Raw genomic sequence first — 72,089 nt, forward strand, 5'->3', positions numbered from 1 at the left:
TTCAACTGACTATAGAGTTCTAATGCACTTCATGAATGCATCCACACTGTGAAATTCGTTTGAAATTCCATGTGACTATGTAACATGTGTATATTACCTATGTGTGAATTGATTGTGGCCTAACCAAGCACTACCAGTGCAGCTGTGATATGCCTGACTGGAAACTGTACCGGGTAGTTCGCAACTTAGTAAGATTCATCTGTGACAGAATTACAATAAAGAATTTTTATTAACGACTAAGTAATAAATTTCTTAATAAATTTCGAGATCAAGTCATTTACAACAAACGTTACGTAGATGACTTCTTAGTTATATTAAACGGAATCTCTGACGACACTGACGTCTTCGCCAATGGTTTGGTTCTGTACGCTGAAAAATAAATTTCACCACCGAAATAAAGGAGAATAACTATTAACTTTCTGAACGTAAGTCTCTAAAACTAACAACAGCCATCCATTGGATACTTACAGAAAACATACATACACAGAGAATATTATTCGTACTAAATATTGCCACCCAATGCGAAACACGGTGTCCTTCTCACTTGCATTCTTCACCGACTTATCCGCTTGCCATTAGATAATCTAGAAATACTCAGGGGACGAAATACACTGAAACAAATAGCCGTAGCAGACGGGTACACAGAACGCTTTATCACACACCCATACAACAAAACAAAGGGAGAAGAGCAGTACAAACACGAAAGACCACAAAAAGCAGTAAACAATAAGAAGCAGTTTATCCGGATGACATACTACGGACAAATTTCTCAGTACTTAGAGAACACAACCGTTATAATGGGCTCCAAAATAAATAACCCTCTAAAAATGCAGCTTAGACATAACCTAGTAATAAGTTTTTGAGTCTGAGCCTCTGTAAAATACAATGCAGTGATTGTGAGAAGTTTTATCTTGGACAGACCGGCAATAATTTTATCATTAATTTCAAGCAACACACACATCCACAAAACAGAACAGCATTTGGATGGCATATGACTGGACAAAAACATACCATAACTAACATATACAATATGTAGATTGTACACGCTGCGCATTAGGGAAGTCTGACATGCGAGGACGGAAGTCCAACCCGGTACCACGAGACCAAATAACCAAAGGAAGGAATGGGCCGGTTTCTGTTCGTTTGCACATAGTTGATTGGTAGATAACACAGACTTTATTTAACGTTAAGTTAGCCTTGACAGTACAGGCTAGTGATCTTTAAGAATTTATGAGCTATTTTAAAAACACTGGTAACAACCTATCCAGATAAAATTTTTCAAACACAGCCTGAAGGGCTAATATAAAAAACTATCTAAGACGGAAAGACAATAAATTCCCACTGGAAAACGCCAGAAGGTCTGATTTTAAAGAACAGCAAACAACAACAAATAATGCCCGAAGAGCTGATTCTAAAAAATGCAACTAACAACCAATAGCGCCTGAAGAGCTAATTCTCATAACAAATAGCAAACTGCAGCCACTAACGTATGAAGGGCTACTTTTAAGGAGAAGGAATTACAACAAATGATGCCCGAAGGGCTAATTAAAGAAATGCAATTAAAAACTCAATAATTAACTAGTACTCGAAAAGTTAATTTTGAAACATACTTAAAGGGCTATCTTAAACACACGCTATTTGACAACAAGGTATCTGACTAAATATTAACAACACACTTTGAATAGAAGCAAAAGGTTTGACAAAGGAATCGCAGTAACAGACAGACTTTAAAATTTCCACAGATAATAATTACAATAATCAGTAAAATAACTGACGATTTGGTTCTCAACTCTAAATTAGTGCGAGCTGCTTCACATTTCACTCATACATGACCTGGCCGGTACACTACAGCCGGCTCGCAAACCACCTGTTTAGCGTGGGAGTGTCCACAAGTCTGCAACAGATTAAAACATTCAGTTGCCAGCCGGTACTGCTAAATACGAGTACAATAACAACAGAGATGAGAATCTGAAGTGAATTATGCTTGCCCCACGTCAATAAGTTGGAGCCGCAAGGAAACCTTTATTACTGAAATACAAGTTCGTCGCTTCAGCCGCCAATTAAACAAACGCAGATGAGATACCAACAGGCCAGGCAAATCGTTCATATTTCACAGAAAGTTATTTCCAACGCCTCCACAGCTGTTTACACCGTAGCTGTAAGCACATTACGCCAGCGATGACCAGGCATAGCGGGTTATGAGTATTATTTTGTCAAAATTTTCTCTTTGTGACGATGTCATTTATGTCTATATACTTTATTTGATCACTCTGTTAACTTCATGAAAACAGGTGTTTTCCCTAATCTTTCAGACTACGTACAGTTGATAGACTGCTATTACACACATTTTTGTCATAAATAGACACATTTTCCATTTTTAGATTGATCTGAAGGTGACCATAGCGGGTGAAACCGGTAACTGAATAAAGAAATATTTGCGATCAGAGTCTGTTGTGATGTTTACAAAAATCCACACTAAAATGTTTATGCGGTGAGTGTGGATACAAGTGGCGGAATAGCAGAACTTCATCAAGAACTGTAATATGATGTTGTAAAAGCACGCACAGAAGCACATCCAAACACGTAAATAAGTTTGTTTGCTACGAACGTGGTTTACACTAGAGTAGGTACTACAAATGTGGTCATTATCGAGCTTATGAGTGGAAAGAACATGTAAAATTACGAGAAAGGAGAAATCAGTTGTAAGTTTTAATTTTATTAAAAAGCGCGCTTGAAGGTGTGCTTTCATGTCTCCAAACGACAATCACGTACATACTGTAGCAACAGTGGATGAACTTACTTTAATGTAATGAAAATATCCCATTAGCACAACCTCCCTGCCTGCTTCTTCGTTACCGTAAAATATTTCGACATTATCCTTCGCCATCAGCAACTCTCAGACAGGAGTATTCAGCGGTGTAAGTACTACAGGATGGTGGGAGGGGCGTGAGCGGAAAGAAATATATGGTTTTTCAGGGGCTATTAGAAGTAGTAAATTCGTAGAAAATGGCTTCTTCGGGTTGCAAAGAGATGGTCCAGGATCGATTAAGTTATTTCATACGCGAGACGCATAGGCATCTGGAGTGGGTACCCAAAAGTTAAAGACTTCAAAAAGGGTCAGTGATATTACAGGTCGATTGCGAAATAACGAAGACTGAGTCAGACGTATTTTACAAAAGAGACAAAGAACATCTGTCTGGCCTGTCAGAGACACTAAACACAAGAACGCAGCGGCAGATGGATTGGGCCATCTACCCTGGAAGAGAAGCGAAGTACAGGGTGGTTGTTATTTAACTTTCGTCACTTCAGATAGACCGCATGAAAAACGAGTCATCGCCAGACAATGAGTCCTTGTGGAAACATTGTAACGACACTCGAAAGAGAAATGACGACTTGGGAAGGTAACATTTATTTCAGGTTACAAACTTTGCTCATTGAGACGATCATCTGCATATACGACAGCCGGAATCGCGTTAGAAATCGGTCCACTGCAGCCCAAAATATCTCACATGGGATGTTGGCTACCTCCCTTGCTATGATGATCTTCATCCTCCAACATGTGTTAGTGGCTCGTTGACAAACGCTGTCCTTCAGGTAAATTCACAGCCAAGTTCAAACCTGGTGACGTCGGTGGCCACGCAGTTTGGAATGTTCGGGCAATGATACCCTTTCCTCCAAATGTATTACAGAGTAAGCGAGTAAATCTCACGAGAAATGTGAAATGGAGATTCATCGTGTGTCAAAACAGTTGAGGTCAAAACGCCATTCTCTCTTGGAGCGGGAATCACATGTTTGCAAAGCAGATCACTGTAGCTTAAGCAAAGGAGAAGTGGACCAATTACGAGCTGTGACGTCAAATCGCAGCAAACCGTGACTCGTTCACTATGCAGGGAACTTCATGGACATTCGTTCATTGGTAGTGACGATCCAGAAGTGCGAAAATTGTGAGTGTTCACTGTCCCAGTTTTCTTCGTGCCCCCATCTTTCCATCCCAGAGTAGCAATTGCAAACAAGGTCTCATCTTTTTTTGGATGCTTTCCACTCTCCGTCTTCCTGTACAGTTTTTATTCTCTGCTGGTCCCTGTAGGACCATGAAAAGTTATTCCCCGATGTCTTAAAAGTGTCCTATCATTCCATCCCTTCTTCTTGTCACTGTTTTCCATAAAACCCATTCCTCGGCGGAGAATTTCTGCCTCCCTCACCTGATGAGACCACCTAATTTTCAACTTTCTTCTGCAGCACCATGTCACAAATGCTTCGATTTTTTTTTCTTTTCCGGTTCTCCCAAGGCCCATGTATCACTACCATACAATGCTCTGCTCCATGCAGTATATTCATGGATATTTTTCCTAAAATTGAGGCCAATTTTTGATACAAGTCTATTCTCTTTCCTGGAACGCTCTTTATACCAGTGCTAACCGATTCTTTTATGCCTTCCTAGGTCCGCCCATCATGGATTACACTGCTGCCTAGGTACCAAAATTCCTTAACTTCGTCTAATATGTGATCGTCAGTTCTCATGTTAAGTTGTTCACTGTTCTGATATCTGCTACTTCGTGTTACTTTCGAATTTCTTCGATTTATACTCACTCCAGATTCCGTATTCATTAGACTGTTCATTCCATTCAGCAAACCCTTATTCGCTTTCACTGAGAATAGCAATGTTCTATTGAATCTTGTCATTAATATCCCTTCACTTCGAATTTTAATCTTACTATTGGACCGTTCTTTTACTCCTATTTTCGTCTCTTTGTCTTCGATGTATACGTTGAATAACAGGGGCGAAAGGATATATCCTTGTCTTACACACTTTTTAATCCGAGCACTTCGTTCATCGTCTTCAACTCATATTGTTTCCTGCTGGTTATAGGACGTATTACCCGTCTTTCCCTACAGTTTACCCCGTTTTTTCCACCATTTCGTTCATCTGGCACCATTTTGGTCTGTTTGACGCTGTTCCCAGGTCGACAGAGCCTTTGAACGTGTCTTCTTTTTTCTTCAGTCTTGCTTCCATTATCAAATGCAAAGTCAGAACTGGTTCTCCGGTGCCTAAAACCGAACTGATAGTCATGTAGCACATCTTGAATTGTCTTTTCCATTATTCTTTATATTATTCTTGACGGCAGTTTGGATGCATGAGCTGTTAAACTGCTTGTGCTATAATTCTCTCACTTGTCAGCTCTTGTTATGTTCAGTATTGTGTGGATGATGTTTCTCAGAAAGTCTGATGGTGTATCGCCAGTCTTTCACATTCTACACGCCAACGTGTGTCGTTTTGTTGCCACTTCCCTCATTTATCTTAGAAATTGCCATGGAATGTTATATATCCCTTACGCCTTATTTGATCTCAAGTCTTCCAAAGTTTTTTCATCTTATGATCCTCTATTTCTATCATACTGACTCCTGATTCTTCTTCTATCACGTCGTGAGGCAAGTCCTCCGCTCTCGCCTCTGCATTTAAGTTCCATGATGGTGTTTTGACTTTTCTGTATTCTGAGCCAGTCCTCCCCACATGCATTTCATTTCATTTTCTATTTGTCCACATTTTTCACTTCCTGTCTGTTTCATTCGTAAGTGATTTGCATTTCTGTTTTCCTCAGTTTCCTTGAGCATCTTGTACCTCCTTTCTTCATTGATTAACTGAAGTATTACTTCTGTTGCCCACGGTTTCTTTGCAGTTGCCTTCCTTGTACCTATGATGTTCTCTCCAACATCAATGACCGACATTTTTAGAGATGTCCATTCCTCTTCAACTGAACTTACTACTTAGCTATTCATTATTGCATTACGTGTAGCCTCAGAGAACGTCAAGCGTATTTCAATCTTCAGTTCTTCCTCATCCCAGGTCTTTGCTCGTTGATTCTTCCTGACTAGTCTCTTAAACTTTAGCCTACTCTTCATCATTACTAAACTGAGTTGTGAGCCTATACCTGCTCCTGGGTACGCATTACAACCCAATATCTGATTTCGAAATCTCTGTCTGACCATAGTGTAATTTAACTAGAAACTTCCAGTATTTCCGTATATTCCAACCTTTTTCAGGTACAGCTCCTTGTCTTGTGATTCTTGAACTGAGTATTTGGTATTACTAGCTGAAATTTATTGCAGAACTCAAGTAGCGTTCCTCCTCTCTCATTCTTGCTACCAAACCCATTTTATCTCTCACATCTACACCTTCCGCTACAACCACTTTCCAGTCCCCGTTGACTAATAGATTTTCATCTCCTTCATGTACTTAAGATCCCGTACAATATCATCATATACTTTCTCTACATCTTCATCTTCTACTTGCAAAGTCGGCATGTATACCTGAGCTATTGCTGCCGATGACGGTTTCATGTCGATTCTAATGAGAAGAACCCTGTCACCGACTGCTCATAGTAGCTCACTTCGGCACTGTCATCGTATTCATAACGAACCCTACTCCCGTTATCCGATTTTCTACTGCTGTCAATATTACCCTATATTCATCCCACTAGATACACTTGTCTTCTCTCCTTATTAATTCACTGGCCCCCACTATGTCTAAATTGAGGCTCTGAATTTCCTGTTCAGATTTTCTAGCTTCCCGACCATGTTGAAACTTCTAACATTCCACGCCCCGCACGAGAAGGTTAACCTTTCGTTGGTTGTTCAATCTATTTCTCATGGTTACTTCCGCCTATGCAGCCCCGTTTTGGAGACCAGAATGGGTAACTACTCCGGAATCCTTTGCGTCTGCGGAGATTATCATGACACATTTTTTTCAATTACAGACCTCATGTCCTGTTGGTGCATATTATGTGTGCTTCACCATTCGGCAAATTGTAGTCAACTTCAACCCTTGCTAGAAGCGTAAGAACGAAGTCTACTAGAATGTCTGCGTCAGGTGTCAAAAATTGCTGAATAATGTGAATTTTCTACTGATAACGTTTCACAATTGTTTACATCACTTTTCGAACAGCGTAACATGGAATGTTGAACTCAAGTGACGCAAGTAGTGCGCTGATTGAAGATTGCACATAGCATCCAGCACTCTCAGCTGTGGCAACAGCAATTTCTTCAACAATTTGTGACACATTTGACCGTCGGTCCAGTAGCAGTTCTCAGATCGCCAGATAATTCGAACTTCCGAATCATGTTCTTCAACCTCAGTTAGGGAAAAGAACCCTCCCCCCCCCCCCCCCCCTTTTGATTCACTTAATGCGTACAAACTAGCGAAGAGGAACAACATCATTGCCGTTTTTTGATAAAAAAACTTTACGTGTAAAACCTTGCTCAACTTATCCACACCCATGGTGACTTCAACTGTAATGGACATTGATGCTTGTGTTTCAACCCTATGTCGCTGTACCAGAAGCGGTGCCTAACGGCAAGTCATGACACTGACACTGATTACGACACAAATCCTGCAGCGCACATGCTGAGCGTTATTTCTATAAAACTGGGGGCCTATTCCGTAATTAGTTTTCTGTCTGCACTGCACAAGTAGCGAAAATGTAACCACCCTGTGCAAGCGAGCGAGCTCCAAATTCTTATCCCTCCAGCAGACGCTGTAAGAGGCCACACGGCCCACGCCTCCTGATCGGTTATTCGAAGAATGCTGGGCTGTGCTGCGTCTCCGTACGGCTCTGTACTCCCCTTGCAGTTTGGTCCAGCAATTCAGTACCAAAGTAGCATTACGAGTAGCTGACTAGGTCGCCTAGATCGACTAAGTACTGAATGTAAAGTACAAGTACTAACTAGATAAAAGGGAGGCAAAAAAATATTAATTTATTGTGGTCCACGTTGCGACTGACTTCTAGGGATCTACAAATGCAGGCGTGTAGTTACAACATTGGTATATTCATTCGCGCTTTACACAAGAGAGCCAGTTTCCGGCAGTTAAAAGAAAGCAAAGTGAAACGAACATGATCCAATATTTTAGTATCGCTGGTAGCTTAATTTTTTTTTTTCTGTGGATCCCAAAGTAATATTTCTATTGCTTGCCAAATCACCTGCCAATCAAGCTGACGCCCTTAGACCTCTTTACCGTTGTAACTAAGAAAGTACAGCACCGACAGTAAATTAGGAGTGAAGCATATTTACACTCCTGGAAATTGAAATAAGAACACCGTGAATTCATTGTCCCAGGAAGGGGAAACTTTATTGACACATTCCTGGGGTCAGATACATCACATGATCACACTGACAGAACCACAGGCACATAGACACAGGCAACAGAGCATGCACAATGTCAGCACTAGTACAGTGTATATCCACCTTTCGCAGCAATGCAGGCTGCTATTCTCCCATGGGGACGATCGTAGACATGCTGGATGTAGTCCTGTGGAACGGCTTGCCGTGCCATTTCCACCTGGCGCCTCAGTTGGACCAGCGTTCGTGCTGGACGTGCAGACCGCGTGAGACGACGCTTCATCCAGTCCCAAACATGCTCAATGGGGGACAGATCCGGAGATCTTGCTGGCCAGGGTAGTTGACTTACACCTTCTAGAGCACGTTGGGTGGCACGGGATACATGCGGACGTGCATTGTCCTGTTGGAACAGCAAGTTCCCTTGCCGGTCTAGGAATGGTAGAACGATGGGTTCGATGATGGTTTGGATGTACCGTGCACTATTCAGTGTCCCCTCGACGATCACCAGTGGTGTACGGCCAGTGTAGGAGATCGCTCCCCACACCATGATGCCGGGTGTTGGCCCTGTGTGCCTCAGTCGTATGCAGTCCTGATTGTAGCGCTCACCTGCACGGCGCCAAACACGCATACGACCATCATTGGCACCAAGGCAGAAGCGACTCTCATCGCTGAAGACGACACGTCTCCATTCGTCCCTCCATTCACGCCTGTCGCGACACCACTGGCGGCGGGCTGCACGATGTTGGGGCGTGAGCGGAAGACGGCCTAACGGTGTGCGGGACCGTAGCCCAGCTTCATGGAGACGGTTGCGAAGGTCCTCGCCGATACCCCAGGAGCAACAGTGTCCCTAATTTGCTGGGAAGTGGCGGTGCGGTCCCCTACGGCACTGCGTAGGATCCTACGGTCTTGGCGTGCATCCGTGCGTCGCTGCGGTACGGTCCCAGGTCGACGGGCACGTGCACCTTCCGCCGACCACTGGCGACAACATCGATGTACTGTGGAGACCTCACGCCCCACGTGTTGAGCAATTCGGCGGTACGTCCACCCGGCCTCCCGCATGCCCACTATACGCCCTCGCTCAAAGTCCGTCAACTGCACATACGGTTCACGTCCACGCTGTCGCGGCATGCTACCAGTGTTAAAGACTGCGATGGAGCTCCGTATGCCACGGCAAACTGGCTGACACTGACGGCGGCGGTGCACAAATGCTGCGCAGCTAGCGCCATTCTACGGCCAACACCGCGGTTCCTGGTGTGTCCGCTGTGCCGTGCGTGTGATCATTGCTTGTACAGTCCTCTCGCAGTGTCCGGAGCAAGTATGGTGGGTCTGACACACCGGTGTCAATGTGTTCTTTTTTTCCATTTCCAGGAGTGTATTTCTTTCAATGGCCGGCCGGAGTGGCCGTGCGGTTCTAGGCGCTACAGTCTGGAACTGAGCGACCACTACGGTCGCAGGTTCGAATGCTGCCTCGGGCATAGGTGTGTGTGATGTCCTTAGGTTAGTTAAGTCGCATACTGCTTTCAATGGAGAAAATGAGGCTAACTTACCAGTGATGCAAATTTATTCTATCTCTCGACCCAGAACTGCAGTAAAAAGGCACTAGCAGCTGATATCTACATATACTTTCACACACAGTATACATACCACTTGAAGCGCACAGCAGAGTGTACTCTACACTGTATCACTGGATCCGTTCGAGCTGTAGATAGTCTAATCATGTTTTCGAGGTCACTGTGGGAGTGGCACGTAGGAAGCTAAAGTATATTTCTAGTTTCTCTACTAAATATTACTTCCTAAAATTTTTAAGTTAGCTTTAGTGGGTTGATTGGCGTTTACCTACAAGTATCAGTCAGTTCAGGCTTTTGAATACTTTTCACGCACACCAGTAAGTCAAACAAACCTATGCCCATTCGTGTAATACCGAGCTCCTGGTAGCAAGAGAGGAACGAGTCTGTTCTCTCTAATTTCAGGTGTTTCACGTTAATAGCCCTGAGCACATTGGCAGGATGCGAAAACAAGACTTGGAAGCACAGGCCCACAGTTTTTATCATCTGTAAATTACAAATTCACATTTATTTTTAATAAACAGTATTCATTAACAAGGTGCATGAACCATAAGTACGAATTTAAATATGCCCTGAAATTCACCACTTACGATTAACCAATAATTAAAATAAATGGCACTACAATGGAATTTAAAAAAATTGTAATTAAAAAAAAATGATCAAAATTTGTCAGCCCTTAAGGCTGTAGCTGTGCAGCAATATTTAATGACAGTTAAATAAAAGATTTCTGTAAAACATATTCCGCAATCCACCAAAAGCAGTCTTGGCATTAAGGTTGGTAGGCCCAAATAGCCTTAACAAACGATCTAAATCTGGACAAGCGGAACAATACATAAATTTTCTTCAAAAATGAATCAATATTTTCGTGACACAAGGTGACATTATGTTAAAACATTAATTACTAAAATCAGGACTTTAGAAATAACCTTCAGATTAAGGGAAAATGTTGTATGCAAGACACGCCTGTAGGACACTTATACAATAATATTCACTGGCAATCAGAGTGAAATACGTGTAACTGATTGTATTTAAAGCTCACAACAACCTGAAAACATGACTTCTACATACATAGACAGGCGTTAAAACGATAACCATTAGACGTGAAACAAAAAGGCTGATTAAACCGAATTTAATCTGCAGACATCCAACATAAAAAGATGTGTAAAATGCGTGTTTGACCATCAGCCACTTTTACTTTAAACACTAATATCGACTGGTTTTAGTCGTGGACCATCTTCACGGATAAGGGATAAAATGGTTTAAGGCACAAAATTACATCTGTCATTACTCAAGTAATTTGTACAGCGTGTCATGAATATCAATATAAAACACAGGACTTTTAGAAGCAAACATAATAATAACAAAAGTAAACGAAGCAGTACTGAAGAGAAGATAAGGACTGTATAGCGATAATCGTGAACTTCTCTTCAGTGCTGTTGTGTGTACACTTGTTATTAGTATGTTTGTTTCTGAAAGTCTTGTGTCATATATTGATGTTAATGATATGCTCTACATATTGTTTAAGTTATGACAAATGTAATGTTGTGCCTTAAACTATTTTAACCCTTATTCGTAAAGATGGTCCACGACTGAAACCGGCCGATATCTGGGTTTGAAATAAAAGCAGATGATGGTCAAACAAGCGTTTTATACATTATTTGACGGCTGTTGACAGTCACCTTCCAAAATGTTTAAGACGTAAATAAATTTGCGCACCACCCGGATACGGCGCCGCTCCAGATACCAGCCGATACCACAAACACCGCGATGTCACACCTACAGGCCTCCCGCTCGCGGCAAACACGCTACAAGCATGCAAGGGACCGAACTTCAAGAATACAACTAGCAAGGGCCGTCAAAAAGAATATAGTAGCCTAAGCTCATACAAATTAAGCCAAAGTAACTCAAGCCTCTTCCAACATTACTCGCCAAAAGGCGCCATCAGAAACTACATCCACATCCACGTGGAAACTCCGCAAATCACATTCAAGTGCCTGACAGGCGGTTCATCGAACTACCTTCACAATTCTGTATTATTCCAATCTCGCATAACACGCGGAAACAATGAACACCTACATCTTTCCGTACGAGTTCTGATTTCCCTTATTTTTCGTGGTGATCGTTCCTCCCTGTGTAGGCCGGTGTCAACAAAATATTTTCGCATTCGGAGGAGAAAGATGGTGATTGGAAATTCGTGAGAAGATTCCGTCGCAACGAAAAACGCCTTTCTTTTAATTATGTCCAGCCCAAATCCTGTATCAGTTCTGTAACACTTTCTCCCACATTTCGAGATAATACAAAACGTGCTGCCTTTCTTTGAACTTTTTCGATGTATTCCGCCAGTCCTGTCTGGTAAGGATCCCACACCGCGCAGCAGTATTTCAAAAGAGGACGGACAAGCGTAGTGTAGGCAGTCTCCTTAGTAGGTCTGTTACATTTTCTAAGTATTCCGCCAATAAAACGCAGTCTTTGGTTAGCCTTCCCCACAACTTTTCTATGTGTTCCTTCCAATTTAAGTTGTTCGTAATTGTAATACCTAGGTCTTTAGTTGAATTTACGACATTTAGATTAGACTGATTTATCGCGTAACCGAATTTACCGAGTTCCTTTTAGCACTTACGTGGATGAACTAATGCTAAGAAGCCAGAAACTTCTTAAGGCAGTAACGCATCTAGAAATGCCTTTACACGTTTCAACATAACAAGGAGTTTAAAACAAGAAAAATTCACAGCACCACTCGCCAATGTATCTGAGAGGCCAAAGCTGACTCGAATCGGACAAAACGAAGTGAACAAATTAAAGTTCGGAAAACATAATTTAAATGTAAAGCCTGGCCAATGTAGATCCCACGGAGGACGGTAAATGCAATCAGTGTTTTAAAGGATGTATAAGCCTTACCTCTATAATTGTTATTTAGCATAACCTTTTAGCAACCAAGAAGTACGTCAAAGTATTAAGCTTGCACAATAAAACGATACAATCATATATTAAAAATGTCACTAAAATCATAAAATATAATTTTAAGAGAAATACATATCTCCACAAAGTAATGAATGAGATGCAAAGAATTATAAAACTGCGCCTAAGTAATGATTGATCTTACAATTTTACGCCACAACTTGGCCCATAAAACCTTATAATTCCCAATATCACGTAAGGTAAATTAAATACACACTAATGAACTCTGAATAAACCACATCGTAAATGTTCCATCAAACTAAACTGCAACATATCTCAGAACCATGCAAGGGAAGAACCGAGTGGGCAGACAGGTAAGTAATACATACAGTTGCTCAAGAAGTGCTGTCCAGAACAAACAGTCGGAGACGACTCCCAACACCAGTAACGACGACAATTCCTCCAAGTCGCACACTGGCTCTCTCGGCGCACGAGCCTTGGTTCAAATGGCTCTGGCCTCTATGGGACTTAACTTCTGACGTCATCAGTCCCCTAGAACTTAGAACTTCTTAAACCTCACTAACCTAAGGACATCACACACATCCATGTCTGAGGCAGGAGTCGAACCTGCGACCGTAACGGTCGCGCGGTTCCAGACTGTAGCGCCTAGAACCGCTCGGCCACTACGGCCAAAGCACGAGGCTTGGTTTTCAACGAGCTGGCCACCGTCAGGAAGCGTTGTACTCCAGGACTCGATTCTTGATAACCCCAGTCGGCGCACAGGGCTTGTTTTTCACGGCAATTCTTAAGTCCAGAGTCATTACACTATAATTACACCATCTATCGAAGTGCCTTTAAATCAGACAAATAAACGAGGCAAAGAATCGACTACAGCCGGCACGGCTCACAGGTGTGTCGGAGGTCGGTGATGCAAGATGGATTACCCTACGAGAAACCCTACGCGCAGCTATGGGACCGTCGCGCATTATCCACTACAAGTGTCCTGTCGATATTGCGGAAAGGGCCAGCCGAGATTTTTCTGTTGGAAGCCATGTGGTAGATGTGGACGAATGTCTGGAACGTGAACCAGGCTTCTAGCGGTATAATATCGCAAAACCCATCGAAAGTGCATGTAGCAATCCTCGCCAGAGTTTTCAGCCTTTACACTGACTGCCTCCATGTATCAGAGTTATCCACCGGAGGGCACTTGTCTATGGAGAAGCACCCGTTTTGCAGCCTTCATGTAGGCCATATGTGTATTATTGAAAGTCTGTGTGTTGGTATGTACTACTCCTGGTCCTGTGGCAGAGAAAGCCTTAAAGGTCTTACCTAGTCAATCTAAATAAACCGTAAGTAAATAAATGTTGATACGCGAAGAAATGTTTTGTGTTGATTTTCCGTTGCAGTGCGCAGAGACACTTCTCTAATGGTAGCTGGCAATCAGGAAAGATTTCTTGGCTTCTTTTTTCAATCATCGCATGAAGTGTAAGATAGTTGGGAGAGCACATCTTTATGAAGAGTAGTCCCTGAGTAGTAGTGTTGCATGAATCTCGATAATCATTTACTTTATGGAAACGACCGTTTATTATTATTATTCATTTGTGTGAGGGAAACTAATATATTCAAAAACTCAATGGACTAAGAAAAGATTGCCTAGGCTACATAACGGTTAACAAGGAGTCAACCGAATTACAGACATGGACGCACATTCTAACCTGGCAACTATGTGAAGAACTTACAGAGAAATTGATTCGAAACTAGCGAATTAATTAACGTACCAATAAACTCAAAATCTGCACATCATATTCAGTATAAGAGGAACATAACATAAATGAGAAGACTAAACTCTTGATCAGATCGGGGTATAATAAAATTGCAAATATCTTTGAGGAGGTGAATAAACACTGAAAATTATCGTAAGGAAAGAATACAAGAACCAAGTGAAAGAAGCCAATAATGGTGATGCTTAAGTATCGAATGTGTGCGATGAAGCAAAGGAGACTGACCAAACGAGAAACCCAAAGATATTGAAAAATAAATGGTGTTGACGAAAAAGTCACACAACACTCACGAATAATGAACACGATTTTGTATCTTGAAACAAACTTGTTTACATTCGAGGTGCGGATTTTTAAGCCCAGTGGATAAATTGATTTCATTAGTTACTTGTCACATAGGTCAGTTCAAAATACGAGGGCTATTAGGAAAGTATGGAACGATAGGTCGCGAAATGGAAACCACAGTGTAAATCAAAACTGTCTGCTTTATTCATGGTGTCAGCTGTAATCATTCTAATGTGTTTAGTTTTTCTTTACTTAGTTGGTTAACATAACTGATTTTAACAGACTGAAAGTGGCTGCATCTCTCGAAGACATTATTTTCGCCCTTATGTATTTTGTAGTTACCATCCGGGGGTTATATTAAAATTTTGAAACCAATTCTGTTCCCTGACTATGCGAGATCAGAGAAAATGCACCTTGTATTGACATATTTTAGTACTTTTCTATGTGCTTTTATTGCCTTTCAGGTTTTCAGACTGAATGACATAGACGTAGTGATTTGACAGTGAGAAAAAACAGTCTAAATTGCAGTGACAGTGGAAGCTTTATTGATGTGTATCGCCTTTTTCAGACATCTTCAGAACTTCTTAAAGAACTTAGGCTAACGCATCAGTCATAAGTTGGTGTGCACCTTCGGAGAATACATGAAGTCATGCTTCGATAGGGCCACGCTTCTAACGTAGACAGGAATATAGGAATACAAATATTGTAGTGGCCGTGAATACAAGATCGCAAGTGCGCACGCTACGTGAGACTCGCCAGCCTCGTCTTCAGCCAATGATAGTTATTTTTCTGCACAATTAACATAAGTCACTTGTCTCACTTCCTGGTCTAATATTCTGTGTAAATGTGATTGTGTGGGTGGGTGGCTGTGTGATGCGTGTGAGTTAGGGGAGATCAACGTCGAGGTTTAAGCGCCCTTGCGAAGATCAATAGAAACGAAAGTGATTAAAACATAGAAAATGCGATTAAGAAAATAAAAAACAAATGAAGATGAGATCGCACCCGCTGTCTCTCAGTCTCAGCCGCAACATCACATGCTTTAATTCAGATACATTTAACTGCCCTTGTTTTACTTCATGTTCTTATCCTAAGCTGTTTTCAAGATACTGTCCATTCTGCTCAATTGCTCTTCCAAGCTCTTTGCCGTCTGTGACCGAATTACAGCATCATCAATTTATTTAACTGTACACGACATATCTCATGATACGACTTCAACTTTCAAGAAGTAAGTCGTGATTTCGTAAATAAATTTCATGGATTTATGGTTTGATAAGATATGGATGCTGAGTGTTCGTGACCAAAACATCTCGAAAAGCACTGCTGTACGCAGACATAAACCCCGCGTAAAGTATGTCAAAACCTCTACAATAACTGACAGTAATCATACAAATGTGAGAAGTTGCTAAGTGTCGAAGAGGGACACGAAAAGAAAGTAGAGGGACAGTTACAGTGTTTAGTAAAAATGAGACTGCATGCGACTTGGAAACATCACGACACTTAACCTTCACCGTGACGACGAAGGCACAATTACAACTGCAGCTCTGCAATCGCGAGTATTCAGGGCGTAGCGATGAGTGAGTCCGCTTCCGGACTGCGTACCTGGTGCTCCAAGCACGCCTACGGCAGCGATTACGTAGCGAGCGACCACAGTCGCGGACAGTGGTGAAGGCTTTAATAACTGTAGCCAGACGTGGCCACTAAACCACCTGTGTTGCTGCAATGACCGTGGCGAGTACCGAGGCGGGGCGTCGGCCGCAGAACGCATTGTCTCCCATCCTGCGGTGTAATTGTGGCCGACACGGTGCCACATACGCCACATAAAAATACTAGCGACCAAGCGAGAGCCACAGTTGCGTGGTGCTACCGGCGGCGACACGGAGAGACGACATGTGGCGACCGGTGTTGATGGCTGCAGGCACGCTGGTGGCGACCGCCCTGCTCTTCGGTGTTCCAGTGTCAGCTGTTTCCTTTTCCGGGGACGAAGATGGAGCTTTCACTACTGGACTAGGGATGGCCATGCGCGCATACCGTCAGTGCGAAGATTCGCAGGTACTGCAGATATAGTTTACAAATAGTACTACATACCTTTACGTGTAAGTAAAACTGGAAAATTCCGTACCAATGTGATCTTAATATTGGTTCTTCATCTACATTTACATCCATAGTCTCAAAACTACTATGAAGCGCATGACAGAGAGTACCTGCCACTGTAACGCGTATCAGGCTTTCTTCTCGTTCCATTCATATGTGGAATACATAAATTCATAGATGGAATAAATGAATGGGAGCGATGGCGTCGGGACATGTGCGTTTGCAAGTACCTGTAGCACCAGACAGCTGAACAACCTTTCAGCGTCGGCAGTACGAATGATTTTTCAGCAATAGTGTCTGTAGACTAACTGCGTTTTCCCAATATCGAAAACTGACAGCCACTTTAACTACGAATGCGCCTATGTGATCATTCCACTTAATGTTTTTGTTACACTAAGATGTTTGATATTGAGTTGACTGATATAAATAGTGACTGACTAAAATAGTAAGTCCAGTCTGGTGATCTGGTGTTAAATGTGAAGGATGGAAACACGACTGAGCCAAGGAAAGTTTCAGTCTGCTTTTGTTCTAGCCTTCAGCTCTCAACGATGTGAGGAGTCGCCAGGACCAACACGTGGTTCAGATTCTACGTTTAACTGTAGATCCCCTATCCCCAGTTGGATAAGTGGGATAGGGGAAGGCCACACAAGTCGCCGAAGTGGAGTCTTTTTAAAAGACATGTAGCCCGCCATGGAGCCACATAAAATTATTATTGAAACTGAAATCCGAGTATACTACGATTTTTATTATTTGTGAAATGCACAATTTTACATTTCTGTAAATTTAAAGCCATTTGCCAAAGCTTGCAACACCTTAAAATTTTATCAGGATTGTACTCGATATGTGCCAAGCTATTGCAAACAGCGCTTCGTTACAGGCAACTGATTAACTGCTGCTACAATAGCAGGTTATCAAGATTTGTGTGAGTCTGAATGCAGTATTGTAGTCGACGCACGAGCGATGGGACACAGCATCTCCGAGGAAGCGATGATATGGGGATTTTCCCCTACGGCTATTTCACGAGTGTGCCGTCAATATCAAGAATCCGGTAAAACATCGGATCTCCGACAACGACGCGGCCGGAGAGAGATCCTCCAAAAATGGAAACGACGACGACTGAAGAGAATCGTTCAACTTGACAGAAGTGCAACCCTTCCGAAAATTGCTGAAGATTTCAGCGCTGGGCCGTCAACAAGTATCTGCGTGCGAAACATTCAACGAAGCATGATCGACATGGGATTTCGGAGCCGAAGGCCAACGGGTGTACCCATAACGACTGCGCAACACAAAGCTTTACGTCCCGGCTATGTCCGTCGACACGGACAATGGACTTTTGATGACTGGAAACATGTTGCCTGGACGGAGGAGTCTTGTTTCATAATCTGTCGAGCGGATGGACGTGTATGGGTATCGAGACAACCTCATCAATCCATGGACCCTGGGTGTCAGCACGGGACTGTTCCAGCCGGTGGAGGTCCTGTAATGGTGCGGGACTAGTGCAGTTCGAGTGATTTGGGACCCTGATACGTCTAGATAAGATTCAGACAGATGATACATATGTAAGCACGCTGTATTATCATCTGCATCCATTCACGTCCATTGTGCATACCGATGGACTTGGGAAATTCCAGCAGCACGATGCCACAATGCGTCAAGAATTGCTACAGAGTGGCTGCAGGAGCACTCTTCTCAGTTTCAACACTTCCGCTGGCCACCAAAACCCTCGGACATGAGCATTACTGAGCATATCTGGGACGTTTTACAATGTGCTGTTGAGAAGAGATCTCCACCCGCTTGTAGTGTTACGGATTTGTACTCAGCCCTGCAGGATTCATGGTGTCAGTTCCCTCCAGCACTACTTCAGACATTAGTCGAGTCCATGACACGTCGTGTTGCAGCACTTCTGTTATCTCGTGGAGCGCTACACGATATTAGGCAGGTGTACCAGTCTCTTTCTCTCTTCAGTGTATATATGCTGTAAACAGTAACATCCTTAATGAACTCGTCGTCGATGGTACATTAAATCTTAATCTTCCTTTCTTTCTACTACACCTCCTTCGCATACTCTTACCTGTCACCAATTTTGACTCCTTTCTGAGCGAGGTTTTGTGAGAAATCGGGTTATGCCTCTTGCCGTGTTCTACTCGTGTGTATCACTGTTCCTTTAACAGCGACATGCTCAGCTCTATTTGCACGGAAGCCGTGAATTCGCTCTCAAATTTGGTCGTATACTCGCTAAGCTCGTATTTATTAAGGGCTACGCTACGTGTGAGATCCACTGCGCAGCAGACATCGTTGGCCAGCTTGATGCCATGTTGCTTGACATCAGGAAGGCATTTGACACCGTCCGGCATATAGTGAAGAGGTTAATGTAGAAAAATTACAGGAGACGTGTTATAACCACCTATAGACAGTTACCCCTTCAGGCCGTATGGTATGACGCTTGTTAACATGTTATCTTCTCGAAATATTGTGTCTAGAATTCTCTACAGTCAGGCAGCATGTCCGCGAGAACATTATCTAGTGTGGTCAAATATTCCTAGGTATGCTGCATCACTGTTATGAAACGTCATAAACTGGTCATTTACCTAAACGTTAATTCAGTCGTATCACCCTCTGCCAGTTGCGTCACTGGATGCCGTGTGGAGGGCCGTGGGGTCAGCACACCGCTCTTTCAGCCGTTGTCAGTTTTCATGACCTAGAGGCGCTACTATTAGGCCAAGTGCTTCTTCAACTGATACCACAAGGCATAATGCACCTCTTTCCAGAAGAGTCCCCGGCAGTAGCGGGAATCGAACCCGGGTCCCTTGCAAGGCAGTCAGCCGTGGTGAATCCTCACGAGGGGAACCTCACAATTGTCATCACTAGATTTCTCAGGAACTTCGCTCAGTGGAAGGTCAAAAAAGCGAACTCATGTCTCGCCTCATCTATAAATACTCGGCCGTTTCTGAGAAACAGACGATCAATTTATCGACGTAATTTAGATGTCTCTTAGCTCGCGGTAACATCAGCATAAATCGTAGCATGTCAGAAAGAACAAACACCACTCATTCATATGCAAATGAAACGTTTCGATGGACAATGAATCCACAACCACCAGTGCAGGTAAATGGAAATGAGCGTTTGGCGTCATTCGCCGGGAGGCATCTTGCGAGGCAGATCCAGCCACCTTGGTGCAGGTCTTTTTACACTGGACGCCACATTGGGCGACCTGCGCGCAGGATGGAAATGAAATGATGATTAAGACAGCACAAAACCCAGACCCTCTGCGTAAAAATCCCCGACCCAGCCGGGAATCGAGCCCGGGCCCGTAGGACGGCAATCCGTCACGCTGACCAATCAGCTGTCAGGGCGGACACCAGTGCAGGTGTACGTCTAAGTTCGATCTCCAGCGGTAATCTAAAATTGGCGAGCACAGAGGGAGTGGACGGGAACTGCGGGCATGCGGTGGCACTACGTGAGCGAGTCACTCGAGGGGCGTGCCGAGATAGTCCACACATTTGCAGTTAACACTGTGTCCGGATGGCGCAGTGGGAAATGCAACTGCTTAATAAGGAGATTCTGGGTTCGACTGCCAGACCGGCACACTCGTTGCTGCTGGTTCTCCATAAAGTCCCTATGTAGCTGATACCAAGAGTTCCTTCCCATTCGTTTCCTTTCCTTTCCTTTCCTTTCCTTTCCTTTCCTTTCCTTTCCTTTCCTTTCTCCTCATCTGCCACCAGTTTACGTAATAATATAAGTGGAATAACGCTTCGTTTGGATGAACTATTCACTTGGTAAAAGGCACACAAAGTATCTCGAATACTTTGACCACCATTTTCTCAGAAACGGTTGAGTATCTAAGGATAAGCTGAGACAGGTATTCGTTTATTTTGATCCCTCTCCCACTGAGCGAACTTTCTGGGAAATGTGACTATTTCATTTGCCGTGTTCTCCTTGTCAGCTACGGAGGCAGACAAATTGATCATTTGATAAGAAAGAATATACTGGATCGCAGGGCAACTTTCTGACTCGAAACTCCTTAAAGTATCCAACTAAATCAGAGAGAAAGAAATACTACTAATTTAGCAAAACAAAGCGAGTTCATCGTTTATAGATATAAATACAAAAGTTCCCAGAGGACATAACCTTTCCGCGTGGATGTCAGACACACGTACAAGACCTGTTGAAAGAAATGCATAGCACACATAACACATAATATGGTTCGTGGTGGATAAACAGAGCAAGACGCACGTGGCGAAGAGTAGTAGAAAGGAGACTGACGACTTGCTTGACATTATAACTGCGAACGACACAGTTGTGGAAGAGTTCCAGTATCTCGATGGAAGGTTAAGCAGTATAGTCAAAGCAAAGAAGAGGACTGTCACAGGCAAAGAAAGCTATATTCAACAAAATAACTTTACTGACACCGGATATTGATATGGAACTGAGGAAGATGTCCCAGAAAGTGTGCCTGGAGCTCAGCAACGTGTGGAAAAGAAATGTGGACCATAAGATCCGGAGAAGAAAAATACAGAAGCATCTGAAATGTGGTGCCATCGAAGAACGTGTGAGATTAAGTGCATAGTAAAGTACGAAATGAAGTACTAGAATCAATAGGAGAGGACAGTAGTCTGTGGAAGACACTTATCAAAAGAAAGGACGAGGTTAATGGGAGACTTGCTACGGAAGCAAGGAATAGTTAATCTGGTAGAGGCCATGAGTGTAAACCAGATATACAGGAGGTCGGACAGGATAATTTAATAGAGGTGAAAAGAAATTCACATCAGAAGAAAATCTGGGACTGTATCAAACCATTCGAAACCTGACTTCAAAGGAAAATAAAAAATAAAAAGATATATCAATACAGACGGGAGGTTACGCAACTGTAGTACCTTCGAGACAGAAAACGCATCTATTGACCTAATAAATAAAAGTGAGAGAGCGGAGAGAAAACGATAACTATGCGCCTATAGCACTATCTCATTGTTCAGCTGGCAGTCAGTCCGCCGGGCACAGCTTTGTACTCCAGGCAGTACAGAGCTGGCTGGTTCTCTCGGTCAGCGAGCCGTGACCTGGAGAATGCCGAGGTCAGGCGGACGTTGCACATCTGTTGCACAGATCAGCTGCTCCAGCTACTTCACCCCAGTAATAGGAGTAGAAACTTGCTGCACAGGAACAGCGTGAGGCGTCCGTCCCACATGAAGATGAAAACTTTGTCTCCTTATTAGCCGATCAGCGGCGGGACAGCGCGCAGTCGGGTATCTATTTTGGAGAAAATATTTTAAGACGTGTTGCTTCAATGTTTGTTATGGAATTTTGCTAGGGTTAAGGAAAAGCGTATGGGTTTCCACATTAAAGATACCGAAATAACATCATATGTAAGTAAAGATTGCCTGAGTAGCGATTAAGCATTGGCTGGTTCCTGAAATTAGCAGAATCGGCATCCAATTCCTGACTATATGTTGATCTCGCAGTTAATACATTGAGCTGACAAAAGTCATGGTTGTTCTTGTTGTGGTCTTCAGTCCTGAGACTTGTTTGATGCATGTCTCCATGCTACTCTAACCTGTGCAAGCTTCTTCATCTCCCAGTACCTACTGCAACCTACATCCTTTTGAATCTGCTTAGTGTATTCATCTCTTGGTCTCCCTCCACGCTGCCCTCCAATACTAAATTGGTGATCCCTTGATGCCTCAGAACACGTCCTACCAACCGATCCATTCTTCTAGTCAAGTTGTGACACAAACTTCTCTTCTCCCCAATCCTATTCAATACCTCCTCATTAGTTATGTGATCTAACCATCCAATCTTCAGTATTCTCCTGTAGCACCCATTTGGAAAGGTTCTATTCTCTTCTTGTCCAAACTATTTATCGTCCATGTTTCACTTCGATACATGGCTACACTCCATACGAATATTTTCAGAAATGACTTCCTGACATTTAAATCTATACTCGATGTTCACAAATTTCTCTTCTTCAGAAACGCTTTCCTTCCCATTGCCAGTTTACATTTTATATCCTCTCTACTTCGACCATCATCAGTTATTTTGCTTCCCAAATAGCAAAACTCCTTTACTACTTTAAGTGTCTCATTTCCTAATCTAATTCCCTCAGCATCACCCTACTTAATTCGAGTACATTCCATTACCCTCGTTTTGCTTTTGTTGATGTTCATCTTATGTCCTCCTTTCAAGACACTGTCCATTCCGTTCAACTGCTCTTCCAAGTCCTTTGCTGTCTCTGACAGAATTACAATGTCATCGGCGAACCTTAAAGTTTTTGTTTCTTCTCCATGGATTTTAATACCTACTCCGAATTTTTCTTTTGTTTCCTTCACTGCTTGTTCAACATACAGATTGAATAACATCGGGGAAAGGCCACAACCCTGTCTCGCTCCCTTCCCAACCACTGCTTCCCTTTCCTGTCCCTCGACTCTTATAACTGACATCTGGTTTCTGTACAAATTGTAAATATCTATTCGCTCCCTGTATTTGGCCCCTGCCATCTTCAGAATTTGAAACAGAGTATTCCAGTCAACATTATCAAAAGGTTTCTCTAAGTCTACAAATGCTAGAAACGTATATTTGCCTTTCCTTAATCTAGCTTCTAAGATAAGTCGAAGGGTCAGTATTCCCTGAAGTGTTCCAATATTTCTACGGAATCCAAACTGATCTTCCCCGAGGTCGGCTTCGAATAGTTTTTCCATTCGTCTGTAAAGAATTCGCGTTAGTATTTTGCAGCTGTGGCTTATGAAACTGATTGTTCGGCAATTTTCGAATCTTCAATGCCTGCTTTCCTTGGGATAGGAATTATTATATTCTTCTTGAAGTCTGAGGGTATTTCGCCTGTCTCATACATCTTGCTCACCAGATGGTAGTCATGGTATACCTCGTGATATCGTGTTGGGCCTCATTTCCCCCGGCGTAGTGCAGCAATGCAACGTGGCATTGGAAGTGCTCTGCATAAATACTGAGCCTTGCGAAAGCGCTTCCGGAGCTGGAATTTGTCCACGAACTGGCCTCTCTATTATGTACCATAAATGTTCGACGGGATTCACGTCGCGCAATTTGGTAGGCCAAATAACTCGTTCAAATTGTCCAGAATGATCCTCAAACCAGAAACGAACAATTGTGGCCCGGTAACATGACAGGGTTGTAGGGGTGTATGACGTACATGGATGGCTTCGGATGGTCTCCAAGTCGCTGAACATAAACGTTACCAACCAATGATTATTTCAGTGTCCCCAGAGGACCCAGCCTATTCCATGTGAACATAGCCCACACAACCATGAAGCCACAATCAGCCTGCACAGTGCCTTGCTTACAATATGGGTCCATGGCTTCACTGATTTTGCTCCACACTCGAACCCTACCGTCAGCTCTTACCAAATGATATCTGGGCTCATGTTACCAGGCTACGGTTTTCCGGTTCTTTTAGGGCCAAGGTATATGGTCACGACACGAGTAGAGGCGCTGCAAGCGATATCGTGCATCCAGCAAAAGCACTAGCGTCGGTCATCTGCCATCGCTCATTATCTGTAAATTTCGCCACACTGTTGTAATATATTCGTTGGTCGTGCGACCCCTGCTTTTATTTCACGCAGTACTGTTGTCTTTTAGCACTGACAACTGCCCGCAAATGCCGCTGCACTCACTCGTTAAGTAAAGGCCGTCGGCCACTGTGTTGTCCATGATTAGAGGTAATTCCTACAATTTAATATTCTCGGTACACTCTTGACACTTTGAATCTCGGTATACTGAATACCCTAAAGATTTCCCAAAAGGAATTTCAGATGCCTGTAGTTCCAACTACCATTCCCGCCTGCGAAGCTGTTAATTCTTGTCGTGCGGCCATCATCACAGTCGGTTCAGCGACCTTGTAGGCTGCAGGTTCCTCGACTTGCGCCAAAGGGTGGTTGGGTTTCGGTTTCCGCTGAATAGGTCGGGTATGAACTATACGCAGGAGGCGGCTACACAGGGGCTGTGTGACATGGTCTGGTTCAAATGGCTCTGAGCACTATGGGACTTAACATCTTAGGTCATAAGTCCCCTAGAACTTAGAACTACTTAAACCTAACTAACCTAACACACATCCGTGCCCGAGGTAGGATTCGAACCTGCGGCCGTAGCAGTCGCGCGGTTCCGGACTGAGCGCCTAGAATCGCGAGACCACCGCGGCCGGCCCGACATAGTCTTGGTGGTTTTTTAGGTAATGTGTCTTGGGAAAACACAAGAAGGGCTTCAGTCAAAAAGGGTGCAGGTCGAACATAGGAAGAACGTAGGTACAGGAACTATCGGTTAACAGTTGTAAATTGTTGTAGCTTTGGTGGGAAAGTACCAGAACTACAGACGCCAATGGAAAGCACTCATGCTCAGATCGCTACAGGCACCGAAAGCTGGCTAAATTTTTGCGAAGAACCTAACTGTGTTCCGAAAGGATAGGCTGAATATGATTGGCAGTGGCGTGTTTGTTGCTGTTAGAAGTAGTTTATCTTGTAGCGAAATTGAAGTACATACTTCCTGTGAGCTAGTATGGGCAGAGGTCATTGTTGGCAACCGGAATAAAATAATAATTGGATCCTTTTTGCAACCTCTATGTTCAGATGATACAGTTGCTGAAAGGTTCAAATAAAACTTGAGATTGATTTCGAAAAGGTACCCGACTCATAGGATTATAGTTGGTGGTAACTTTGATTTACCCTTGATATGTTGGCGAAAATAAATTTTTAATTCTGGAGGTGCAGATACACATCTGAAATTGTGCTAAACGCATTTTCCGAAAATTATCTCGGGCAGTTAGTTCATGAGCCCACACGAATAGTAAACGGTTGTGAAGACACATTTGACCTCTTAGCAACAAATAATCCTGAGTTAATAACGAGCATCAAAACGGATACAGGGATTAGTGAAAACAGGGTTGTCGTAGTGATATTGAGTATTGTAGCCCCCAAATTCTCCAAAGATAAACGAAAAATATACCTATTCAAAAAAGCAGATAATAATTCACTTGGAGCCTTCCTAAGAGACAATCTCCACTCTTTCCAAACTAATAATGTAAGTGCAGACCAGATATGGCTTGAATTCAAAGAAATACTATCGGCAGCAATTGAGACATTAACACCAAATAAATTACCAAACGACGGCGCTGATCCTCATTGGTACACAAAACGGGTAAGAACTCTGTTGCAGAAACAACGAAACAAACACGCCAAATTCAAACAGACGCAAAATCCCCAAGATTGGAGATCTTTTACACAAGCTCGAAATTTAAAGCGGACTTCAATGCGAGATGCTTATAACAATTTCCACAACGGAACTTTGTCTCGAAACCTGGCAGAAAATCCAAAGTGATTCTGGTCGTATGTGAAGTATGTTAGCGGCAAGAAACAATCAATGCATTCTCAGTGCAATAGCAATGGAGATATTATCGAAGACAGTGCTGCCAAAGCAGAGCTACTAAACACAGACTTCAGAAATGCCTTCACAAAAGAAGACGAAGTAAATATTCCAGAATGCGAAACGAGAACAGCTGCCAACATGAGTAACATAGAAGTAAATATCCTCTGAGTAGTGAAGCAACTTAAATAACTTAATAAAAGCAAGTCCAACTGGTCCAGACTATACACCAATTAGGTTCCTTCAGAGTATGCTGATGCATTTGCTCCATACTTAATAATCATTTACAGCCGTCCGCTCGACGAAAGACCTTTACCCAAAGGCTGGAAAGTTGCACATGTCACACCAATATTCAAGAAAGGTAGTAGGAGTAATCAATCCACTTAATTACAGGCCCATATCATTAACATCGATATGCAGCAGGATTTTGGAACGTATATTGTATTCGAACATTATGAATTACCTCCAAGGAAATGGTCTATTCACACACAGTCAACATGGGTTTAGAAAAAATCGTTCTTGTGAAACACAATTAGCTCTTCATTCGCATGAAGTGTTGAGGGCTATTGACAAGGGATTTCAGGTTGATTCCGTTTATCTGGATTTCCGAAAAGCTTTTGGCGCTGTACCGGCTTCTAGTGAAATTGCATGCTTATGGAATATCGTCTGAGTTATGTGACTGGATTTGTGATTTCTTGTCAGGGAGGTCACAGTTCGTAGTAATTGACGGAAAGTCATCGAGTAAAACGGAAGTGATTTCTGGTGTTCCCCAAGGTAGTGTCATAGGTCGTTTGCTGTTCCTTATCTATATAAACGATTTGGGAGACACTCTGAGTAGCCTTCTTAGGTTGTATGCAGATGACGCTGACGTTTATCGACTAATAAAGTCATCAGAAGACCAAAAAAAAATGCAAAACGATTTAGAAAAGATATCTGAATGGTGCGAAAATTGGCAGTTGACCCTAAATAACGAAAAGTATGAGGTCATTCCCATGAGTGCTAAAAGGAATTCGTTGAACTTCGGTTACACAATAAATCAGTCTAATATAAAGGCAGTAAAATCAACTAAATACCTAGGAATTACGATTACGAACAACTTAAATTGGAAGGAACACATAGAAAAGGTTGTGGGGAAGGCTAACCAGAGACTGCCTTTTATTGGTAGGACAATTAGAAAATGTAACAGACCAACAAAGGAGAATGCCTACACTACGCTTGTCCGTCCTCTTTTAGAATACTGCTGCGCGGTGTGGGATCTTTACCAGATAGGACTGACGGAGTGCATCGAAAAAGTTAAAAGAAAGGCAGCACGTTTTGTATTATCGCGAGATATGGGAGAGAGTGTCACTTAAATGGTACAGGATTTGGGCTGGACATTATTAAAAGAAAGGCGTTTTTCGTTGCGACGGAATCTTCTCACGAAATTCCAATCACCAACTTCCTCCTCCGAATGCGAAAATATTTTGTTGACACTGACCTACATAGAGAGAAACGATTACCGCGATAAAATATGGGAAATAAGAGATCGTACGGAAAGATATAGGCGTTCATTCTTTCCGCGCTGTAAGAGATTAGAATAATAGAGAATTGTGGAGGTGTTCCTATGAACCCTCTGCCATTCACTTAAATGTGATTTGCAGAGTATCTATGGAGACGTAGATGTAGATGCAGATTAAACCTTTTCACATGAATCACCTAAGTGCAAATGACAGCTCCACGAAAGCAATTTTTATAACTTCTGTACGCGATTCTACCGTCACCTGTATTGTTCATATCACTATCCCATGGCTTTTGTGTACATCTAATTCTAGTCTCCTTAGTTGGTTTGTTACATTTTCTAAGTGCCCTGCCAATAAAACGCAGTCTTTGCTTAGCATTCTCCACAACATTTTCTGTGTGTTCCTTTCAATTTAAGTTGTTCGTAATTATAGTACTAGGTATTTAGTTGAATTTACGGACTTTAGAAGTGACTGAGTAAATCGTATTGTGTAACCGATGTTTAACGGATTACTTTTAGCATTCATGTGGATGACCTCACACTATTCGTTATTTAGGGTCAACTACCACTTTTTGCACCATTCGGATTTTTCTTCTAAATCGTTTTGCAGTTTGTTTTGATCTTCTGATGACTTTATTAGTCGATATACGACAGCATCATCTGCAAACAACCGAAGACGGCTGCTCAGATTGTCTTTCAAATCGTTTGTATGGATAAGGAACAGCAAAGGGCATACAAACACTACCTTGGGGAACACCAGAAATCACTTCTGTTTTGTTCTATGACTTTCCGTCATCTATTTGTAAGTGATGCTGCTTCACTGTCCGGGGAAGTGAATCAGGAGATATGGCATTCCGGCAGAGCTAAAGTCTTTCAGTCACGAAATCTTAAACCTGAAACTGGGGTGAATGTATCCAGGTACCCAAGCGCTGCTCATAATTCCATCACTCATAAAATTTTAGAGTTCTGAAACGTAGCGGTTGCCTAGCCGTCCAGAAACTAGGTTCAACCCCTGCCAAAAGCTACAGGGCTCACACCGACCGCTCCGAACAACTGCTGGCAAGTCAAGGCAATGAGGCGCGTGAGCGCCGCCTATTAAAATCCTCAGGAAGCGATACCATCCTATTCATGTTCACAATTTATTACAGATATAAATTACATAGTCCTTTTTAATACCATTACCTACTGTAATAAGCCCCTCATAATACTGGTTACTTCCCGACCCAACATAACATTCTCCCAAACTACACTAAATATTAATGAAAACATAGTATGATCCCATCATGCACATATGTTAAAAATATGGCACCTTAATATTATTGTATACATAATTAGAGAATATCAGATCACACACTGTTTTCGTGTTTATGCTATGCTGTTATTTTTTATGTAGCAAATCTGAATGAAGCTCAATTTAATTGGAGGTTGTGAAGGTGTTGTTGATTGTGGGTGGTAATTTTTTCACTTATTTTTACTTTATACAAATGTCTGCAGACTTAGATATACTGTAAAATTGAATTAATGACAGTGGTAACCGCAGTAAAATATTTATTGGCAATGGCATCAGGGTTCAGTCAAAATGTGACCATCTTGAGGCCATATGATAGAAGGTGTTGGCGGTGAACGAAGCAAGTATCGTGGATCCACGGATGTCAACCGCTTATGTTTTGATAATGTAACCTCGTTTTATAATACATTTCGAATAATCGAGAAGAGATGTATGTGATGTAAAAGGCCGCTTTCGCATTCCAGTACTTCTCTTAATGTGGTCTCAAGAAACTGATGTTCCGACTATGTCCTCTCCCAGAAGATGCTGAGAACATATTGTGCTAGTTTGGGCAGGTTTCCATTATTTCCTTCTCAAATCCTTCACAAAGACATCTTTTCGAGTTATACGGATGGAAAATCTAAAGTCTGATGACAGAAACAAAACCAGTTCAATAAAAGTAAGTAGGACAAACAATTATCATGTATATAAAAGAAAGCATCGTTTGAACAATTCCAGTTGCGAATGAAATTTAATTCTTTTAGACTATAATCAGAACTATTAATTCACCCCTAAATGACGGAAGCTGGGATTTTGGATAAAGTACTTCCACCTAAAGATAATATTTTAGGTACCTGACAAGGTGGACGGCCGCTACCAGGCTCTAACATCATGACAACATCTTTCATTACAACTTCGTGGTTTTGACACGAATTTTGTATTAAAATTTTTATCTTTCACATTTTTTGGGTATGGAACAATATGGAACAATTTTAGTTTTATGGTAATCCTTGTAATATGATTGACAAAAGTACAAAAGAGACTTCGCCGTTACGAACAGGAAGAGCGAGTGTGATATCAGTCAGAGAGAACAGTGGGAAAGAGACCGCCGAGCCGATTTCGTGTATGTGTGGAGTGCGTAGCCGGTCAGGTTTACGTTGGAATAAAACGTTCACAGGATACTGCTGAACACGTACCTTCCACATACGGAGTGAACTGAGTATTCAGTTGGACATTGTGAAAAAATGTTGAACTGTTTCGAGTAAAAGGGATTTCTTTACTTCCGTCTACGATCACACAATGTTATGTCCTCAGAGTACCAGTTTGGGTCAGCAACGATCATCTTCAGATCTGCAGCAAAACCTGGGAGAAACACAAATACAACAGTGGATTGTCTGCACCTTAATACAATGAAATAGGCCATAATGAAAAGTATTATTAACATACATGTCAAAATAATGCGATTTAACTACGACGAGGCATGTTTTAAAAACATGTTCTAATGTAATGCAGCAGTAGTGGCATCGTCAAAAGATAAACACAAATTCAGCTCACCATCATCAGACATAAATGAAATGTATATACTAGAGTCATGTTGTTAACAGCGCTACTGTTAAAAAAAAAAGTACAGTAGCCACAAAATGTTCGTGTCGAAAGCTCGCCAAATGTCGCTACTGTGGGTGTACACATATTCTTCAATCATGTAATTGTGCGATATGGAATAAAAAGGAGAGTACTATAGGACAAGCCAGCAGTGAGATTACCAGTTGTATAAATCACAACAGTAATAAAATGCAATCAATTAAAACACAACCAAAACTAGACCGTTTAAAAGGAAATAGTTAAGTGACAATAATTCTGATAAGCTCTTGTGGCAATTTTTTGTTAAAAGTATAATGAAATACATAAGGACAATCTTATGGAGTTCACAGAATAATTTAAAAATGATAAAATAAATAGGGAAAGAAGTCAAATGAACGCCAACAGACAGTAGTATGTAATCAGCTGCCTCGTCAGAATGCCACATATGCGAGAAGAGAACTTAAAGCCACACGCCGTTCCAAGAAAATTGTGATTAAAATACCATAGCAGTCAATTAACGAGTTTATCTAGTTACTGAAGTTTATTATATGAACAGAGAAAGGACAAGAAAACAAAAAGTAACAGGCTCAACGGAAGAAAATGAAATAAATATGCAAGCACATTATATTAAGTAAAGATAAAGGCAAGATATTTATAAGAGAGACACGCAGTAATTTAAATAGAACACTGTCAATCAACACAAAGTAGTCATTGTACACAAAATCGCTCTGCCCAATGAGCACTTTTTGTTAGATTTCGTTTTTTCGCTTTCTAAAAAAAACCAAGTAGACAGTGGACACAAAATCGTTCTACCCAATGAGCACTTTTGTTGGATTTTGTTTTCTCGCTTTATAAATTTCAAGCTCTTCTGTCAAGCTGAGAGCACGGTCTTTTTGTACCACGTGGAGAACACGAATATTGTTGTCAATGCACCCTATAGAACGACCGGTTTATGATAAATACAATGAAAAAGCAGTTCTAGTGTGCGGGCTGTGATTGCTCCTTAAACCTTACGCTTAAAGAGGGGCCGGTTCGACAGGCATAACATTTGTCACAGTTGTTACAGTCAATCCTGTATGCTGCAGAGCCACCAAATTTGTCACACGCCTTTTTCAGTTTATGTTTTACTCGCAGTTTTAGAGTGCTGTTTTGAGTAATGGGAGCCTCGGGGAGTGCCGCAAATTGAATTTAAAATGAACACCCAAGTAAGCAGTGATTTTTGTCTGCCGGACCAAACTGATTGCTGTGGCGTGAGTTGCAAAAACTTACGTATTCTAGAATTTCTCATTTGCAACTTAATGAGGTTTCACGTGCTAAAGAAATTGACAGTCGCTATAAAAAACAATTTACCTGTTTTCAACATTTGAAAGTTGAGCACCAGACCGTGAATTAGTGAATACTTTGTATTGCAAAACGAACGAAATTCACAATCTGCTAGTTCAACTGATTTGAAAACACTTTCAAATCCTGTGTTTTTGAAACTGGTTGCTGCGTTGAGCTGAAAAGTGTTTTCGTCATGCGTGTACGAACCTCGATCCGTATAGTCGCTTCTAAGTAGCCCGTACGTAAAGAAAGTAGACGCAGCATTAACATTAACACCAAGTGTATCCTCCACCAGACAAGAGGATATAACAGTTGCAGTGTACCACTGACGGATGTACTGTAATTAGGGGAGAGTGGTGCGGTATCGGACGGATTACGTTTTTTTACTTTATTGTCACTATGGTGGGTAATCGAAGTATTAATAAACTATTCTCTTACCCCAACACTTGTTTTAATAAGTGTGAGGCGTAATGATTTTTATTTGCAGTGTTTAATCACATAGAACGTAAAAGAACTACAATTACAAGGTTTGAACAAAGTGCCCTCCAGTATCGTCGATTGTCTTATCTGTGATAATATCGGTTGTTAATAATACATTGCACCGATACATATCGATTAATAATAGAGCGCTTAAGCATGAGAATTTATTATTACTATTTCAGCTCTGTTCACCACTGTTTAGCTCACTGTTTTACAGAGATCGCACATAGAACTTTAAAAATGCTTTCCTTGGATTATGTGGTAAGTTTACACTGTTCATTTTCCACTATTTTGCACATATTTTCCGCGTTCGACTTACGAAATTCATAACATAACATTAAGGCTTTTAGTGACAGGAATAAGCATTTCATCTCACTCAACAGAAGAAATGAAACCTGTAATTAGACAAATTACACCTGACGATGGACCCACAGGGTCCTAAATGCATCGTGTAGTTAATAAAACACGAAAAACTTGTGACTGAAGGCATTGTTCACTTCTTACCTCCAATGTTTTGAATGGAGTCACGTTTTATATGGATAAAATTAAATAGAATCTACAAAAGTTGCAATTACACTGCCTGACAATTATATTTATATGACATTGATCCCTCTCTGGCCTGGATGCAGACACTGTAGCCCCTCCTGAGGCAACTTGGTCCATGACTGTCGAAACTGGTTCTTGATATTATGAATCCCTGGACTGGCACAGACATGGATTCAGAGCTGATCGAAAACATGTTCTACTGGGAACAGATTTAGGAATCCTGCTGTCCAAGGACTTGCCTCAACTTCATGCATACATTTCATAGAGATACATGCCATGCATGGACAAGCATTTCCCTGTTGGAAAATGATATTTCGCATGAGAGGTAACACATGAGGTCATAGGAGGTCTGTGACCTACCATCGTCCGGTCAGACTTCCGTCAATCAAAATTAGCCGTGGCATGAAGCTACAGCTCCATACATGACGACGCTGCGCCTATCCTATACGCTGGAAAAACGGCACCTCTGCCCAGATCTCCGACACTGCGGTGGTGAAGAGCCGTGATTCTCACTGAACACAATGCATCGCCATTCATCAGTAGTCAATGCTTCCCTGTGTCATACCACTCCACTTCAGATTCCGCCGTGTTGTAGTGTTGATTGAAGCTTATTCATGGGGCGGTAACTGCCTAGTTCAGCTTCAGTTAGTCGAAAACAGAATGCTGCATGGCGTCCATTACTCGTTCTCGGACGCCAGGTGCAGATGTGAGGGTGATGTACCTGGCGCACAGTCAGGCGATCTTGCCCTGTCGTGGTCAGTCGTGGTCGATCCGTACATTCACAACGTGTATGTATGCTGTCGCGTTCCCGTACAGTCAACATGAGGTCACTTTCACATCCAAATGCAACACATTTACATTGCACGGTTCAAATTTCTGGCGAAATGGAGCCGCAAAACGAAGTCCCTTTCAAACTCGGTCAGTTGCTGATGACGCTGTCTCATACGGATACGTGGCGTCTAAGTGTCTTTCTAAATGATCATTCAACATTTGACGCTATTTATTATCCTTCTAGACTCTACGAGTCCTGGTAACAGCACTAAACAAGTACAACAGTAATGCTCTTTGAAGGCCATTCCAACTATTATAGAGAAAAGCAACACCGACCATTTACATAGCCCCTGATGGTGTGTACAGTATGAAGCCATAATGACATCCGAACAAGGGTTGGGATGTTTGGAGGAGGGGAAAGTAAGGACGAGAAAGGAAGTCAGCCGTGCCCTTTCAAAGGAACAATCCCGGCATTTGCCTGGAGCGATTTAGGGAAATCACGGAAAACCTAAATCAGGAGGGCTGGACGCGGGATTGAACCGTCGTCCTCCCGAATACGAGGCCAGTGTGCTAGCCACTGCGCCACCTCGCTCGGTCCGAACAAGGCTGCTGGGTACTTTACTTCCTTGTCAAGCAAAGTATAACATTCTGCCCGTAGAAACTTTCAAAGCTGCTGTTGGGAGCAGTTTTTACTGACATTTTTCGATGTAAATGTAGTGCTGAATGGTTCATAACCTACTCAGTGGTTTAGTTTTTTGTAGACCAATGCGGAATATGTCACCATTGTGTTTGGAGGCTGTTGCGTTGGTAACAGGGGCTGGAAAGTAACTGCAGAATGATAGAGCCCAAGCACATTCATTAAAAATGATCGTGGGTTGTTTCTAGCGCACCAATGTCATTTGCCCTTCCTCCACCAAACAATTTTTTATGGTACTGCTTAATGGTGAAAGTCTATAGCCAGAAAGTAGAAACAAGATTTTTGTCTTAAAAATTACTTCTGTTCACGCAAGGAAGAATAAAGAACCGTTTCGAACATCACTACGATATCTGTCGATACGATCTTCATAACATATCGGTGATAACGTTTATAAACGTATATTAGAAAAGGAGCAACGATCTGTTAGCTAATAGGCACAAACCCAATTCCAGCTTGATGGATTCAGACAGTATTATCTCAGAAAAGGTTAACGATCTATCGTTTGTGAGATGCTTTCCATCCGGCGCGGTTCATACTATCAGCTCTTAAAGAATATTCTTATACTGGCTACAATTCGTAAACAGCATGATAATTCCAGAATGAGATTTTCACTCTGCAGAGGAGTGTGTGCTGATATGAAACTTCCTGGCAGCTTAAAACTTTGTGTCCGATCGAGACTCGAACTCAGGACCTTTGCCTTTCGCGGGCAAGTGCTCTACCATCTGAGCTACTGAAGCACGACTCACGGCCGGTCCTGACAGCTGTACTTCTGCCAGTACCTCGTCTCCTACCTTCCAAACGTTACAGAAGCTCTCCTGCGAAACTTGCAGAACTAGCACTCCTGGAAGAAAGGATATGGCGGAGACATGGCTTAGCCACAGCCTGCGGGGTGTTTCCAGAATGAGATTTTCACTCTGCAGCGGAGTGTGCGCTGATATGAAACTTCCTGGCAGATTAAAACTGTGTGCCCGACCGAGACTCGAACTCGAGACCTTCGCCTTTCGCGGACAACTGCTCTACCATCTGAGCTACCGAAGCACGACTCACGCCCGGTTTTTCCTTAGCAAATCTGCTTCGTAATGCAGCGACAAGTATCCTGTACCAACGCTTTAAATTCGATCATATGGAGCCCTTTTCGTTTCAACAAAACACAATACTATCTCATATACATTTTTACTAAGAAAATAATACATCGTTTTCACAACGCTCATTTACAGCTCACTAGATATGCCATAAATTTTCCGTATAGCAGCTCGATGACGTCGACATCTTGCAACGGTTGACAGCTACTCAGCCTATTCCGGTGAGTGTTATATTACCTAACATGGTCATTCAGATGGAGGTGGCCGGCCGAAGTGGCCGTGCGGTTAAAGGCGCTGCAGTCTGGAACCGCAAGACCGCTACGGTCGCAGGTTCGAATCCTGCCTCGGGCATGGATGTTTGTAATGTCCTTAGGTTAGTTAGGTTTAACTAGTTCTAAGTTCTAGGGGACTAATGACCTCAGCAGTTGAGTTCCATAGTGCTCAGAGCCATTTTTAGATGGAGGTAATTGAAGTCGGGGTGCACTAGGTCCCACGCAATTCAAATAACTGGTGTTTGTGCCCACTTTGGAGGCCCAACAAATTTTGTTTCAAGTTTCCGCTGTGTGTTACGCTTTCCACACACAGCTGCGAATATCAAACTGTTTTTCTGTGTATGTTGTTAAAGTAACTTTAATCTTTCTTGATTTCCCTTGTATACAATCAGTGTTGTCATATTTTCAACAAGACTGTATAAAGACAGCAGTTGTTATTCTCTAAGAATAACAAGAGGAGGTATATCACCATTCTTTTTGTATCCGTACTATTTTAGGAACTGTACTCTAAGTGACCATGGGCTGTAGTTGCTGACTTTCAGTCGATCGCAGAACTTATGTGGAAACATGCATTTGGTGAAGCATTTTGATGCATTTATTAAAATCAGTATTACTGGTTCTAAAAATGCCTTTTATTTTCATACCTTTTATGTAGAAATCATGTACGACCACATTAGATTATTAAGTGTACCTTAACACTAACTTCCGACTGCAGTCGTCCTTACAAACACCAGTCACTGCAATTATTCGGTTAACATGATTTGTCCATTTAAGTAATGCCTTCCAGTCCGATACCAGATTCCTCTGTCCTAGAGAGCAGCTTATGGGAACGTGTTCCTGGTTTTGTTGTTTCCTGACCCTTACAATGTAAGTAAGCGTTTAAGAACGCGTAAAAGTCCTTTCTCCGTAGACAATGATAGCACGGTTCTTATAATTTTGTCGATTGTCCCTGCTGCGGAATTTGGAATGAGGGGTACACAACGAAGACTCAGTTTATAACAAGCATGGCAGTAATTTATGTAATTATGCTTCATCACTTTATTTATTTTCACAGAATTCACTTACGTTAAAAATAATTTCACTGAGCACTCTCTGTGATCTTTAGTTTTTATAGAAAACAATTTAAAAATGTTCTCCTATACAACCATTTGCCAGATAGATCGATAAATTAGTTTCAGGAGATTTTCTTTTCATCCATTATTTTTAATAATATCTCTCGTGACCTTATAACAGCATTATGTCCTTTGCTCTAGGCACTGGTTGGTGGAAACAGGTCAAATAGGAGCTGATTTGTAGACTTTTCTTAGGAAAGTCAGTAACCCGTTGCGTCAGTTTCTGTTCCCGAAGTAATACAGGGTGTAACTAAATTCACTGTAAAGACTCTGAGGACAGGTTACTTACACCAAAACAAGAAATAAAAATCTGTTAATCATGGACTACTTTAAAATTTATGAGCACTCGTCCACCTTCGATACTGTGAAATACATTTGTCTTATTGCAAGACAAGCTCTTTACTTTCCATATTATGGGAAGAGGTAGTATGGACCAAAACAGGAACAAAGGGTCTAGTCTCTGAAACGCATACCCTGACAGCTATGAGCACTTGCTCAATAGAAGAGATGTGTTTCGTAGTATCGAAGATGAACACTGCTCATAGCTCTTAAGGTATGCATTTCAGAGTAAAAGTTTAGTAGAAGCTCTTTAACTTTTTTGCGTCATCAGTCTTCAAACGGGTTTGATGTGGTGCGCCATGAGTTCCTCCCCTGTCAACCTGTTCATCTCAGAACAAAATGTCGCAACTTCCTCAGCTGTTAACTGCGTGTGTATGCTAACCTCTATCATCCTCCACAGTTTTTACTCTCTCCAACTTCCTCTGGAACTAGGGAAGTTATTCCCCCATGTTTTAACTCGTTACCTATCATTCTCTCCTTTCTTCTTGTCGGTGCCACGTATTTTTTGCACTCCGAGTCCACGGAGAATCTGCTAATTTCATATCTTGTCAGTCAACCTAGTTTTCAACATCGTTCTACAGCACCACATCTCAAAAGCTTCCAGTCTGTTCGCATCCGTTTTTCCTACTGTACGTAATTCACCTACATTTAATTGTGTGCTACAATGTACGCAGAAATTTTTTCCTCGAACTACGGTATTTGCCTCGTATAGCAACTCATTGAAACAATATTTTTCTTTTTATCTCTCCCATCTGTCTTGTTGTGCATTCACTTGGATATCAGAGATACTGGCGTTCTCCTTTTCGTCGGATTCGTTATGTTGGATTATCATGTGGGGGCTATTTTCAACTAAATAATACCAAGACAGTTTGAGAAGTGCTTACTACGACTGACAGGAATTGTGAAGAAATGAGATTCAGTTGTCTCGGCATTCATTTATAGATCATTAGTGGTTTCCCCAGACCAGTGAATGAGGATACCGAGATAATGTTCTCGAACAGTTGACGCCCGAATTTTTGCTCTATTCTTGGACAATCTGAAGTTCGTGTAATGTTGTAACTGTTTGGTTTGACAGAGTCAATCTGCTGAAGTAAGACAATGCTACAATTTGCAACTTGTAGGCAGTGAAGAATTTATTTATGGTTTCTGGTCTCAGTCGTGACCGCGTAAGGCACTCGCACTCATCCCTACATGCAGGTGATTCTAAATTAATTAAGGAACTGAAGAGGTGAACAGGGGGTAAAACACACAATGGATACGGTTATCAGTAAAATATTCATTTACTAAAATGAATTTCACATTGCAGAGAACAGTCTTCACAAAAATACAGTTGCAGCCAAGAACTCACAGTAGGCAACATTAACACATCACTGTCAAAGGGAAATAGACACTGTTAATGCATTACTAAAGAAATATGGTTACGAATTAGTCAACGACATGTCGCTATTGTAGATGTTAAATTTAACCTCCACACTGCAGGTGCTGTTGGGGGAAATCCTCTGTACTTGAATCAAAGACCATTGCACTCATGAGTTTGGCAGAAGCGCCAAATAACGTCTGTGATATCTTCTTACCCCATGGCGATGCGAAGGTGGTTTGCAGCATCGATACTGCTGCTACATCCCATTTCTGTAAACAGTTGTTCCTGCCGCGTTATAATGGCAGCACTTTATAGCGACCGTCATTATGAGTCTCTGTTCGAGGTGATGACCTGGACGATCGTAACGAGGCTCTACGCGGCAAATGTCTGAAGCCAAATGGTGTTACTATTGGCGTCTTCCAAATGTGCAACCGCTGGTCTCCGAGCAAACCGAATGGTGCTGAGAGGCCGCGTCCCGGAATTTTTATGACTTCGGAACGTCCGACCTCCAAATGGGCGTGCTTCCAAGCACTAAGAAAGGCAGCAGCGCGGCTCTACCCGCTGCGATACAAAAAGCACGTACTTCGACCCACTGAGAGCCAACTGACTCGAAGGAGGACTTTTTTTTATATCAGATGCATTTTTTTTAAGAAGGAGGTGCTCAAATTTTCTGGGGATTCGCATGGTTGCAGCCTATTTGGAGACGTTATTCTCATGATGATCGTATCACAGACTAGATTCCCAGATACCGTTCAGCTGTTTGTAAGGAATCTGGTTATCATTGTCTCTTTATTCTCAGATTTTTCTTTATGTTATAGATACATCATCATCATCATCATAATCATTTAAGACTGATTATGCCTTTCAGCGTTCAGTCTGGAGCATAGTCCCCTTTATAAAATTCCTCCATGATCCCCTATTCCGTGCTAACATTGGTGCCTCTTCTGATGTTAAGCCTATTGCTTCAAAATCATTCTTAACAGAATCCAGGTACCTTCTCTTTGGTCTGCCCCGACTCCTCCTACCCTCTACTGCTGAACCCATGAGTCTCTTGGGTAACCTTTCTTCTCCCATGCGTGTAACATGACCCCACCATCTAAGCCTGTTCGCCCTGACTGCTACATCTATAGAGTTCATTCCCAGTTTTTCTTTGATTTCCTCATTGTGGACACCCTCCTGCCATTGTTCCCATCTACTAGTACCTGCAATCATCCTGGCTACTTTCATATCCGTAACCTCAACCTCGGAGATAAGGCAACCTGAATCCACCCAGCTTTCGCTCCCATACAACAAAGTTGGTCGAAAGATTGAACGGTGCACAGATAACTTAGTCTTGGTACTGACTTCCTTCTTGCAGAAGAGAGTAGATCGTAGCTGAGCACTCACTGCATTAGCTTTGCTACACCTCGCTTCCAGTTCTTTCACTTTGTTGCCATCCTGTGAGAATATGCATCCTAAGTATTTGAAACTGTCCACCTGTTCTAACTTTGTTCCTCCTATTTGGCACTCAATCCATTTATATTTCTTTCCCACTGACATTACTTTCGTCTTGGAGATGCTTATCTTCATACCATAGTCCTTACATTTCTGATCTAGCTCCGAAATATTACTTTGCAAACTTTCAATCGAATCTGCCATCACAACTAAGTCATCCGCATATGCAAGACTGCTTATTTTGTGTTCACACATCTTAATCTCACCCAGCCAGTCTATTTTTTTCAACATATGATCCCTATATAATATGAACAACAGTGGAGACAGGTTGCAGCCTTGTCTTACCCCTGAAACTACTCTGAACCATGAACTCAATTTACCGTCAACTCTAACTGCTGCCTGATTATCCATGTAATGACCTTTAATTGCTTGCAAAAGTTTGCCTCCTATTCCATAATCACGTAGAACAGACAATAACTTCCTCCTAGGAACCCGGTCATATGCCTTTTCTAGATCTATAAAGCATAGATACAATTCCCTGTTCCATTCATAACACTTCTCCATTATTTGCCGTAAGCTAAAGATCTGGTCCTGACAGCCTCTAAGAGGCCTAAACCCACACTGATTTTCCTCCAATTGGTCCTCAACTAATACTCGCACTTTCCTTTCAACAGTAACTGAGAAGATTTTACCCACAACGCTCTGTAGTTGTTACAGCCTTTTCTGTTTCCATGTTTAAAGATTGGTGTGATTACTGCTTTTGTCCAGTCTGATGGAACCTGTCCCGTCTCCCAGGCCATTTCAGTTATCCTGTGTAGCCATTTAAGACCTGACATTCCACTGTATTTGATGAGTTCCGACTTAATTTCATCCACCCCAGCTGCTTTATTGCACTGCAATCTATTGACCATTTTCACCACTTCCTCAAATGTGATCCTATTTCCATCCTCATTCCTATCCCATCGTACATCGAAATCTGAAACATTACTGATCGTATTTTCACCTACATTGAGCAACTCTTCAAAATATACCCTCCATCTGCCCAAGGAATCCACAGGATTCACAAGCAGTTTTCCTGACCTGACCAAAATACTTGTCATTTCCTTCTTACCTACCTTTCTAAGACTGCTAATTACACTCCAGAATGGTTTTCCAGCAGCTTGACCCAAAGTCTCCAACCTGTTTCCAAAGTCTTCCCAAGATTTCTTCTTGGATGCTGCAATTATCTGTTTGGCTTTGTTTCTTTCTTCAACGTAACTTTCTCTGTCTACCTGAGTTCTAGTATGTAGCCATTTTTGATACGCCTTCTTTTTCCTTTTACAGGCTGCCTTGACCGTGTCATTCCACCAAGCTGTTTGCTTCATCCTATCTTTACACACTACTGTTCCAAGACATTCTTTGGCCACATCTAGTACTGTGTCCCTGTACCTTGTCCATTCCTTTTCCAATGACTGTAACTGACTACATTCAACTAACTGGTACCTTTCTGAGATCATTGTTATGTACTTGTGCCTGATTTCCTTATCCTGAAGTTTCTCCACTCTTATCCTTCTATATATGGACCTGACCTCCTGCACTTTCGGCCTCACAATACCATTTTCGCTGCAGATTAAATAATGATGTGTCATCAAAGAATCCCCTGAATACACGTGTGTCCCTCACAGCCTTCCTGAATTCCAGATCTGTTATTATATAGTCAATGTCAGATCTGGTTCCCCTGCCTTCCCAAGTATGCCGGTGAATGTTTTTATGTTAAAAAAGGAGTTTGTGATTACTAAGCCCATACTGGCACAGAAATCCAAGAGTTGTTTCCCGTTCCTGTTGGCCTCCATATCCTCTCCAAATTTACCCATAACCTTTTCATACCCTTCTGTTCGATTTCCAATCCTGGCATTAAAATTACCCATGAGTAGAACACTGTCCTTGTACTTTACTCTAACAACTACATCACTGAGTGCATCATAAAAACTATCCATCTTATCTTGATCTTTCCCTTCACAATGCGAATATACTGACACAATCCTAATTTTCTTGCTAGACACTGGCAAATCTATCCACATCGGTCGTTCGTTTACATACCTTATTGCAACTACGCTGGGTTCCATTTCTTTCCTGATGTAAAGCCCTACACCCCATTGTGCTATTCCTGCTTTGACTCCTGACAGGTAGACCTTGTATTCTCCCACTTCCTCTTCTTTCTCACCCCTTACCCGAATGTCACTAACAGCTGGAACATCCAGCCCCATCTTACTTACAGCCTTTGCCAGCTCTACCTTCTTCCCAGAGTAGCCCCCATTGATATTAATAGCTCCCCATCTCATTACCATTTGTTTGCCGAGTCGTATCTCAGGAGTCCCTGGTTTGTCAGTTAGAGGTGGGACTCCGTCACCTCCAAAGGTCCGAGGCATTTTGATCTGATTGTTGCCAGCATCATATTTAAAGTACCAGGGAAGCAGGTTGCTAGCCTTGCTTGCCCCGAGTCCCATTGGGTTTTACCCCTAACGGTTGAGGGACTAACCGGTGGATTTGGTAGTCTTTGAAGTATGAGCGCAAAGGTGACCACAACTCAGAATATGTCCGAGATGCCCAGCCTTATTCCAAAGTAACTGGTATGCCGACAGTCGGGACCACTTACTTGGCCACTCATACGTTGCCCGTGGTTCATGAACTGGGACATGACTACAGGAACCCACACCACGAACCACCAGTTATAGATACGTCGAAATAAAATTAATGTCAAAAATGAAATACACCAGAGCCTTGATTGTAACGAAGGGATCAATCAATTGACCCCTCTTTCTTTGTTCTGTGTGAGTGGGCGAAGACATGTACGTGTCTAGACAAATGGCGAGGCTTGCTTCTGTGGTAACGTCACAGTAACGTCACACTGCCTATAACGAGTAGACATACGAGTAAAATCCTTATCCTCCATTTTCTAAAACTGTACGGAGTCACATACATGGTGAAATATGAAGCTGAATTGTACTTCCCGAGTACTTTTAGCAGTTTCAAACTGTTTTTTTCTTGGTGCACTACTGCTTGTGAAAATTTTAACACTCAAAATAAGTAACATGAATAAAGCCAAAATGTAGGATGTGTAGAACGGAGTAAACACTACAGGAATATAAAGTGTACGTGAGCTTGTACATGTAGTGTGCCCGGCTAGGCTGGTGTGACGCTTCGCCCTACCGCTGCTAAGTAGTGACGTGCAACCACTTGCATGTATGCTTCGTCGACATTACGGTACGCAGCATAAGCGTATGAGTGAGCTCGTACAGTGACATTGTGGATCGTACAGGGCACGCTGCAACTACAGCGACATGTGAGTGGAGGTAGCACACAGAGACGAGCAGGTATTGGACAACACAATGTGATGAATGAGCGAGATGTCCGTCATTTTTCCACTTGGCCGTGGCCAACAGGTCAGCTTCTTAAACAGCGATGGCTCGATGTGTACTTCTTACAGACATGTCTTGTGTGTAGGTTCAATGCTGCCTGTTGAGAGCTGAACTGATGGCACACATGCCATCGCCGCGTGGGATTAGCCGAGCGGTCTAGGGGCGGCAGGTCCGGGCGGAGGTTCGAGTCCGCCCTCAGGCATGGGTGTGTGTGTTTGTCCGTAGGATAATTTAGGTTAAGAAGTGTGTAAGCTCAGCCCCCCCCCCCCCATGAACCATGGACCTTGCCGTTGGTGGGGAGACTTGCGTGCCTCAGCAATACAGATAGCCGTACCGTAGGTGCAACCACAACGGAGAGGTATCTGTTGAGAGGCCAGACAAACGTGTGGTTCCTGAAGAGGGGCAGCTGCCTTTTCAGTAGTTGCAGGGGCAACAGTCAGGGTGACTAACTGATCTGGCCTTGTAACACTAACCAAAACGGCCTTGCTGTGCTGGTACTGCGAACGGTTGAAAGCGAGGGGAAACTGCAGCCGTAATTTTCACCGAAGGCATGCGGATTTACTGTATGGTTAAATGATGATGGCGTCCTCTTGGGTAAAATATTCTGGAGGTGAAATGGTCCCTCATTCGGATCTCCGGGCGGGGACTACTCGAGAGGACGTCGTTATCAGGAGAAAGAAAACTTGCGTTCTACGGATCGGAGCGTGGAATGTCAGATCCCTTAATAGGGCAGATAGGTTAGAAAATTTAAAAAGGGAAATGAATAGGTTAAAGTTAGATATAGTGGGGATTAGTGAAGTTCGGTGGCGGGAGGAACAAGGCTTTTGGTCAGGTGAATACAGGGTTATAAATACAAAATCAAATAGGGGTAATGCAGGAGTTGGTTTAATAATGAATAAAAAAATAGGAGTGAAAGTAAACTACTACAAACAGCATAGTGAACGCATTATTGTGGCCAAGATAGACACGAAGCCCACGCCTACTAAAGTAGTACAAGTTTATATGCCAATTAGCTCTGCCGATGACGAAGAAATTGAAAAAAATGCATGATGAAATAAAAAAAAATATTCATATAGTGAGGGAGACGAAAATTTAATAGTCATGGGCGACTGGAATCCGGTAGTAGGAAATGGGAAAGAAGTACTAGGTGACTATGGATTAGGGGTAAGAAATGTAAGAGAAAGCTGCCTGGTAGAATTTTGCACAGAGCACAACTGATTCATAGCTAACACGTAGTTCAAGAATCATATAAGAAGGTTGTATACATGGAAGAAGCCTGGATATACTGACAGTTTTCAGATAGATTATATAATGGTAAGACAGAGATTTAGAACCAGGTTTTAAATTGTAAGACATTTCCAGGGGCAATGTGGACACTGATGACAATCTATTAGTTATGAACTGTAGATTAAAACTGAAGAAACTGCGAAAAGGTGGGAATTTAAGGAGATGGGACCTGGATAAACTGACCAAATCAGGCGTTGTACAGAGTTTCAAGGAGAGCAGAAGGCAACAATTGACAGGAATGGAGGAAAGAAATACAGTAGAAGAAGAATGGGTAGCTTTGAGGGATGAAGTAGTGAAGGCAGCAGATTATAAAGTAGGTAAAAAGACGAGGGCTAGGAGAAATCCTTGGGTAACAGAAGAAATATTGATTTTAATTGATGAAAGGAGAAAATATAAAAATGCAGTAAACGAAGCAGGCAAAAAAGAATAAAAAAGTCTCAAAAATGAGATCGACAGGAAGTGCAAAACGGCTAAGCAGACGTGGCTCGAGGCAAATGTAAGGATGTAGAGGCTGATCTCACTGGGGATAAGATAGATACTGCCTACAGAAAAATTAAAGAGACATTTGGAGAAAAGAGAACCACTTGTATGATTTTCAAGAGCTCAGATGGATACCCAGTTCTAAGCAAAGAAGGGAAAGCAGAAAGGTGGAAGGAATATATAGAGGGTCTACACTAGGGCGATGTACTTGAGGACACTATTATGGAAATGGTAGAGGATGCAGGTGAAGATGAAATGGGAGATATTATTCTGCGTGAAGAGTTTGACAGAGAACTGAAAGACCTGAGTCGGAACAAGGCCCCGGGTGTAGACAACACTCCCTTAGAACTACTGACAGCCTTAGGAGAGCCATTCCTGACAAAACTGTACCATCTGGTGAGCAAGATGTATGAGACAGGTGAAATACCCTCAGACTTCAAGAAGAATGTAATAATTCCAATCCCAAAGAAAGCAGGTGTTGACAGGTGTGAAAATTACCGAACTATCAGTTTAATAAGCCACTGCTGCAAAATACTAACGCGAGTTCTTTACAGACGAATGGAAAAGCTATTAGAAGCCCTCCTCGGGGAAGAGCAGTTTGGATTCCGTAAAAATATTGGAACAGGAGTGGCAATACTGACTCTACGACTTATCTTAGAACCTAGATTAAGGAAAGGCAAACCTACGTTTCTAGCATATGTAGGCTTAGAGAAAGCTTTTGACAAAGTTGACTGGAATACTCTCTTTCAAATTCTGAAGGTGTCAGGGGTAAAATACAGAGAGGGAAAGGCTATTTACAATTTGTACAGAAACCAGATGACAGTTATAAGAGTCGAGGGACATGACAGGCAAGCAGTGGTTGGGAAGGGTGTGAGACAGGGTTGTAACCTCTCCCCGATGCAATTCAATCTGTATATTGAGCAAGCAGTAAAGGAAACAAAAGACAAATTTGGAATAGGAATTAAAATCCATAGAGAAGAAATAAAAACTTTGAGGTTCGCCGATGACATTGTAATTCTGTCAGAGACAGCAAAGGACTTGGAAGAGCCGTTGAACGGAATGGACAGTGTCATGAAAGGAGGATATAAGATGAACATCAACAAAAGCAAAACGAGGATAATGGAATGTAGTCGAATTAAGTCGGGTGATGCTGAAGGAATTAGATTAGGAAATGAGACACTTAAAGTAGTAAAGGTGTTTTGCTATTTGGGGAACAAAATAACTGATGATGGTCGAAGTAGAGAGGATATAAAATGTAGACTGGCAATGGCAAGGAAATCCTTTCTGAAGAAGAGAAACTTGTGAACATCGAGTATAGATTGAAGTGTCAGGAAGTCATTTCCGAAAGTATTTGTATGGAGTGTAGCCATGTATGGAAGTGGAATATGGACGATAAATAGTTTGGAAAGGAAGAGAATAGAAGCTTTCGAAATGTGGTGCTACAGAAGAATGCTGGAGATTAGATGGGTAGATCACATAACTAGTGAGAAGTATTGAATAGGATTGGGGAGATGAGGAGTTTGTGGCATGAATTGACTAGAAGAAGGGATCGTTTGGTAGTACATGTTTTGAGGCATCAAGGGATCACCAATTTAGTAATGGAGGGCAGCGTGGAGGGTAAAAATCGTAGAGGGAGGCCAAGAGATGAATACACTAAGCAGATTCAGAAGGATGTAGGTTGCAGTAGGTACTGGGAGATGAAGAATCTTGCACAGGATAGAGTAGCATGGAGAGCTGCATCAAACCAGTCTCAGGACTGAAGACCACCTCACAAGCTCAGGGACTGATGACCTTAGCAGTTAAGTCCCATAAGATTTCACACACATTCGAACATCCGAACAGATGCCATTCCTTCGGTTTCCATAGAACAGAAACCACCAACACCTCAGACGACCTTGAGTACGTAAACGACGCCACTGCGTACTGAGTGGTTAATTGTAATGTTTTTGCACGAGTCCCGCTTCATTATATCCTGCAGTGATGGCCTCGTATGTGTTTACCCTGTCGTCGTTGGGAGGCGTTTAGGAGAAACGTGGTGGTTTTGGGTGCCACTGGCTAAAGCTCACCATCTCGCCTCCTGCATATAAAGGGCAATCTCTGCAGGAACTGCTCCAACACAGAGTATGAGCGGCCGGCAACTCGTTCATCTCCGTCCTGCTGCAAACACTGTCGATGCTTTATGGATGCCCCTACGATTCGCGTGGGATTGCATTCAGCAGCACACATTGGCAGTATCTGATTCCACGCCACTACAACTAGAGGCTTTCATTGCATCACCTGACGGCCTTACACCGTACTAAATCTCATAGTCGAACTTCATATAAAGCGCTGTAATTCTAATCTTTCGTGCTACATGTCCATAATACGCCGAATAAATTTTATTGTAGTCTGGCATTCTGTACTATAAGCTTGTTGCGGCTATAGCGCCATTCTCAAGTGAACATTTAGAAGTAACAATAGGTGAGTCTACTTATGCTTGTAAGGCCTATATATAAAGGTCAGTTTACAAATATATTCTTAAGTGTAGTTGGAATAGATGCCCATTTGTATCAGTGACTAAACTGTCGACTGTCTACACATTGCTATGTTGTTATAAGGCACTTAAGTTCAATTTTTTGTGAAATACTTTTGAGAGCTAGAATATCAGTTCGTCCCGGTTGATTCTTCATGTGAACAATGTAACCTTTGCTAGTCAGTGATGCTAGTTGTATTTCACTAATATTATAATCTTGTTACGATTTGTACCTACGATTATCGTTTGTTTCAATTTACCGTGTGCTTTTCATCCGTTTTCGTTTCCCAAAATATCAATATAATTTCGTAGATAATTTTTATGTTTAAGATCGAATTGTTCACCGAGAATATCGTTTGGATGATTTTTTTGTGCATACATATCTCTAATTGTTACAAGATTTTCATAGTATACCATTCAGGTACTTTGTATAGCATTTTCTGTATGTTCTGCTTTGTGATTTTGGTTTTGAGGTGTAAGTAAAAGCTTGTTTGGTTGTTCAAGCAATTTCTCGTGTGTTCTTCGAATCTAATCAAGAATTTCGTCTCTTTTCACTGATACAGAATTTAGCGCAGTTCGTTACACGAAATTTTGTATTTGCAAGGGTTGGCAAAATCTGGTATTTTTCTGTCTAGTAAAAATTTACGTGGTTAGATTGTTGTTTGTTCGGAATGCTAGTTTTATGTTTATTTTGTTTAAGTTTTGGCCTATTTTATTCGATATTTGTCCGAAATATATTGTCGGAAGGAGTTTAACTTATGTTTGGTTTTGTTATCCTTTGTTGATTTTATGTTCTTGTGCATGGTTTCATTTTCAGTTTTCGTGTATTTCTCGAACAGTTCGTAAATTATACTCAGACCGATCACTTTATATTGCTTGGTTTTGGAGTCGTAAGTTGGTTAGTCTATTGATTATTGCATTGAAATGCATTTGGTGTTTCTCATTGCTGCTGATTTTAAGGTTGAGAAAGTTTATGGATATGTTTGGTTTTGTTTCCACTGTAAATTTTAATTTTTAATGTAAGTTGTTGATTTCTTGATGAACTGTTTGGATGTCTTAAACTTTCCTATCTATTAGTACCAAAGTGTGATCTACATATTTATTGTAATGTGTGATTATGTTCAGTAACAGCCATTTCGAGCCGAAAACTTTTCTTCCAGTGTGTTGATAAATACGTCTGCAATTATGCTGGCAGTACAGTGTCCGATTGCCCATCCATCAGCTTCTGGGTGTTGCAATTTTCACGAACGCTTCTGCATATTGCAAAGGCAGCTGTCTGTTAAGTGTTACGTTTACCGGTGAGCGCAGGACGAGGTGGTGCGATGCCTGAAACTGAGGGCGTGGAGGGCGCTGGAGCGGGCCGCCAGCTGGCCGAAGATCCGGCTGATGGACGGCGTCTGGCTGGTGCACGAGGGCGACGCGGGTGACCAGGCCGAAGGAGAGGGAGTGGCGGCGGGCGGCGGCTCCGGCCACGACGTGGCGCGCGGCGGCGGCGGCGGCGGCGGCGGCGGCGGTCCAGAGGGCGACGTGGACGAGCTGCTGCTGGCGTCCGCCGGCCACTTCCTCGGCTCGCACTCGCTGCAGATCAGCGTGCCGCAGGCGCTCCGGGCGGCCATCCGGGCGGCGGCGAACCTCACTGGCGACGACGGCGACCTCGCCAGAGGCGACATCGACGAAGGAGGCGATCAGCAGACCGAGGAAGGTCAGTTACACTAGTGACCATTAAAATTCCTAAACCAAGAAGAAATGCGGATGATAAACGGGTATTCATTGGACAAATATATTATACTAGAACTGACATGTGATTACATTTTCACGAAATTTGGGTGCATAGATCCTGAGAAATCAGTACCCAGAACAACCACCTCTGGCCGTAATAACGGCCTTTATATGCCTGTGCATTCAGTCAAACAGAGCTTGGATGGCGTGTACAGGTACAGCTGCCCATGCAGCTTCAACACGATACCACAGTTCATCAAGAGTGGTGACTGCCGTATTGTGACGAACCAGTTGCTCGGCCACCATTGACCAGACGTTTTCAATTCTACATCTACATCTACATCCATACTCCGCAAGCCACCTGACGGTGTTTGGCGGAGGGTACCCTGAGTACCTCTATCGGTTCTCCCTTCTATTCCAGTCTCGTATTGTTCGTGGAAAGAAGGATTGTCGGTATGCTTCTGTGTGGGCTCTAATCTCTCTGATTTTATCCTCATGGTCTCTTTGCGAGATATACGTAGGAGGGAGCAATATTCTGCTTGACTCTTCGGTGAAGGTATGTTCTCGAAACTTTAACAAAAGCCCGTACCGAGCTACTGAGCGTCTCTCCTGCAGAGTCTTCCACTGCAGTTTATCTATCATCTCCGTAACGCTTTCGCGATTACTAAATGATCCTGTAACGAAGCGCGCTGCTCTCCGTTGGATCTTCTCTGTCTCTTCTATCAACCCTATCTGGTACGGAACCCACACTGTTGAGCAGTATTCAAGTAGTGGGCGAACAAGCGTACTGTAACCTACTTCCTTTGTTTTCGGATTGCATTTCCTTAGGATTCTTCCAATGAATCTCAGTCTGGCATCTGCTTTACCGACGATCAACTATATGATCATTCCATTTTAAATCACTCCTAATGCGTACTCCCAGATAATTTATGGAATTAACTGCTTCCAGGTGCTGACCTGCTATTCTGTAGCTAAATGATAAGGGATCTATCTTTCTATGTATTCGCAGCACATTACACTTGTCTACATTAAGATTCAATTGCCATTCCCTGCACCATGTGCCAATTCGCTGCAGATCCTCCTGTATTTCAGTACAATTTTCCATTGTTACAACCTCTCGATACACCACAGCCTCATCTGCAAAAAGTCTCAGTAACTTCCGATGTCATCCACCAGGTCATTTATGTATATTGTGAATAGCAACGGTCCTATGACACTCCCCTGCGGCACAACTGAAATCACTCTCACTTCGGAAGACTTCTCTTCATTGAGAGTGACATGCTGCGTTCTGTTATCTAGGAACTCTTCAATCCAATCACACAATTGGTCTGATAGTCCATATGCTCTTACTTTGTTCATTAAACGACTGTGGGGAACTGTATCGAACGCCTTGCAGAAGTCAAGATACACGGCATCTACCTGCGAACCCGTGTCTATGGCCCTCTGAGTCTCGTGGACTAATAGTGCGAACTGGGTTTCACACGACCGACTTTTTCGAAACCCATGCTGACCCCTACTGAGTAGATTTCTAGTCTCCAGAAAAGTCATTACACTCGAACGCAATACGTGTTCCAAAATTCTACAACTGATCGACGTTAGAGATATAGGTCTATAGTTCTACACATCTGTTCGACGTCCCTTCTTGAAAACTGGGATGACCTGTGCCCTTTTCCAATCCTTTGGAACGCTACGCTCTTCTTGAGACCTACGGTACACCGCTGCAAGAATGGGGGCAAGTTCCTTCGCGTACTCTGTGTAGAATAGAACTGGTATCCCGTCGCGTCCAGAGAGATCTGGAGAATGTGCTGGCCAGGGCAGCAGTCGAACATTTTCTGTATCCAGAAACGCCCGTACAGGACCTGCAACATGCGGTCGTGCATTATCCTGCTCAAATGTAGGGTTTCGCAGGGATCGAATGAAGGGTAGAGCCACGGGTCGTAACATATCTGAAATGTAACGTCCACTGTTCAAAGTGCCTTTATTACGAATAAGAGGTGACCGAGACGTGTAACCATACCATCACGCCGGGTAATACGCCAGTATGGCGATGACGAATACACACTTCCAATGTGCCTTCACAGCGATGTCGCCAAACACGGATGCGACCATCATGATGCTGTAAACAGAACCTGGATTCATCCGAAAAATGACGTTTTGCCATTCGTGCACCCAGTTTCGTCGTTGAGTACACCATTGCATGCGCTCCTGTCTGTGATGCAGCGTCAAGGGTAACCGCAGCCATGGTCTCCGAGCTGATAGTCCGTGCTGCTGCAAACGTCGTCGAACTGTTCGTGCAGATGGTTGTTGTCTTGCAAACGTCCCCATCTGTTGACTCACGGATCGGGACGTGGCTGCAGCATACGGCAGTTATTAGTCGGTACAATTCTCTTTCATTTGGTTGTACTTCTGGGCGACCATTCGCCAAACTGTGGGAGCTATTACCACAATAAGAAAACCGAGTGAAGGCATTACCTAATGTGACTCAGCTCTTTGTTGAGCAAAAACGTAGGTAGAAGATAAGTAAGATGTTTTCCTACTACTTGCCACGCAAACTCATCTGCTTCAAGATAATATTCAATACGTTCTACAACTGTTAGAAAAACATAATTCCTGCAAGGGTTACCATTTTCTCTCGGAAGTCAGCATTAATTGCGGTGGTGGCATACCTCTAAATTCGTTTAGGAATTTTACCCCCGATATCCAATTCGGCGAAGGAATACCGATGAAGCAATAACGTTGACGTCTTTAGAATGACATTCGGCAAAACACTTTTACATAATAACCCTCTACATTTACGTAATTTTCCTTTCTTGTAGCTTTCCTCTCTTCCTATACTGCTGGTCCCGGTGGAGGTTCGAGTCCTCCTCGAGCATGGGTGTGTGTGTTTGTCCTTGGGATAATTTGTGTTAAGTAGTGTGTAAGCTTAGGGACTGATGACCTTAGCGGTTAAGTCCCATAAGATTTCACACACATTTGAACATTCTTCCTATAACGGCTATCAAAACAAATAAGTTAGAAGTTCGTAGGGTCCAACGGCCAGAATAGACCTGAAGAAAATCGTTTTGTGTATTAGACTGCATCATCATAAAACACCCAAAAGCCTTGCCACAGTGGAAACACCGGTTCACGTGAGATCATCTAAGTTAAGCGCTGGCGGGCTGGGCTAGCACTTGGATGAGTGACCATTCGGTCTGCCGGGCGCCATAGGAAAGGAGGGTGCACTCAGCCCTTGTGGGGCAAACTGAGGAGATACCTGATTGAGGAGCAGCGGCTCCGGTCTTGTAAACTGACATACGGCGGGCAGAGCGGTGTGCTGACTACATGCCCCCGCTTTCTGCATCCCGTGACGCCTGTGGGCTGAGGATGGACGGGGCTGGTCGGTACCGTTGGACCTTCGTGGCTTCTTCCGAAGGAGTTTAGTTTAGTAATCATAAAACACTAAATAATGTAAACCATCGATGTTTCGACCGTATTTGCAGCGGTCCTCTGGTCCGAATTCTAGTAATGATCTTCCCATATTTACCGTATTATTTGGGTTGCCAGTCGGCTTACGACATCATATGTGACCTTTTTTATTTTATTTTTTTTTGTTGATGTGATAGCCACATGACAACAGAAATAGTATATTGGGAATCATCATCTCTAGAATCCAGCTCTTGTTACCGTTAAGACTGCCACTAAGACGGTCGAAAAGTCGTAACTTCAATTTTTTTAGTAGTTTGTAATGACGCTGGCTAGAACCTAAAATGGTTTTGTTTAAAATCTCTGATTTACCACAGCAACAGGACTTGAAATATTATAACTAGATATTTTTCACTCATACCCGTCCAACGTATTTGACTACATAGATTTTTACGTAACTTATAGTAAACTGAATGAACTGCTGGTAGCGATATCCTTTATTATGTACGTCAGCCAACATAAGATAACTGAGGTGCATACTGAATACTTCCTTGGGAGAGCCTGGAGGCAAAAGGACTATTTTAGTAAAGTAATCAGTCTTGATCACAAAATATTGTATTAACAGTAATCGGTTTCAGGCTGTGGAGATCATCATCAGACAATTAAGTGTCTCCTCTGGCGACCTGAGAAAACGGCGAGCTAAGCCAAACGTCAGCATCTGCTCAGCTGTCAACGAATATGAATTTGCTAAATGTTTGCCTCCGCTCACCGTCTTCACAGATAGCTACATGAGACTGAATGGTCTGATGAAGATCTTCAAAGACTGAAACCGCTTACGACGAATAAAGTATTCTGCGACCAAGATGATCAGCTCACTGTAATTGTATTTAGATCGTTGTTTTCAGTCTTATCAAAAATCATTAAAAAGACTATGGTTGTCGTATACAGGGAGGAGGAGAAATGGCTACAACAGGAAGCGGTACAGCAGCTTCATGTTGATGGCGATGCTGATGAAGGGCGGCCTGCTGGCCATCGCCTACAAGGGCGTGGCCATCCTAGCCGCCAAGGCGCTCCTCGTGGCCAAGATCGCGTTGGTCATCTCCACGCTGGTGGCGCTCAAGAAGCTGGTGGCCGGCGGCGGCGACGAGAAGGTCACCTACGAGATCGTCAAGACGCCGCACGTGTCGCACTCTTTCGCACACTCCGGCGGATACGACCACCCGGGCCACTACGACAGGAGCACTGGAGGCAGCGGGCCCTATCGACGCAGCGTCGACTTGCCGTACCACTCCTACCAGCCCATTCCCTTGCACCAGCAAGATGGTGCAGCTGCCGCAGCTTGAATCTCTCGCGTTTATATTCCCTCTTACAACTACTTCTTTACACCATCTTCAACCTTGCATGCCAAAAACAGGTCACCTGACGTACATATCCGTAACACAAGCAATTTGAAAATATTAGTCGAAAAAACGCTATTAACTGCATGATTTGCGTGTGATATATTTTCCGTGTGGTATAAACGGCAATGAGTAATTGGGGGTCGACAAGAGTTCGCTGAATTAGACAGAACATTCAGGCATATCAAACTGAAACACTTAAAATACAAATAATCAATTTGACTCCACGTAACTGTGGTACTATACCTACTCGCTAACAATTAAATCTCTTAAGTGTGTGACAAACCGAAATACCGATTCGAGAATATTTGGTTTTGTTAATCTGTATCTAGAGGCGCACAATTGTATTGCCCTTATATTTTCAGACACACCTCTTTGGTATCTTATTGTAAGATTAACTATATACCAACCTTGCCCTATTGTTCTGTAGGCCATGAACTACAAATAAGCATTTCATTTCGTTCTAAACCACCTGATAACCAAACAATTCTCCACAATGAATTCCCTCTTTTTCCGGAGATCTAACATTTAATACACATGTAAGATGGCCTAAATTAATGTGTGTGTATGTGTGTGTCTGTGTCATAATCCAAATATTTCCAATCCGCAGAGTACCACGTGTACAAGACCTTCTTTTTCAGTCTATTCTTCCAGATATTTGATCAGTGGACACATCTTGTATATTCGTATCCTTTAGTTACCTTCCTGAAAAAGTTTAGTGGAAACTAATACACCGAAACCAAATGCTTTCCACCCTCGTTCTCACTCTGATGTCCACTATAACATACATAGTACCGCGTAACTTTCAAAAAGTTGTCACTGAATGATTTTATTAAGACGACATTGAACAGTTTTTACTAGGCGGATAGCTCTTCTTGTGTCTCATTTCTGCTCCAATCCTTTAGCGACTCTTAGAATTTCAATATTTTGAAACAACGTACACAATATAGGGTAGATATACGTCACAAATCAAACATGGGCATTTCAACACGACTGAAAATGTTTGTAGATCCCACTTACCACTCTTACTTTAATGAGTCAGTGAAGAAACATTAAAAATTCGTGTGTAATACCATTATATAGGGAAATCTTCTACCTAAACCTGAAACATTCATTTAAACACACTGGGAAAGAGTAACTAGCTTACCCAGAGTCGACAGAAATATTGAGATTCCGTAACAAATATCGAACTACAGCAAAATGGAAAGTGTGGAGCAAACTGTGTTCTACATAATAGCTGTAAATACTCAAATTAGCGAACACAAATGATGATCATGGTACGCTTTCGAGTCTCACAATAGAAAGTTATGCTGTGCAATAGTAATCTTTAAGTCAGTAGCTCCCCAGGAACTGCTCAGTCCGTCGTAACACGGCAAACAGTCCCTATTGTGTATTCCCATTTTTTGGTAGAACGCAGAATTTTTCGAATCTTTATTTTTCCGACATGTAAACTTATATGTGTTCATCCGTACGCAACAATGTCATCAGAAGCGTGGAAACAGTGCTATTTCATCAGAAAACCTATAAAAAATTCGATTCAGTGCACTATACTTCAATGCTCCAAGTGTGTTACATTTATTTATAGTTATTAAAACATATTGTTAAAATTATTTTTGTATACACTTATAATGACATACAGTGTTAAGTTATTTTGTCGTTATTAATCCTGTTATTTATTTTTTAATATTATTTTTATTATTTATCCTCATATCGCTGCAAATATACATGTGTTTACTTTTCAAAGCTACATATACCTGGATAATAAAAGCGAAGTGTTCAATTAAGTAACATACACTGTCTTTGTTTTGTAAACATATAGGGTTCAGGGACGCAGATTATAATACCGAACGAATTTATCAAGTCAGTTTGTGAAGAGGTATTGGAAATGTAATAATTATTTGTTATTGTCACGTTATTTTTCGCTATGAGTAGGTTTTCAAAAAAAAAAAAAAAAGTGTTCACATGTGTGTGAAATCTCATGGGACTTAACTGCTAAGGTCATCAGTCCCTAAGCTTACGCACTACTTAATCTAAATTATCCTATGGACAAACACACACACCCATGCCCGAGGTAGGACTCGAACCTCCGCCGGGACCAGCCGCACAATCTATGACGAGTAGGTTTTCTGTTGCACGATGTGTCCGTGACACTTACATTGCCCCCTGTCAATCTTCCTGGATTTGTGTAAATCTTCTTCTTTTTGCATCCTTATCAAACTTTGTCATTAAGTATTCATTTTGTGTTGTAGTTAAAACGTCTACATCCTTCATTCCTATGTGAAGCCTACGTGTAAAACCATGTAAGCACATACTCTAAATTGAGACAAATGCATTGTGGTTATAGTATTCAGTTCGTTCGCCACTGCTTAATGTTGCAACATCAGAAACAAAGCATTGGTTAAAAAAGAACTGTGACCGAATCCATCCACTACTATTTGGGTGGTAACCAGAGTAAAACGACTGCATCCGACTTTCAGAACATTTTATGACTCTTAAAGTCGTTCTACGATTTGTTTATTAATTGACGATGACAGTTCTCATCGTCGATCAAAATTCGCGTGTATTACATTTGCAGACTATGCAATACTCATAACATATTTCCAAAGGCAACCAGTGTTTTGATTAATAAATTTTAAGTGCATGGGGCCTGAGTGTCTTCTTTCTTTCACGAAATTATCACTCCTCTTAAGTATTGCGAAAATTCTAATCGATGGGTTGAGGACCTGGTGGGCAATCGGCGTATTTTACTTATTACAGAGCACTGTACAGAATCTGAAGCTGAAAATCGAATCTCTGGTAAACTACTGTGTTTGCTGGGGTCTTCAGTCCAGAGACTGGGTCGATGCAGCTCTCCATGCTAATCTATCCTGTGCAAGTTTCTTCGTCTCCAAGTAACTACTGCACCCTACATCCTTCCGAATCTGCTTAGTATATTCATCTCTTGGTCACCCTCTACGGCTCTTACCCTCCACGCTGCTCTCCAATACTAACCTGGTGATCCCTTGATGCTTCATAACATGTCCTATCAAGCGATCCCTTCTTCTAGTCAAGTTGTGCCACAGATTCTTCTTCTCCCCAATTTCATTCAGTGCGTTCTCATTAGTTACATGATCTACCCATCTAACATTCAGCATTTTTCTGTAGCGCCACATTTCGAAAGCTTCTATTCTTTTCTTGTCCAAGCTATTAATCGTCCATGTTCCACATCCATACACAGCTACACTCCATACAAATACTTTCAGAAAATATTTCCTGACACTTAAACCTATACTCGATGTTAACAAATTTCTCTTCTTCAGCAACGCTTTCCTTGCTATAGCCAGTATATATTTTATATCCTCTCTATTTCGACCATCATCAGTTATTTGCTGTCCAAATAGCAAAACTCATCTACTACTTTAAATGTCTCATTTCCTAATCTTATTCCCTTAGCATCACCCGATATAATTAGTCTGCATTCCATTATCCGCGTTTTGCTTTTGTTGATGATCATATTATATCCTCCTTTCAAGGCACTGCCCATGCCGTTCAACTGCTCTTCCAGGTCCTTTGCTGTCTCCGACAGAATTACAATACCATCGGCAAATGTCAAAGTTTTTATTTCTTCTCTGTGGATTTTAATTCCTACTCCAAATTTTTCTTTTGTTTCCATTACTGCTTGCTCAATATATAGTTTGAACTAAATCTTGGATAGGCCACAACCCTTTCTTACTCTCTTTTCAACAACTGCTTCCCTTTCATGCCCCTCGACTCTTATAACTTGCACCTGGTTCCTGTTCCAATTTGTAAATAGCCTCACGCTCCACCTTCAGAATTTGGAAGAGAGTATCCCTGTCAACATTGTCAAAAGATTTCACTAAGCCTATAACTGCTAGAAAAGTAGGTTTGTCTTTCCTTAATCTAACTTCTAAGGTAAGTCGTACGGTCAGCATTGCCTCATGAACATTTCTGTGGATTCCGAACTGATCATCCCCAAGGTCGGCTTCTACGAGTTCCTCCTTTCCTCTTTACATAATTCGTGTCGGTATTTTGCAGCCATAGCTTATTAAGCAGATGGTTTGGCAGTTTTCACACCTATCAACGCCTACTTTCTTCTGGACTGGAATTATTATATTCTTCTTGAAGTCCGAGGGTATTTCGCTTGTCTCATACATCTTGCTCACCAGATGTTAGAGTTTTGTCAGGGCTGGATCTCCCAAGGCTATCAGTAGTTGTAATGGAGGTTTGTCTACGCTCAGGACCTTGTTTCGACTTAGGTCTTTCAGCACTCTGTGAAATTCTCCCACGCAATATCATATCTCCCATTTCAGTTTCACCTACGTCCTCTTCCATTTCCATAATATTGCCCTCGATACATCGCCCTTGTATAGAACCTCTATATACTCCTTCCACATTTCTGTTTCCCTTTCTTTGCTTACATCTGGTTTTCCATCTGAGCTCTTGATATTCATACAAGTGGTTCTCTTTTCTCCAAAGGTCTCTTTAATTTTCCTGTAGGCAGTATTTATCTTAGCCCTATCGAAATATGCCTCTACATCCTTACATTTGTCCTCTAGCCATCCCTGCTTAGCCATTTTGCACTTCCTGTCGATCTCATTTTTTCTTCATTTACTGCATTTTTTAATATTTTCTCCTTTCATCAATTAAATTCAATATCTCTTCTGTTACCCAAGGATTTCTACTAGCCCTCGTCTTTTTACCTACTTGATCCTCTGCTGCCTTCACTACTTCATCTCTCGACACTACCTATTCTTTTTCTACTGTATTTCGTTCCCCTGTTCCTGTCAATCTTTCCGTAATGTTCTCTCTGAAATTCTCTACAACCTCGGGTTCCTTTATTTTATCCAAATCCCATCTCCTTAAGTTCCCAGTTTCTTCAGTGTTAATCTACAGTTCATAACAAATAAATTGTGGTCAGAGTCCACATCTGCTTCTGAAAATGTCTTACAATTTAAAATCTGGTTCCAAAATTTCTGCCTCACCAATATAAACTCTATCTGAAACGTTCCAGTGTCTGCAGGCTTCTTCCAAGTATACGACTTTCTTTCGTGATTCTTAAAAGAACTGTTAGTTATGATTAAGTTATGCTCTGTGCAAAATTCTACCAGGTGGCTTCCTCTTTCATTCTTTACTCCCATTCCATAATAACCTACTACTTTTCCTTCTCTTATTTTTTTTCCTACTATCAAATTCCAGCCCCCCATGACTATTACATTTTCGTCGCCCTCCACTATCTGAATAATTTCTTTTATCTCCTCATACAATTCTTCAATGTCTTCGTCATCCTCGGAGCTGATTAGCATGTATACTTGTGCTACTGTGGTAGACATGGCCTTCGTGTCTATCTTGGCTTCAATAATGCGTTCACTACGCTGTTCGTAGTAGCTGAACCGCGCTCCCATTTTTTATTCATTATTAAACCTACTCCTGTATTATCCCTATTTGATTTTGTGTTTACAACCCTGTATTTACCTGACCAGAAGTCTTGTTCCTCCTGCCACCAAACTTTACAGAAACAAAGAAAACAGAAATTCTCAACATATAAATTTTATTATGGAAACATTACAACACGCTGAAATTTCACTCACTGACATGAGGTGTAAAATCTCTTAAGACAGTTGCACCACCACTGATCGAACTTCACATTAAATTTAACAGTTCTGTCTATACTCATTTTCATTCTTAGTGCAGGAAGTAAGAGTAGTTATTTTCATCAAAACTGTACAGATCATATTCTGGTAACAAGACCTTAATCCAAATTCAATTTCTCCAATTCCTTAAAGATCACACGCGACTCTGGAAGTGCAATTGACCGTAAACCACTCATGATGTCCGCAGTCACACACCAGATAAGCAAGTTCTGCAATGGTGATGACTTTTCCAATAAGAGTTTTGCTGTTATTGCGTAGTGCATTGTGCAATGTAGAATGAAATCACCAGAAGCCACTACGATCACCTCACAACAACTGAGACGGAATTTCATGCAGCACTGACTGTGGAGAAGAATCCTAGTCAATCAAAGGGACGGTCTATATGTTCCCACAAAAGAAGCGTAGCAATGAACAGTCTTATGCAAAAAATCAAACTCCCCTCCAAAACACGATAAAAGTCTCTTACTTTCAGTAAGATGTCGCCTCCTACAAGGTACACACAAGTAATGTGAGAAGTGAACTGAAACGAGATTCCAGAACTTACATATGGCTTCCAGAGGAGGCCTGCGATCGAAAAATCCTGATAAGTGCGTTATCAGTATACTTGACTATCGATAGTCACTCTTTTCTGGGAACATGTATAAGTGTTTGGTAGACAGACAGACAGACGGACAGACATGGAGGGGGGGGGGGTGTTAGTGGATCGTAGGTTCTGAGAATGCTGTCAAAGCATTATAGCTGTATTATAAAAGACTTAAGCGATTAATGAGAAGGAACTTGCATACTTTCTACAATATCTCTCGTGCTAGAACATTTAAGTTTCTTAACTTTTACTACTACTAATACTACTTCAAAAATACTCCACCAGATTGTATGCTGTTTGAAGAATACAGATAATCGGTTTTTCAGAAATTAAAACAACTCGGTGTGAAGAGAAAAACCAATCCGGATGTTCAGCAGTTTGAACGGGGAGAGAGGAAGCAGCATGATAAACAGCTTTTGTAGGACATCGGTACGCCTCCTTGATACCCGATTGATTGAAGTAATCATTTCTATAATAGAGGTATGAATAACCAGACAGTATGCTATCGTATTTCTCTGGAACCACGTTTTTGTTCACGTTTCAGTTCTCATATCAGTAACAGACGCTTTCGATGTGTCTTCATCTTGACTCAAACAGTGGATTAAGTTTACGGGACTCTTCTGGAATTCTGTATGACTCATGAGTCCTTTTTGTTCATAATGCAGTGAATGAAAATAGCAATACATTGCATACACTTTTGTTGAATTCTTCGTGCTAAAATTAACAATAGTTCTCTTCTAGACATTTAGATGAATTTAGATATACCCTCCATTCCGTTATGCTTATCGCATCGAATGGGCTGTAGATATTGGAAATAAAAGTCATGTTTGACTGAAAAATTGAAATTACACGTTTTGTTGGTTCGAGTCACCTGCTGAATTGAGTTTGCCGCTTCCACTTACTAATCGCTAGCGCAATACTTTTAATTAAATCCCAATGACGGAACGGAGGGCTCAGATCATTTCTATAAATCCACAAGTAAAATTTCACTCTGGAGAGAAGTGTTCGCTGATATTAAACTTCCTCGCAGATTAATACTGTGTGCCGGACAGACACACGAACTCTGTTCCTCCTCAACATCCTTTCGACCACTAATGATAGTGTTGCAGCTTTCGCAGGAGAACTTTTATCAAGTTGGAAGATAAGAGATGTACTGGACGAAGTAAGCTAAGGAGGGGTCCTGAGTCGTGCAGAAGAGCACTTGCCTGCGGAGGACAAAAGACACGAGTTCGAATCTCAGTAAGTCACGCACTTGTCGTCTGCCACGAAGTTTCATTTTCTATGGTGTTCCATAACTATGTTTGCTCTTCCCAAAACTAAAATTTCTACCGTTTCCCAGTTTAGTTTTTCGAGTACAATTTTCAACATGGTACCTGCTTTAACTAGAACACATTCAGTTTCCTGTCTGTTGCGAAACGGTGCAAGTTCATGGCGAGCGTTTGAAATAATTTTCCTGTCGTCTTCTGTGATACTAAGTATCATACTGAGTGGGCTGCAGAAGCAGAAATGTTTTTAATTATCAACAAGCTCATTTACTTTATATCTCGTTGTTCATCTCTCCTTGAGGAACTTGTATTGATTCGTAGCAGACAGGACACGAATAACATTCTGCAACGCTATTGCTACACTTGACTTAAAAGACATGTCTCATTTCATTAGCGTTGAAATTCATGGAATGTGCACGTGTCCCATGATTTCATTATTCAGATCATACTGAATTTCTTAAAACACATGAAGCGCATTATTTCTATTTAAGTCATTTTGAGCAGCTTTCAACACTCCTGCCTCGTTGAGAAGTCTTTCTTCGATATACAGACGACTCTCGCATTGCAGTTGGTAATTGTTTTCATTTTATATCACAACGGATATGGAACCATTGTGAATGAAATTTGGTTGACCAAACTCTTTATCTTTACCACATTCGAAGCGAGTAATAGAATTGTCAACGAGAATTTTTTTCTCTCACATTCAGTATGTAACTCAAATTCTTCCCTACTCACCACTATGTTGAATGAGAGCTGACTGAGAATGATGACGGTATTTATAGCGATGTGTAGCCTAGTGATAGTAGTATTTCTCGATTATGGGTAAAAAATACAATTTCTTCACAAATTTTTTCTAATTGTTCTTGTGTTTATTTTCGGACATAACATTCAGCTAGTATACATTTTATAACGTACAATCGAACATTTATTTCTTCACAGTCAAACCTCACAAAAATTTCGTCTTGACTTCTAATTGATATACTTAATTCTAAACGTATCTTACCACAATTGGCATATGAAACGGTGGTTTTGTTGATTCCACAGTCTTACATCCAGGTCGTACTGGAAGTCAGAACTGATGTAACGTGCAAGTAGGAGCAGCATTGTAGAATAAACCTATAAATACGTTACAGTCAACGAGTAGGACTTTAACTTCCCGAACATTTACTGAATGTTTTGCTGCCTTTAAGGTTTCTTTTTCAGCTGCGTTTCACTCAAAACTTACAACTTACCCTATACCCAAAAATCGACATAATTTATGTCTTGAATCAGATCTAATCCGAATACGCATTTAAATTCATAGGAGAAGAGTTAGAAAACTTTAATTACAGATTCTCAAGCAAGCACGACATAACACCTGATGAAGTGCCATCGCTTTTGACTTTTCTTTTTGATGATATTGTTCGTGATAAGTAAGATCATATGAAAGTGAGATTTTCTGTCTGTCGCCATTATGATGTAGATTGTTTTAACTGTGTCATGCATACAACAGAATTTTTAAACAATTATTAGAGCCAATAGTAATGTAATTATCTTCTCAAACAAAACGAATGTAGTGTGAGACCTTGTAATCACCCTGTTAAATTGTTAAAAACTTAGGCAGCCGGTGTCGTAATTTTGAAATGAGAGTTAGAAGGATTGTCACATAATATATATTTCGCGTGAAGTGCTGTTGCGACACAGGCAACGGTCAATTGTGGAAACTAAGCCACTGAACATTAAAAGTAATGCTGTTAATGAATACACCCTGTTGACTACACAAAATAAGAGGGCACGCACATTCGCGAGTGATTCAAATAAGAATTAATATTGTTAAAGAAACGGGTCATAAGCATAACACTCAGTTGTATGCGTATGTACGATCGGGATAGGGGCATGAACGTTCTAATTACTATCATTCCCTGTGGCCTGGGTAGAAAAGAATTGTGGTTAAAATGCATGTATTCATCTGAGAAATATAATAATCGGACTTCGTAATTAAATGAAAAGAAAGGTTACAAGTTCTGAGTGTCGCCACAAATATCTCCTAAATATTGAAATTGACGTTAGCGGCCACAAAGGGAAAGACATGAATTGGTTTGTTATCTTAGTTTCAGTATAGCTGCATATAGCCTTAAATCAGCGTGCAGCCGAACTTCACTATTACTGCGGCTCGTACAACAAATCCCAGAAGACGTCGCGCTCATTCGTGGAATTCAACGTAGTAAAATATTTCTTTGGTTAAACAGAAGCCTGATAAGTAACTTCTAACTGCGAAATCAATGAAAATGATCGACCATCTTGTGATACATTCACACAAATCTACAAAACTACGTAAACAAAATTGAAAAACAATGCCTGTTGCGCCGTGGATGTCGAAAAAAGGCAATTCTATCCCACATTTACGATGAACCAAAAGCGTAGTAGTGCTGTTGTTCTTACGTTACGTGGTTTCTTTCGCCGGTCGATTTTCTTGGTACTATTTTTAACATTTAACAACCCAAAACTTCCTTCATTTTCAAATTTTTAGGCTAAATATTTCTAAATTTTATGGACAGATCTCTGTAATAATTTTCATATCTGCTACGCAGTTGGCACACGTGTAACGGAAACAATTGGTTATAGTTACAATAGCGGATGGAAAAAATTATTTAAATATTTCAACTTATAATCTGTACTACTTTCTCTGTGAAACAAAGGTCACGGCACTCATCGCCATTGAAACCACCCTGATAAACTGATAAAAAAACAGTCAGCCAGTGTCGTAAATTTGAAATGACAGTTTGTATCATTGTCGCGTGATATATATTTCGCGTGAAGCACCGTTGCGACACAAGCAAAGCTCAATTGTGGAAATTAAGCCACTGAATACTACAAGTAATATTGCAACACTACTGGCCATTAAAATTTCTACACCACGAAGATGACGTGCTACAGACGTGAAATTTAACCGACGGGAAGAAGATGCTGTGATATGCTAGTGATTAGCTTTTCAGAGCATTCACACAAGGTTGGCGCCGGTGGCGACACCTAAAACGTGCTGACATGAGGAAAGTTTCCAACCGATTTCTCATACACAAACAGCAGTTGACTGGCGTTGCCTGGTGAAACGTTGTTGTGATGCCTCGTTTAAGGAGGAGAAATGCATACCAACACGTTTCCGACTTTGATAAAGGTCGGATTGTAGCCTATCGCGCTTGCGGTTCATCGTATTGCGACATTGCTGCTCGCGTTGCTCGAAATCCAATGACTGTTAGCAGAATATGGAATCGGTTTGTACAGGAGGGTAATACGGAACGCCGTGCTGGATCCAAACGGCCTCATGTCAGTAGCAGTCGAGATGACAGGCATCTTATCCCCATGGTTGTAACGGATCGTGCAGCCACGTCTCGATCCCTGAGTCAACAGATGGGGACATTTGCAAGACAACAACTATCTGCACGAGTAGTTCAAAATGGCTCTGAGCACTATGGGACTTAACATCTCAGGTCATCAGTCCCCTAGAACTTCGAACTACTTAAACCTAACTAAACTAAGGACATCACACACATCCATGCCCGAGGCAGGATTCGAACCTGCGACCGTAGCGGTCGTGCGGTTCCTGACTGAAGCGCCTAGAACCGCTGCACGGGCAGTTCGATGACGTTTGGAGCAGCATGGACTATCAGTTCGTAGACCAATGCAGCGGTTACCCTTGACGCTGCATCACAGACAGTAGCGCCTGAGATGGTGTACTCAACGACGAACCCGGGTGCACGAATGGCAAAACGTCATTTTTTCGGATGAATCCAGGTTCTCTTTACAGCATCATGATGGTCGCATCCGTGTTTGGCGACATCGCGGTGAACGCACATTGGAAGCGTGTATTCGTCGTCGCCATATTGGCGTGTCATCCGGCGTGATGGTACAGGGTGCCATTGGTTACACGTCTCGGTCACCTCTTGCTCGCATTGACGCCACTTTGAACAGTGGACGTTACATTTCAGATATGTTACGACCCGTGGCTCTACCCTTCATTCGATCCCTGCGAAACCCTACATTTGAGCAGGATAATGGACGAACGCATGTTGCAGGTCCTGTACGGGCCTTTCTAGATACAGAAAATGTTCGACTGCTGCCCTGGCCAGCACATTCTCGAGACCTCTCACCAATTGAAAACGTCTGGTCAATGGTGGCCGAGCAACTGGGTCGTCACCATACGCCAGTCACTACTCTTGATGAACTGTGGTATCGTGTTGAAGCTGCATGGGCAGTTGTACATGTACACGCCATCCAAGCTCTGTTTGACTCAATGCCCAGGAGTATCAAGGTCGTTTCTACGGCCATAGGTGGCTGTTCTGGGTACTGATTTCTCAGGATGTATGCATCCAAATTGCGTGAAAATGTATCACATGTCGATTCTAGTAAAATATATTTGTTCAATGAATACTCGGTTATCATCTGCATTTCTTCTTGGTGTAGCAATTTTAATGGCCAGCAGTGTATTAAGGGATAAACCCGACTGACCACTCAAAATGAGAGAGCACGTTCATTCGAGAGTGAGTGCTACAAAATAAGAATTAATACTGTAAGGGAAATGTGTCATAATTATAATTACGTCAGTACACACTCAGTTGTATGCGAACTTACGATCGGGGCACGTACGGTCTAAGTACTACAATTACCCGTGGCTGGGAAAGAAAGAAGTGTGGTTAAAATGCATTTATTCATCTGAGAAAGAAATTGATCGGACTTCGTAATTAAAAGAAAAGAACGATTACAGTTTCTGAATGTCGAGGCAAGTATGACCTAAATATTGAAATTGACATTGGCGGCCACGAAGGAAAGAAATGAACAAATTCACGTACCTCTATTGTTGAGCAGCGCTGTCATGAAGATCGTCGCTTCCATCTAAATTCACCATACAAAATTAATATAATAATAACCTTCCAGAGCTACAGGAGCAGGGATCCACGGTATCGTAAATTAGAAAGTCGTTTTGTTTCAGAAGTTGCTTTGCAGTTCTTAGCGCAATTCACTATTAATTGCACAGCGCGTCTTATCACCAGGACATGAGAACAACGAAAGGTAGCTATTACCTAAACCAATAAACGAAGAACGTAATTCTTCTTTTGCCCGTCATTGTGAAATACTTTTCAAATTAATCTTTGGTACGAGAGTCGAATTATTATCTATGCATTTATCAATAAGAAAAAAAAATTAAGTTCATTTATATCGCCCCCTTCGTATTCTTTCATTCCTTTATACACGTACTTGAATTGCACTGTTCATGTCTTTTAAGGGATTTCTCATCACCGCTTTCCTTACATAGTTCTGGTGCTGGCCCTGGTACTTAGCAATGAAAATAAAGGAACTTAATAATAAAAGAAAGAAACAGCAGATAGCTGAAACCCCTTTGTTAGAAAGGAATCCTTAGAACACTGGCTTTTTCAATTGTTTATCCCTGAAAAGGAGTCTGTGCATACGGTAATTTTTATAAAGTCATTCAGAAATGTATTGCCTGAAACGCGGTCGGAACAGCAATACATACAATATGTTACGGGTTATATCCAAGACGATGAAGCGTTACGGGTGATGACAATGTCAGAAATTTGGCAGACGTTAGAACAGTTTGAAAACGCGTTCCTTTCAAAGTACTGGTCACATGGCGTTCAAAACAGTTTAAGAAAAGCCTTATTCAACCCGGAACAATACAATCCAAAATTTGGATCATTGCGAAAGTATTTTGAGAAATATTTAAATAAGACAGGGTTCTGGGACGAGCCAGTGACGCACATTGACGTCCTACGAATTCTGAAAGCTAAACTACCGCTTAATATTCGGGAAGGGCTAGTACAATTACCTGAAAGCAATTTGAGTATTTTCTATCTGTCTAGGACTCTATTGACTTAATTAATGAAGATGCAAGACAAAGCCACACCAACCAAAATAATTTCCGTAGCAATGGTGGCAACCAGCCTCCGTAACGCCAGCCGCAGTACGGCGTCAACAATGTAGCTTGCGCGCTAAGTTAAAAAAAAAAAAAAAGAACTACTTAAACCTAACTAACATATGGACATCACACACATCCATACCGGAGGCAGGATTCGAAGTTGCGACCATAGCAGTCGCGCGGCTCCGGACTGAAGCGCCTAGAACCGCTCGGCCACAGAGGATGGCTCACTGAGTAACGACCGGCTCTTGTCGATCCCACCACAGCAGCGCATACGCCAGGCCCGAGTTCGGGAGGCAGTTTTAGTAATGACTATAACAAAAATTTTAAGGAAAAGAAAAAATGGTGACAGAAACTACTCTGGCTACTCTGCCAACCGAAAACGAAATTGGAATAGAAACGATAATGGGAATCAGTGGGGTAACTATTACAATACTTCTCAGCTTCAATTTAGCAATAACAACACGGCTGACCCACGAAATGTGCAGTCGCAGTACCCGATTAATAATGAACCCTATCAGTAACATTACGCATATAAACTCAGGGTAGAATCATGATCAAAATGCGCAGCAGCGTAACAACACGTCGGGAGTGAATATTATAGAAGTGACAAACGAAACACCAACAAACAGTAATAACGGGGCGTTAAACTAAACGTGGCCTCATTATGCTTCCCGATGTTGGCCATGGATAGCTGTGGGGGCGATGCATGCTACCATGGTAGTAATTTGGTAAGGTATCACGATGAAGCATCCCATCTGTTCCAAGACAACCTGTAGATTTAAATGAAAATCTAAGACAAGTATTCATCTCTATTACAGAACCAGCTCAACGCCGTAAGAAACACTTCGACAAACAGCTACATGGTGTTACCAGACTTGTGATTAGGGAAAAAGTATTACTTAAGGTCCACGTGAAAGTTTCTCTATTAGCCAAGAAAAACGCTAAGTGGGAAATAAGGAATACTGGTGCGTACATTATTGTATATATTCCGCATGACGGATGTTATTTACCTGCGTATCCTCACAATTGTAAAATTAAAGGTCTCTATGCACACATAGATTTGAGGAAATTTTACTATGTTTAAGTACCACACTTCACATCTACCTATGCACAATAGTAAAATATATAACCAATGGTAAAAAAAGAAGGAATGCGATTAGGGTAAAGTAAGTATATTTTATGCAGCTATGTGAATCAGAGTATTTCACTACCTTTGTTTACAATTGTCAGTGACTGTGACATAATACCCAAGCGAGCTAGGACATAAACATCAATTGATGACTAGCAATGTTAGCACAGGGTGTACGTGGAATGTTTTACTGAATAGTTTATGATCTCAGTGGTATTTTAGTTTTAAGTTTACGTACGAAGGATTCTGGAGCGAACAATTATCACAGACCGCGCAAATAAGTACCTGTAACTTTCTTTTTTTATGACACTTGTGCATCAGGGTAAGTTACAGAAAATATTGGACTCCCTAAGGTACTGCATAAGTGTAGGATGACTCAAGTACATGTCATGTGGCAGATGAAATATTTTTTTTTGACATCTCCACACCAGTAGACGTTAACTATGAATATATCGAGCAAAAAAAAATGGTTCAAATGGCTCTGAGCACTATAGGACTCAACATCTTAGGTCATAAGTCCCCTAGAACTTAGAACTACTTAAACCTAACTAACGTAAGGACACCACACACACCCATGCCCGAGGCAGGATTCGAACCTACGACCGTAGCAGCCCCGCGGTTCCGGACTGCAGCGCCAGAACCGCACGGCCATCGCGGCCGGCTATACATCGAGCAAAACGGTATTAATTTTGTTTTTGTATGCTGCGATGATGAAATGATTCCTGACTGGTAATGAAAGTTTAGCGTGATATATACCTTACGCACGACAACCTAATGTAAGTAAAGTGCATCTCAAAATATAACCTATGAACAAAACTAGAGTGATCTTACTGAAATACAAGTTTTTTTTCAACATTACACACACGTTCGAGTGCAAATACACTGTTGAGGTACGATTCGTAAACGTTGTGTGAGGCAAACTTAACACCGTCTCTTATAATAATAAAAAAAAAAAAATATGTACGAGGTAAGTTGGAGGAAACTGACCGGTAGAGAAATTAGGTAATGGTGAAACAAACAACATTCTTTACAGATGACGTTCATCGAGATGCAACGAGACTTCAACCAGCGATGACAAGCAACTAAGTTACACCAATGTCACTACGATTTACGATCGACTTTATAAAATATTACCAAGATCACTGAGAAGTACACTACTTGAAGCTCAGTAACGCCAGAGATTTTTAATAATTTGTCCTTCTGCATGGAAGTACTAAGAACCCATCTTGACTTTAGAGGAATAGATACACTTATTTTCTCTCACGTTTCTAATATTTTTTTCGAACCTGGGTTGAAAATATTTTGTGTAAAAAGTAAAGAAAAGAATGAGTAAGGTCACGTTAGAAAAGTTGGGCACATACCAGTGATACAATGATGAACATACGAACATGAAAACATTTAGGAACACATACACATACACTCCTGGAAATTGAAATAAGAACACCGTGAATTCATTGCCCCAGGAAGGGGAAACTTTATTGACACATTCCTGGGGTCAGATACATCACATGATCACACTGACAGAACCACAGGCACATAGACACAGGCAACAGAGCATGCACAATGTCGGCACTAGTACAGTGTATATCCACCTTTTGCAGCAATGCAGGCTGCTATTCTCCCATGGAGACGATCGTAGAGATGCTGGATGCAGTCCTGTGGAACGGCTTGCCATGCCATTTCCACCTGGTGCCTCAGTTGGACCAGCGTTCGTGCTGGACGTGCAGACCGCGTGAGACGACGCTTCATCCAGTCCCAAACATGCTCAATGGGGGACAGATCCGGAGATCTTGCTGGCCAGGGTAGTTGACTTACACCTTCTAGAGCACGTTGGGTGGCACGGGATACATGCGGACGTGCATTGTCCTGTTGGAACAGCAAGTTCCCTTGCCGGTCTAGGAATGGTAGAACGATGGGTTCGATGACGGTTTGGATGTACCGTGCACTATTCAGTATCCCCTCGACGATCACCAGTGGTGTATGGACAGTGTAGGAGATCGCTCCCCACACCATGATGCCGGGTGTTGGCCCTGTGTGCCTCGGTCGTATGCAGTCCTGATTGTGGCGCTCACCTGCACGGCGCCAAACACGCATACGACCATCATTGGCACCAAGGCAGAAGCGACTCTCATCGCTGAAGACGACACGTCTCCATTTGTCCCTCCATTCACGCCTGTCGCGACACCACTGGAGGCGGGCTGCACGATGTTGGGGCGTGAGCGGAAGACGGCCTAACGGTGTGCGGGACTGTAGCCCAGCTTCATGGAGACGGTTGCGAATGGTCCTCGCCGATACCCCAGGAGCAACAGTGTCTCTAATTTGCTGGGAAGTGGCGGTGCGGTCCCCTACGGCACTGCGTAGGATCCTACGGTCTTGGCGTGCATCCGTGCGTCGCTGCGGTCCGGTCCCAGGTCGACGGGCACGTGCACCTTCCGCCGACCACTGGCGACAACATCGATGTACTGTGGAGACCTCACGCCCCACGTGTTGAGCAATTCGGCGGTACGTCCACCCGGCCTCCCGCATGCCCACTATACGCCCTCGCTCAAAGTCCGTCAACTGCACATACGGTTCACGTCCACGCTGTCGCGGCATGCTACCAGTGTTAAAGACTGCGATGGAGCTCCGTATGCCACGGCAAACTGGCTGACACTGACGGTGGCGGTGCACAAATGCTGCGCAGCTAGCGCCATTCGACGGCCAACACCGCGGTTCCTGGTGTGTCCGCTGTGCCGTGCGTGTGATCATTGCTTGTACAGCCCTCTCGCAGTGTCCGGACCAAGTATGGTGGGTCTGACACACCGGTGTCAATGTGTTCTTTTTTCTATTTCCAGGAGTGTAGTTAGGAAGCAGTATAGCGTACAGCAGCCAGAATTTAAGACAGTGATTTCTTTATTTATGTGTTTTTATTTCATTCTACTCGTTTTTGATGTGTGTACCATGCGTAGTTACAATGTTCTGTGACGTAAAGATGAAATCCCCCCCCCCCCCCCCCACACAGTAGCTCGCTGGTAGTTAATGCACAGATTTTGCCTCATTTGGAGACAATTTCTATAAGCACTTTTGGTTCAAAAATGGTTCAAATGGCTCTAAGCACTACTCGACTTAACACCGTAGGTCATCAGTCCCCTAGACGTAGAACTACTTAAACCTAACTAACCTAAGGACATCACACACATCCATGCCCGAGGCAGGATTCGAACCTGCGACCGTAGTAGCAGCGCGGTTCCGGACTGAAGCGCATAGAACCGCTTGGTCACAGCGGCCGGCCGCAATTTCGGTGCATTCATTTTTTGTAACTGGTCGTTTTGATATATATAAGTGCATTTGTAGCACGATCCTAAGTTAGGGAAGTGCTGCTGTTCTCGAAAACTTGTTCTCTTATGCCCTGTGAGATGTAAGATAATATCGCGATTGCGAACTGAAGTACAAGAGGCACGTATTTTCTGAAAACACATTCAACTACCAACTTGGGTAATG

At 42.1% G+C, this 72,089-nt stretch overlaps 1 protein-coding gene across 1 annotated transcript; it reads left to right on the forward strand.

Annotated features, from left to right (window-relative positions):
* Positions 1–16,528: 16,528 nt before the first annotated feature.
* On the forward strand, positions 16,529–54,013 carry LOC124606364. The gene is made up of 3 exons (XM_047138347.1): positions 16,529–16,690; positions 48,858–49,251; positions 53,619–54,013. Exons 1-3 carry the CDS (start codon positions 16,529–16,531, stop codon positions 54,011–54,013), a joined length of 951 nt encoding a protein of 316 aa, XP_046994303.1.
* Positions 54,014–72,089: the final 18,076 nt, after the last annotated feature.

The sequence above is a fragment of the Schistocerca americana genome, chromosome 3 (assembly GCF_021461395.2).
Source record: "Schistocerca americana isolate TAMUIC-IGC-003095 chromosome 3, iqSchAmer2.1, whole genome shotgun sequence".
NCBI lineage: Eukaryota > Metazoa > Arthropoda > Insecta > Orthoptera > Acrididae > Schistocerca > Schistocerca americana.

What these genes read in the sequence shown, in the direction of transcription:
- LOC124606364 (XM_047138347.1), top strand. Translation starts at nt 16,529, where the DNA reads ATGTGGCGACCGGTGTTGATGGCTGCAGGCACGCTGGTGGCGACCGCC. An exon ending in GTCAGTGCGAAGATTCGCAG is followed by an intron (nt 16,691 to 48,857) that starts GTACTGCAGATA and finishes CGGTGAGCGCAG; the next exon opens with GACGAGGTGGTGCGATGCCT. An exon ending in CGATCAGCAGACCGAGGAAG is followed by an intron (nt 49,252 to 53,618) that starts GTCAGTTACACT and finishes TGTCGTATACAG; the next exon opens with GGAGGAGGAGAAATGGCTAC.